The sequence below is a fragment of the Nicotiana attenuata genome, chromosome 5 (assembly GCF_001879085.1).
Source record: "Nicotiana attenuata strain UT chromosome 5, NIATTr2, whole genome shotgun sequence".
In the NCBI taxonomy this organism is placed as follows: Eukaryota; Viridiplantae; Streptophyta; class Magnoliopsida; order Solanales; family Solanaceae; genus Nicotiana; species Nicotiana attenuata.
The window spans coordinates 56,730,325-56,802,164 of NC_031993.1; the positions used below are offsets into that span (position 1 = coordinate 56,730,325).

At 35.7% G+C, this 71,840-nt stretch overlaps 1 protein-coding gene across 1 annotated transcript; it reads right to left on the bottom strand.

The window, feature by feature from the left end:
- LOC109225895 (probable trehalose-phosphate phosphatase J) lies at positions 46,237-48,996 on the bottom strand. The gene is made up of 10 exons (XM_019390707.1): positions 48,766-48,996; positions 48,375-48,652; positions 48,147-48,287; positions 47,988-48,059; positions 47,799-47,891; positions 47,541-47,699; positions 47,222-47,369; positions 47,042-47,112; positions 46,791-46,883; positions 46,237-46,571 (listed from the first exon to the last, which is right to left on the bottom strand). Exons 2-10 carry the CDS (start codon positions 48,642-48,644, stop codon positions 46,464-46,466), a joined length of 1,155 nt encoding a protein of 384 aa, XP_019246252.1. The 5' UTR covers positions 48,645-48,652; positions 48,766-48,996; the 3' UTR covers positions 46,237-46,463.

Genomic DNA, 71,840 nt, shown 5'->3' on the forward strand with positions numbered 1-71,840 from the left:
GGCGTAAAGCCCTAACATGATATCTAGCATGTTTTACAGCTCATTTACTTAATCACATGATAGAAACAGGAATATCAGCAAGAAAGAGTCACTAAACGGTGCCATGGAATGAACCAGGCCACAATTCTCACGGTGCACGCCCGTACGCCCGTCATTTGGCATGTGCGCCACCTCAATACTAATCACATAACACATAGTTCGGGGTTTCGAACCCTCAGAACCAAGTTTGGAAGCGTTACTTACCTCAAACCAAGCCAAAATCCTACTCTGCGATGCCCTTGCCTCTCGAATCAGCCTCCAAACGTCCCGAATCTAGCCAAAAGCAATACAATGCAATCAATAAAGGCCAAGGAACCAATTCCACACGAAAAATTTGCATAATTGAACACAAATCCCGAAATTCATCCAAACTCGGCCCCCGGGCCTATGCCTCGAAATTAACAAAAATTACAAACTAGAAAGCCCATTCACTCACGAGTCAATACATACAAAATTCATCAAAATCCGACTCCATTTGGTCGCTCAAATCGTCGAATCAAACTCTCCAAAATCACAAGCCCTAACCCCTCATTTTCACCCTTAATCTTCACTAATTACATGATTAAACAATGGAAAATCACCACATATATGAGTATTTTGGCTCAAGCAACTTACCTCACTGATAATCCCTTGAATCCCTCCTCAAAGTCGCTCCCAAAAGCTTCGAAACCGACTAAAAATGGTGAAGAATGAACCAAAATTCGCAAAGTCCACAATTTATACTTTCTGCCCAGAGATATCGCATCTGCGGTCCAAATGTCGCTTCTGCGACACCGCACCTGCGGAAAATCCATCGCAGGTGTGTTTCCCACTTATTCCTCAGAATCCGCTTCTGCGGTCATAATATTGCACCTGCGGTCTCGAAGGTGCGCTCCTAATCTCGCACATGCGCTTCCAGCCAACCTCAGCTTTGGCCGCATCTGCGGTCATAATATTGCACCTGCGGTCTCGCAGGTGCGCTCCTAATCTCGCACATGCGCTTCCAGCCAACCTCAGCTTTGGCCGCATCTGCGGCTCCTTGTCGGCTTCTACGGGCTCGCACCTGCGGTTCCCACTCCGCAGGTGCGGTTATGACAGGTGAGTTCAACTTCAGCATTCCTCAAATTCCAAACTTGTTCCGCCAATCACCCGAAATCAACCTGAGGCCCTCGGGATCTCTACCAAATATACCAACAAGTCATATATCAAAAACGAACTTAGTCGAACCTTCGGAACACTCAAAACAACATCAAAACACCAAATTACCCTCGGATTCAAGCCGAAGAACTTCTAAACTTCCAAATTCCGCAAACGACGCCGAAACCTATCAAATCACCTTCGAATGACCTGAAATTATGCACACACGTCAAAAATAACACCACGAACCTACTCCAACTTCCGAAATTCCATTCCGACCCCGATATCAAACTTTCCACTGCCGACCAAAATCGCCAAATTTCCAATTTTCTCCAATTTAAGCCTAATTCTACCGCGGACCTCCAAATCACATTTCGGACGCGCTCCTAAGTCCAAAATCATCAAACAGAGCTAACAGAACCATTAGAATTCACATCCGAGATCGTTTACACATAAGTCAACATCCTGTCAGCTTTCCAAACTTAAGCCTTCATAAAAGAGACTAAGTGTCTCAAATCCTCTCTGAATCCACTCCAGACTCGAACCAACTGATCCAACATATCATAGCTGAAGGACACAAAGCAGAAAAGGGAAAACGGGTCTATAACTCTCAAAACGACCGGCCGGGTCGTTACACTTATCCGACTCCACAATAACTCGTGCAGTTACTCTATCATATTGGAGTTCTGTTTTAATCCTAAACATTTATGTATTTCTAATGCCATAATTAAATCAGTGCAATATGAACTCGGGTAGTGACGAAAAAGGGTTTTTTTGAGTGAACAAGTATGATGAACAAACTATATAGGTAAAAGAAACAACAATCTTTAATGTCGACTTGCTTATCGTTGTGAAAAGAATAATTATACTCTGCAATATAGCAGCAAGTTGATCAACCCCTACTAGTTTTCTATCCGATTCACCTAGAGTAGCAGCAGGTTGATCAGCCCTAGATCTTCTCTCTTGCTCAACTGATACTAATTGCAAATTAGACTACCCCTGACCACAATTAATTTGCCAGAACTAGGTTGCATTCTTGGCAGTGGCTTCACGATTAACCATTACTTCACTGCCTAAAACAACACCTGAATCTGTCATATCTGGATTTTTTTGGGAAATTTTTTTTTTATTGTTCATGAATAGAGCCGTGTAAATTTCGAAAGATTCATTTTTATTGTAAAGCTTGTTTGTTTGTGATTATAAAATAATTTTTAGAGCCTATAAAGGAAGTTTTTGCGAATATGCTGCGGTGAATTTAGTTGTGGTTGTGGAAAAAAATCAGTTCAGTTTGTTTGAAACTTCATATTAAAATGGCTACGATCCTTGTCGCTGAAAAATCTATTGACATTCTTGGCTAAATTTTGAGGTCTATTAAACTTTTTTTTAATCTTACTTGACTTGTTGAAACTTATTTTAGTGATCGATCTATCTTGACTTGTAAGTAAACAGTCTGAATTTCAGAATCGTCAAAGTCCTAGAGAAACATCAGATGATGCATTTAGGGCTGTATTTGGAAAGGAGCAGCCTGGTTTGGTTAGATGCTACGGTAGATCGGTGACGACAAGATCTATGAAAAAAGATGAAGAAATTACCAAACTTAAACAACAACATGCCAACGAAATAACTTCTCTGAAGGAAGAAATGAAGGAAATGATGAGAGAAGAAATGCGATATTTTTTTAGTCAATTGGTGAAAAACAACCCTGGACTGGATTTCATGATATACAAGGGTGTGTTGGATCTAATATTCCTTCACCGGTTGATGCAAGTAGTGCACGAGCTATGAGAGGCCATAATCTACCACATTCTTCTGGCTCAACTCATTTTCCGAGTCTTGAAAAGGTATTTGTAGCTCACCAAATAGTATAATGGTTAGGGTAAATTTGATCGGATAGTATAACGAAGATAAATATGGAGAATATTTGAATTAGAGGAGTATATTTGGCCATTTTCCCTTGTTATTAAGTTGAGTGATTCTACATTAAAAAAGGAGCTTGTAGACAAGAACAAGCATCTCAAGCTTCTGATTGATCGGCTTCGAGATCTTCTTTCTGACCTATCAACATGGCAAAGTCCCCGTTCTACATGACTCCGATGCTATAACTTCAAGAAAATAGTTAAACAAGAGAGATGTTGAATGACAAAGGAACCACGTTCAACTCTAGAAAACTGCTTTTTATTGTACAGAGGTTACTACTTGATCCAAATACTTGGTTATTGCGAAACACCTGTAATTCTATGTAACTTAATGCTACTCGCAGTCTTACTTTTCTCTCTGTTTAGATTCTTGAGCTGAGATGTGTAAGCATACCTCAGGGAAGAGGGAAAGGAACTACGGGAAAAGGAGAATGCTTTTGATCTCACTTGTTATTTGCTGATTTATTTTCTTGTACACTATAAGTTTTCCTCAGGGCTTCCTTCACCTTCTTTAGCCGAGGGTCTATCGGAAACAGTCTCCTTGGCTGCGTACATCCTACCCTCCCCAGACCCGACTTGTGGGATTATACTGGGTGGTTGTTGTTGATTGTTGCGATTATAGAAGGAGATAGGTAAAATGTATGTTAATTCACATTTTGCTTCTCTTTCACTTGGATATCTTTTTTGTGTTTGACATTGTTATGCTATAGTAGTGAAATAAAATCTCATTAGTTCTTAGTAAGATATAACCAGTGCATACTATATATTTGTTTCTTTCTAATTTTTAATTTTATTTTGAATGTGTAGGAAAATACGGGTGATGCAATTGGAAATGGTGGCCACAAATCAATTTGATTCATTAAAGTGAATGGTGAAGACCTTTTGAACAATTGTGATGTTTATTTTTATTTTANTATATATATATATATATATATATATATATATATATATATATATATATATATATATATATATATATATATATACTGAAAATAAATGTGGACAGAATTTAATGTAAACAAATATAATTTAAATATTAAAAAAATTACTTCGTAGTGTAGACAAAATTGCCACGCTTAGAAAGTGTGGCCACGCTTCAAATGTGTAGCCTTATGTCATAAAAGCGTGGCTATATGACAAAATATAAGTGTGGCATTTGTACCGTATTGGCTACACTTTTAAAGCGTGGCTTCTAAGGCAACACCTACAAAGCGTGGCCAATAGTCAAAGGTTATTGTACTTTAGGCCACCCCCAAAAAGCGTTGCCTAAAGCCGTAAAGTGATTGCCTTTGACCAAATGCTACACTTCTTGACATCTTAGGCCACACTTCTCGGGGTGGTTGCAGGCCTAAAATATTGTACTATTACCAAATCAAGAGAACACAACAACCAATAACACTCAACCAGCAGTTGATATTTTATACTAACAATACTGCAGTCTCCGTATCACCTTATTCGAAAGGGTTGAGATAATTTGCAAAATAAAAGCCATTTGCCCTAACTAACCAATAACATATATTACCACGACCTTCGCACTTGCTTGACAAGCCATGATCAAATACGTCAAAGGTTATGGTCTTTGTATTCCAAAAAAATTCACATTGGACTTGGTTGTCTCCCACAAGTTTTCGTTAAAATGCCAATGAAAACCCTCTCCATGATTAAGGAAATGAGTTCCAAATTAATGTCTTTTTTTAAAAAAAAGTTAATGTCTTTAGACCAACAACGGATCGGAGGAACAAGCATTCGTACCATTAGGAAGGTCATCTGCGATCCACACTTGATAGCGTTGTAAGGCAGAGTTAGAACTTAGAACTAATAGCAAAAACGCCATTGAATAAGATGATAATTAAAGATGAAAAGATTAAAGCATTGACGTCAAAATTCATGTTGAGAATGAGAGAAAAAGAAGATTGACCTAAGTGAATATATACTTTTTTCTTCTCTTGTTGCTCTTATTAGTGTTCCTTTTTCACAAGAATGAAAAGGCTAATTATGAATTCTTGCCAAAAGCTCCCTTAAACATCAATTTAGTACATTCATGTATACCTATAATTAATTGCAGATAGTGGCAAGTTCTAATACTTAAAACTAGATTTGGCCAATTATTTTATAAGTGTATCAGACGGCTAGCTAATTATTCGTTGTTTTTATCTTCGTACTTCACTATTTGGTTTCTAATTTGCATGTTTCATGCTGAACCAAAAGCTAAATGTTCGGTAAGGAAAAAGAACCATACATAACATTACATGGACTTAATAATTCTTTACAATGACTTATTTACATAATAAATAAGGTGACATTTGAAAGAAAAGAAAGGGCTTCTGATCAAATTAAAGTAACCGGGGTTCTTAGCTATATTAGGACATCGATATTTAATATTGTAAGTAGCTAGAAGTACTGAAATAAAACCAACTAAATTACCCAATAATATCTGATGAAACAATTTTAATTTTCAGTCAGCCTTTCAATAGTACAAAAAGAATCAATCCAATTTCCTTCTGTACTTCACGCCAATCATCAGCTTATACTCTTTAAGTTATTTTTATCTTTATTGTGTGTGTCTGTTTAGTTTGATATACTACTAAAACAGTATTTTAGAAGTTCAAAAATGGAAAAAAGGAGAGAGAATTGTGGCCTAATGGGCTTATAGATTTATGAGATCAAACCATACGACTGAGAAATAATTAGTAGTAAAGGATATAACAAATTTGGACCAGATGTAGCCCATGAGTAGTAAGCAAGTACTCTATGTCTTATAGTCCATGATATATTCTGTTTTCAATGGGCCTGGTTTAGCTTTCCAAAGGATGCGCAATAACAGGAGAAATTCAAAAATAGTCAGATTTACAAGTGGTCATTCAAAAATAGCCACAGTTTTTAAAGAAATAGAAATTTAGCCACTTTTCATGTAAAGAGAAATTTGAACGAAAACACTGTTCAAAATCCGGAAAATACTCCAGCATAATATACTGGAGTTCCAGTATAATATATCGGTCCAGTATAATATGCTGGAAGTTCATACACAGATGCTTCAATCTCCAGTATATTATGCTGGAACTTTCCGCGTGTTGGAGTTCCAGCATAATATGCTGGAAGTTCATACACAGGTGCACCGATCTCCAATATATTATGCTGGACCGGTCCCTGTTGCAGCAAAATAGTAGTTATTTTTCATTGACTTTGCAAATACTGGCTATTTTTGAATGACCGGTACGAAAACTAGCTAGTCCGTGCTATTTTAACCGCAATAACAGGATGAAATAGCATGGCCTGACTAATTTCTAGATTAGTATTCCCATCATTTTCAGTCTACGGTGAAGGAGACAGGGGCGAGGCACCGAACATGTTCTAGCTTCAACCTCATTAACAATAGCCAGTGTTTGTAACATAATTAAAAATAATAATTACTATTTAATGGGGAGATAAAGTCTAGACAAAAATACCCTTAGCTGAAATACAAAAAAAAAAAATTTCAGCATAATATGCTAGATTATGGAACTCTTGCCTGTAAAAAATCGGCATAATATGCTGGATTCCACCCTATTATGAATTTCAGCACATTATGCTAGAATATCATATCTAAAAAATTCGAACTGTAGCATATTATGCTGGAATTTTTTGGATTTTAACTAAGGATATTTTTTTTCCAGATTTTATTTCTGCACGAAAAAGTATTTAAATTTAAATTAATTTTGAAATTATAACTAATTTTCAATTAGTAATTTTAAAATAAGCTAATACTAAATTTCTTCACGATAACACTACAAAATCGAATATCTCCGTACACGATGCCTTAGTATTTACAAGTGTTGGACCAAATATAGACCAACTGACGCCATTATAAATTAGAGGAATTTTCTGAAACCACTATTGTTTAGTGGCTATCTAACGACCCGACCAGTCATTTTGAACTTTTGCACTTTGCTCGTCAGTTCTCGGGCATAACTTGCCCCATATGATGTATTAAGACTTATGTAAATTGTTGATTTTGGTTTTCACGATGATCATAATGAATTTGGAAGAACAGTTCTCAGTTTGAAGCTTGAAATTTGAAAGGTTTGACCAAGATTTGACTTGTTAATATATGATATCGGATTGGAATTTTTATGATTTGGTTAGCTCCGTTAGGTGATTTGGGACTTAGGAGCGTGATCGGAATGTATTTTGGAGGTCCGGTGTAGAATTAGGCTTGAATATAGCAGCAAGTTGATCAACCCCTACTAGTTTTCTATCCGATTCACCTAGAGTAGCAGCAGGTTGATCAGCCCTAGATCTTCTCTCTTGCTCAACTGATACTAATTGCAAATTAGACTACCCCTGACCACAATTAATTTGCCAGAACTAGGTTGCATTCTTGGCAGTGGCTTCACGATTAACCATTACTTCACTGCCTAAAACAACACCTGAATCTGTCATATCTGGATTTTTTTGGGAAATTTTTTTTTTTATTGTTCATGAATAGAGCCGTGTAAATTTCGAAAGATTCATTTTTATTGTAAAGCTTGTTTGTTTGTGATTATAAAATAATTTTTAGAGCCTATAAAGGAAGTTTTTGCGAATATGCTGCGGTGAATTNGATTCCACCCTATTATGAATTTCAGCACATTATGCTAGAATATCATATCTAAAAAATTCGAACTGTAGCATATTATGCTGGAATTTTTTGGATTTTAACTAAGGATATTTTTTTTCCAGATTTTATTTCTGCACGAAAAAGTATTTAAATTTAAATTAATTTTGAAATTATAACTAATTTTCAATTAGTAATTTTAAAATAAGCTAATACTAAATTTCTTCACGATAACACTACAAAATCGAATATCTCCGTACACGATGCCTTAGTATTTACAAGTGTTGGACCAAATATAGACCAACTGACGCCATTATAAATTAGAGGAATTTTCTGAAACCACTATTGTTTAGTGGCTATCTAACGACCCGACCAGTCATTTTGAACTTTTGCACTTTGCTCGCCAGTTCTCGGGCATAACTTGCCCCATATGATGTATTAAGACTTATGTAAATTGTTGATTTTGGTTTTCACGATGATCATAATGAATTTGGAAGAACAGTTCTCAGTTTGAAGCTTGAAATTTGAAAGGTTTGACCAAGATTTGACTTGTTAATATATGATATCGGATTGGAATTTTTATGATTTGGTTAGCTCCGTTAGGTGATTTGGAACTTAGGAGCGTGATCGGAATGTATTTTGGAGGTCCGGTGTAGAATTAGGCTTGAATTGGCGAAAGTTAGTTTTTGGCGTTTTCTGGTTGATACGTGAGATTTTGATATAGGGGTCGGAATGGAATCCCGAAAGTTTCAGTAGCTTCGTGTCATTTGGGATATGTGTGCCAAATTTCAGGTCATTCGGACGTGGTTTGGTTGGGTTTTTGATCAAAAGCGGAATTTGGAAGATTTTAGAAACTTAAGCTTGAATCCGATGTGTTCTGGGTGATTTGATGTTGTTTGAAGTGTTTTGATGATTGGAACAAGTTTGAATAAGGTGTTAGGATATGTTCGTGCTTTTGGTTGAGGTCCCAGGAGCCTCGGGGTGATTTCGGGTGGTTAATGGAGAGGTTGAGGTGTTATTGCAGCTGCTGAGATTGTTGCTTCTGGTGTTTTCGCACCTGTGGTTTGGGGACCGCAGGTGTGGCGCCACACGTGCAAAAGAGGAGCTGCAGAAGCAGAATGTTGAGGATTTACCAGGAACCGCAGATGCGGTGTTGGATCGAACCTGCGGAGTCGCAGGTCCGGATGGCTTATCGCAGATGCGATTTTGGGATCTTAAGTGAATTGTGCAGAAGCGGAGGATTTAACCGCAAATGCGGTACCGCAGATGCGGTTGAAGTGCCGCAGATGCAGAAGTGCTGGGCAGAATGTATAAAAATGCCCCTTCGCGATTTTCAGTCTTTTGTTCATCATTTTTGTGCGATTTTGGAGCTCCAAGCTGTGATTTCAAGAGGGGATCAAGTGTATCCACAAAGGTAAGCTACTTGGGCTTTATATCTTGTGTTTATGGTGATTATATCATTGTTTAATCATGAAAATTTGTGGGAAATTAGAGGAAGAGTTGGGAATTTAGGGCTTGAAATTGGAGAGTGAATTTTTAGGATTTGAGTGACCATATGAGGTCGGATTTTGGTAAATTTGATATGTATGAACTCGGGAGAGGATGAGGATTCCATTGATATTAATTTTATCAGATTCTAAGGTGTGGGTCCCGGGGTCGGGTTTTGGTAATTTCGGAATTTGTGCTAATTGTTGATTATTTTCGCTTGGGCTTCGTTCGCTTAGCCTATTTTGACGTCCTCGTTCTGATTGTGGATAGATTCGACGCTAATGGAGGCCGATTTGAGGGGCAAAGGCGTCGCGAGCTAGAGATTTGACCGGTTCGAGGTGAGTAGTGATTGTCAATGATGTTCTGAGGGTTTGAAACCCCGGATTGCACATCGTAGTGCTATATTGAGGTGAGGCACATGCTTGATGATGAGCGTGGGGTCGTGCACTATTGGGAATTATGACTTGGTCTGTCCCGATTGATGATTCTTCCGCGTATTTGATTGAAATCTATTTGCTATCATCATTATTCGGGCTGAATGCCATATTTGGGCTTCGTGCCAATTATTTGAACCCTTCATGGATTTTTGTTGATATTTCCTCACTGTTTTGACTTTATACTTGAACTCAGTCATGTTAATTTCCACTGTTTTTCAAAACTCAGCCATGTCACTCGGTTTTAATACTCAAATAATATTTAAATGATGTTTTGGGCTGAGAAACACTATTTTACTGTTGCTCGAGAGGCATATGTGATTTTGACTGAGTAAGGCCGAGGGCCTGTGTTGTGTGGATATCTTTTGGGTCAGGCTGCATGCGCAGCGGTGATACACTAATTTTGATTATGAGGCCGAGGGCCTGAGATTGTACGCCACGAGGTGGCTTGATATTGATATGAGGCCGAGAGCCTATTTATGATGCCACGAGATGGCTTGATATTGTGCTTGGGCAGTAAGGGGCCCCTCCAGGAGTCTGCACACCCCTAGTGAGCGCGGGTACCCATTGTGATGTGAGATATAGCCCGAGGGGCTGGTATTGTTTTATGTGATTGCCCGAGGGGCTGGTATTGGTCTGAGATATTGTCTGAGGGGCGGAGTTGTTGAGTTATAGCCCGAGGGGCGAACCTTTATGTGTTTATCTGTTCATTTACCTGTCAATTACCTGTTTAGTTGTGTAACTGTGCCCGAGGGGCGGATTCTCTATGCTTGTCTGTTCAGATTGTTTTGCATTCAATTGCTTAACTGTTGAAAAGCCATTTTTGAAGAAGTTTTAAACTGAGCTAAGATGCTTTAAGAGATTTCACAGCTTCATTGCTTTCTTACTGGTTTTGTACTACTTCTATACAACATGTTGATGCACTTTTCGTGATTTCTTATCACTCAGTCTTTATTTATGATTATTATTCACTAAGTCGGAGTACTCACTTTACTCCCTGCACCTTGTATGCAGATTCAGGTATTTTCTGAACCCGGTAGCGGGTATTGGTTGATCGGAGGCAGGGTCATCGGAGTTTAGCAAGGTAGCTACCGGCGTTCGCAGCACTGCTTTTCTCCCTCATTATTCTATTAGTCTATACTTAGTACATTTCAGACTTTGTCAATGGTATTTAGACCTTAGTATATGCTCATGACTAGTGACACCCCGTTTTGGGCTGTGTTTGGGTTGTACTTCCGCATTGTTATGATATTATCTGCTACTTAGTATTATTAAATCATGTTTTAGCCTGTTTTATTGTTGTTTAGCTGTTTAACTTCGAATTGGAAATGTGTCGACTGGCCTTGTCTTCACGAGAGGCGCCATCACGACCTGGTCTGGGTTTAGGGTCGTGACAAGTTGGTATCAGAGCCTAGGTTACATAGGTCTCACGAGTCATGAGCAGGTTTAGTAGAGTCTCGCGGATCGGTACGGAGACATCTATATTTATCCTCGAGAGGCTGCAGAACCTTTAGGAAAACTCCATATTCTTGAAATTCTTATCGTGCGTCCTCGATTCAGCTTGAAATATAACTCTTTGAACTCCTTCCACGTATTAGTATGCGCGAACGAGCGCTCAGTATCAGATGTGCATCGATGGCTTGTGATTCCCTGATTGAGGGGCGAGATGTGATCTCTATGTGCTGATGTTGGGCCAGTCTGGAGGACTCGAGGCCGGATTTTTTTTGCCTATAGCTTGAGCACCGAGGTGCTGATTGTGTGAGCACGTGTTTCTGGATCTACATGTTCTGTTGTGTCCCTATTAAGGGGAGTAATGACTGGATAGTTACGTGATGAGGGTGATGTGACTACGAGATGTATTCGTACGATTTGGAAGCGATGAGAAGGGTCTGCTGGAGGATAGAAGAACTATTAGGTGCTTGATTTCCATCTTGATTTGAGGTATAGCCCCGAGTTACGGGTGTGTGATGAATCCTTTCATGTTTTCTAGTTGGGAGTGAAGTAAAATTCATGTTGCGGTATGAGTTCAGAACCAGGAAGATTAAGTGACTGCGCGATGAATATGACGGTGGAAGGTATATAGAAATGCCAGTTTGAGGCAAAGCAGGTGGGTTATCTCCTGCGGAATTTTCGGAGTTTGTGCGATCCTTATGTTATCTGTTAGAAGATCTCAATTTCAAGTAAAAGATATATATTTAATTTGAATCTGGGTCGCTTAAGGGAATGGGTTTAATTATTACGAGAGTAAATGTGAGAGTTGCAGAAGATATGAAGTACCAGATGGTCTGTGTTCCACGAGCTTATGAAGGATTGAGTTAATCTCACTATGGTATTATGGAAGCAATAAAGTATATGCGTTACGAGTTATGGTATGTGTTTTGATCTATGGCTTTGAGCCAAGTGGGGGAGTTTGCTATTGATTAGCTGATTGCACGGTTATGTGTTATGTTGGTTCCAGTTTGAGGCGTGCTGGTGAATCAGTTATGGTTTGCGGAGATTGAGCCCGAGGATGGCTCGAGTAAAGGAAAATTTTCGACTAAGGTAAGGTTATATCATGCTTCATAAGTGTTTGAGAATCACAAAATGTCTTGAGTTGTTATTGATAAAGAATGCTCGGTGCATAGGAAAGGAAAGTGGCTTGGTTGCATCGAGGTAAGGTTATATGCTGCAGTGTCAGAAGTGCTAATGAGGCGCAGGTTTTTCGGTTCTTTTGATCGGTCTAATTGCAGTTTGGGTAGAGTGGATGACTCTAGAGAATGTTTCTAATGCGTTCTAGGTTTTACATGTAATAATTGGAGATTTTCAGGTGTATAATTTGGCTAGAAACTGAGGTTTTGCATTTGGAGGGTGTCAAGACTTGTGTCACTTCTATATCGATTATGGGATTCTATACGTCATTATTAGGAAAGTAATGTCTACAGATTCGCAGTAAGTCTTTTCAGGGTAGGTATTTTGAACGTGGTGCTTTTGGGAACATCTAAAAGAGTATTCAGCGGGCTGTGAGCCTTAGACTATATGGTATCATGCTTGGGTCTCTTGTGGTGAGTCTAGGTTGAGGAATTGTGACACTATAGCAAGAAGCAGTATCAGGTTAAAGGTAAATCAGAAGGAAGCTCGGATAGATGGGATAGTTTGGTAGTATGTCGAACCAGTATGGCAAGGTTATGATTAGTTCTTTGGATGTTTGCGAGGTAATGAGCTTCTACAGGTGTTTCGCGGCAATGCTCTTAGGTTTTGGGTGGCCTGCGTAGCTTGGTTGAGTTAGAAGGATTCAGTCATGTCAGCTTTGGTTTTGTCAAAAAGGGAGACGGAGAGTTCTTGATGATTTCTACTGCGGTTAGAGATGCATATTTTCTGCGAGTGTAAGAAACAAGGAATGTGTAGTGATTTTCCTCTGAACAGGATCAATGAAACGTTCTTGGTTGGTTGAGTACATAGTTGCTTGTGGCTCGGAAGGGATATGAAATTCTCATGTTATTTTAGGATGGTTTGGTATATGCGGTATGTGTGGAGGATTGAGATCTGCGTGTGTAAGGTTACGGTTCAGTTCTGAACGGAAGGTCATAAAATTCTTAGGCAGCACGGGCAGTTCCAGATAATTAGAGAAAAGGGCTTTAGATGATTCGGGGAATGATCTTCAGATGATTAAGGAAATGGTATTGCTAATTGGGGTGATTTGACGAGGGTATATGTTTCAGAAAAAGGTAATGTGATTAAGTTGATGGTACTTCATTAGTATTGCGGCACTTTCTTGTTGGATTGACTGCTGATATTCGGATTTGCTTGGTGGCACAGAAGGATCATAAGAGTATCTCTCGTAGGTGTCAACGCCCCCTTTTTCTCGCGAAATCGGGTTTACGACTTTTGGGAAGACAACTCTATTCCCGTTTGGGAATTGGGTTTTTGGATTTGAAGAGTCGCCACCTAATGATTAAGTGCATTAGGACACCACGAGTTTTGAGTTGGAAAACCAGAGTTCGGGTAAGGGCTAGAAATTATCTCGAGGGGAAGGTGTTAGGCACCCCTCAAGATCTACTAGTGTGGTTCCATGCCATGCTATGTTGTGACTTTAAATACAAACGAGCATACAAATAATTCCACATAAAGATTGCAAGTAGGTATGTATAATGGTTGACAAGCATGTTTGACATTAAGATCTAGGTGGTCTCACAATTTGTTTAAAGGAATGTCCAAGTGCAGAAAATTAATCAAAGAAGTGAGTGAACATAAATTTTAAAAGAATAGTGCAGGAAGTTGAGAAAGAATTTGGTGACTGAAACGAAAGACAGAGTTTTATTGATAATAACAAAGTTATATAAAGGAAAGGGGTCCTAGGTTTGTAAAACACATGGATCATCCATACAACACCGGTAGCCAATCGTACGCATGGTGTTATCGCGTCATCATCATCTCCATGTCTTCCCTTCCCACCCCGTTAAGTTGTTAAGCGCGGAATGGTATCGTTACCTACTGCATGCTATTACGCGTCCCACCTATCAGTCCCGGAGGCATTTGGGACTACTAATCCTAAAGGGGAGGGAGCTTGACTTTTCAGAGTTTAAAAGGATAAAAATCTAGGGCGACAATCAAAACACATAATGCAATAAAAGGGGAACAAGTAGCAATTAAGAGCTCAAACAGGCCTCCTCATTTTAAGAAACAAATTGTTTAGCATGTCTTACACATACTTGATTTGGTCTGAATTAAATTAAAGTGTAGGATAGGTTGATTTACCACATATTTCCCAGATAGGGAGTCCGAATTAGTCCTGCTTAGATGTAGTTGTCGTAGACTGACATACTTGATTAATTACTTAACCTTTTGCCTATGTGTTAAACGGGACCTATGGGCATGATATCTATTAATTCAGGGACGGAGGAATAAACTGATTGCAAAAAGAGAATTGTTGGTTGTAAGCTCTGCGAGTGTTTAAACAAATTACCACTGATTTTAGACTCAGGAGCGAGTGGGCGATTCAGATTTAGTTGATAGCTCCTATAGGCATGCTTTCTAGGCGTTACTGATTTTATCGCTGTTATTGTCATGCAGAGATCCTATGGGCAGATCATCTATATGCAATTGGTTATTTTAAATCCTATAAGCAGATTTGCCTAGTGACAGATGCATATGCAAAATGCGGGAAGTCCTATAGGCATATTATCTATATGATATGCAGAGTTTCAGCAACGATTTATGGGCATGGTATTTATACGAAATGCAGAAAACCTATAGGCATGGTATCTATGTGAGATGCAGAGGTTTGAAAGTAGTAAGTTCTACAAACATACCATCTATATGAGATGCTGAATTTTGAAAGTAAATACCCTAAAACATGGTGTCTACATGAGATGCTGAATTTTGAAAGTAAATATCCCTAAAACATGGTATCTACATGAGATGCTGAATTTTTGAAAGTAAATATCCTAAAACATGGTATCTACCCCTTTGCATGCATTCAATCCCATCCCTTTCACTATACACCCCCAGTAGTTATTACAAAAATTATTACAGACCATATGGATCAGAGGAAAGAATAAAAATTACATCAGTGATTACATCTACATCTAATCAGCCTAATCCAGACTCAGAGTCTAATAATATGAGATTAACCAACTTCCAGGATCGGATTTTCCAAAGCCTTCTCTTATTTGGGATGTGTCAAAGTTCCAAGGAACTTCAAGAGTTTGAGGCAATGCTTACACGCCAAATATCATTGCAGAAATCAGATTATAGTGCAGTGTGGAAGGGTCAGCCCTCAAATGTCCAAGTTCAGAGGGAACTCAAGGTCCCAAGGCAAGGCTCATAGGAGGGAGGCAGAACTTAGAGACTAGGAGTACGTGTAAGTGCAATTGAAGGGAATTAGGGAAGGGGGCCATGGCAGGCTGGTGGTCATGCCCAGCAATTGGGATGCTGGCACACCCCTGACCAGCCTGTCAGCCTTAGAATTGGGGAGTTAAGACCTTATTGAAGGTCAGGTGCCCTGGACAGCAATTGGGATGCTGCCAAGCCATACCTTAACTCAGCACACATAGGGCAATGGGGTATGGGAGAAATTGTTCATACTAGCAGCAAGAAGCAAAGAAAGAGAAGGCAAAAGCATGTAGGTACTTCAAAATTAACTTTGCAGAGGATTGAAAGCAGGCATGGATACAGGGACTGTTAACAAACACATTAGAAAGATACTGAAATTAATTTTAGGACATACCAGTTCAAAGAAGCAAGTAAGGAGAAACAGTAGCCTTATGAAAGCCAAAGTGCAGTCAAGAAGCCAGAGTATAAGTTTAGAGGAGAGTTATGATTTTTGTGTGCTTAATCGTGTGCGGAGGATTATTCCCATCGTGTGTGCTTTGTGTTAAAGAGTCATGTATTTATAGTGCAAAAAAGAAGCAGAAATAGGTAAGAAAATAGTTTGAAAATCAGTCACACAAGGTTTCCCTTTAATTAAGGGATTCTGATTTCAAACGGGCAAAGTAAATAAGGATAGAGGTTAATTAAACACTTTTCAAAGTACTGCAAGAAAGGTAAATACATACTAGTTATTTAAGGAAAGGGTTTGACAGTACACGGTTGTGCAAATTAAGGAAAGGAAATCAATTGACAGCCAAGCGATCATGAGTCGAAAATTTTGCATGAATGAACAATTCAGAAAAAAGGTAAAGAGAGGCTCTTAATTAAAAAGAAGGAGTAACAATCAATTAACCCCAAAAGAAAAGGATTCTGTTCAATCACAAGTTGGAAAGCCTTTTGAGGAAAGGTTCATCACATATAAAAACATGCAGACACATTTAAACATTGAAAGAACTGTCATGCTATCCAGAAAAAGTCTAGTATAGAAGAGTCCAGAGTCATACACAAAAGGGTTCGAATTCAATACATGGATCCAAAGTGAGTTTGAGAGAGTCTAAGGCTCAAACAGAACCCTGGTCTAAACACACAAGACCAAACTCGCCAAAAACCCCAAAATCCTAGGGTTTTGACTTGAATCAGATGCAAAGAAGACAAAATGAGGGAACAAGCAAATACAGTAGAAAGTTCAAAGTAAACAGAGTAAGGAACTTAATTCGAAACATAATGAGAGCAAAAGAAACAGTAGAGGAAGACATGTTTAAGGAGGTATTCTAGAGGATACTTAAAAGGTAAAAAAATTAATAAGAACACTTAATGAACACGGTAGGAAAATACAGTAGGCGAGATCATAGTGGAAGGCAAATATCCGAACATAGTGGGAAAGCATGTGAAAACATTGCATAGAAACATGGTAGAAGGAAGAACAAAATATAGCAAACATAGTAGAAGAACATGTGTAAAAAAAAGAACATAAGAACATAGTAGAGACAAACATACACAAAGAAAGGGAAAAGAAAAGTCGGAAAAACACTTAAGCATTTTTCAGAAACCCTAAATCAGAAAGAAGTGACTTTGAAAGTAAAAAAAATTTTTAAAGAAAAGTTGGGGAAATCCTTCAACAACTCAAAATAGAGCACGAATACACACAAATCTGAGGAGAATCGGAGAAAAACCTCGAACAGCTAGGGTTTCAGGTGAACCCTAGAATGAGAAAGGCTTGGAAAAGGTCCGATCTAAGTCAGATAAGGCTGGACACAGGCTTAAGAGGCTAAGATATGCCGGAGCCAGGCCGAAGATGGCCGGAAATCTCAAAGTCGGCGGAGATCTGAGTGGAGACCTTTGAGGTCTAGCCTCAAACCTTCGAGTGCCAGGCATATAGGAGCAATAGGGGGTGAGTATGAGGTTTCCATGGCCTGAGAAGCCATGGATTCTGGCGAGAATCGAAGGGATTAGGGTTAGTTTGGGTGGCGACGACTAGGGTTTGCAGAGAGAATGGGAGAGGAAGGGGATTCAAGGGCGGCGGATAGAGGGAAATGAATTTAGGGTTGGGGTGTTGGTAGATTAAAAATGGAAAGGGTGCGTGTGAGCCGTTGATCTTTTAGATCAACGGCTGTGATTAAAATAGAATCCAGTCGGGTGCTTTAAACGGGTTAGGGGGTTGGGTTGGTCTGGTCCGGAATTGGGCCTGGAATTGGGTCAATTAAGGGGATTAATGTGGCTATAATTGAAATGCAGATGGGCTATATATTAAATAGCCAATTTTCCCTTTTTAATTTAATTAAAATGGTTAAAATGATTTTAAAAACAAATTGAAAGCACTGAACTAATTAATAATATATAAACATTAATCTAAAAAATACTGGCAGTAATTTTATAGTTGTAAAATGCTATTAATTGTAATATAGGCTATAATTGTAATTTTATGCCATTTAGCTTAAAAAATATCAAATAAATCTATAAAAAAATATGATAAAATCACCTTAATTATATTGTGGTGTAAATATGAGGATGGAAATAAATTATTCACCAAAATAATAGTTTTGGGAATAATTATTGGATTTTGTACTACTAAAACAAATAATAAAATGATTTTAAAAAGCTTTAAAATTAGAAGAAATGTCAAAATTCTCGGGCATACTTATATATGCATGTACATGCTATTTTGAGTATAAAAATAGATAGGGAAAAATTGGGTATCAACAGTGGGAATGATTGGATAGTAGAGGTGTGTTGTATACTCGGACGGTGGAATTGGAATCGGATATGGTGATTCGTGTGCTATATGCAGTTGGAGACTGGGAGTTCTCATATTCAGGCTATGTTGTGGATGTGGGTCGTGTGTATCAGCATTGTTTAGTGACTATCTGGGTTTGGAGACCCGAGGGGATCTTTTGCTGCTTGGTATGCTAGATTTTGGATGTGATATTGGGCATGGACTGGTGTCTCAGTGTTGTGTCATTCTGAGCTATTGTGCTAAAGCAGCAATGTTGGCGATGCAGGGAATGCCACGGATTGAGTGGCGAGGTTCGACGGATTATGTTCTTAGTAGGGTAGTTTTATATTTTGAAGACCCAACGGATAGCTGGGAAGGATTGTTTTTCTTATTTGGGCTTTCGTGATGGATGTCAGTGTAGAGACTCCTACCATTGATTTAGCTCGGTGGTGAAGAACTTTTCGGATGTGTTCTTGTGGCCGGGCATGTCACCAGGCAAGGCTGTTGATTTCGGTATTAATTTGATGTCGGGCACCGTATCATATGGCACCGGCAGAGTTAAAGGAGTTGAGGGAGCAGCTTCAGGGTTTCCTTGATGAGGGGTCCGTTGGCAGGCCAATGTGGATGTGTGTTCTACCTTGAGTCGACTGGGTTGGCTCCGAGTTGTATTGCTGAGGGATGTATGATTCGATTATTATTGAGCCTATTGTGTTCTGAGGAGATATATGAGTTACTTTTCCATGTTGCGGGGCATTTGGATTTGTTAGTTATAGGCACATGCAGTGCGGTGTTATTGAGGTCTCTCAGTGGAGCTCGAGCGGGAGGTATATTGGATATTGCTCGGCGGATGGCGTATCGCTCATATCCTTTTGGGTTGAGTAGTGTTATGTATTTGCTTCACTGTGGTTATGGTGATTTGCTTTGGTTCTAGACATCAATTGCGCGTGGTCGTCAATTTCGAGCAGAGTGACTTGAGGTGTTCCATGTGGACCAGTGTTTGGATAGGGTCGCGCATTGCAGCAAAGTTATGTGGAGGTATGACCTTGCGGTTCAGATTCGTGTGTTCTATTTCTATGATGTGAGATGGGTTCTCAGCCTTGTGTTGTGGTGGTGCGGGTGAGCTTGCGGTACATCTCTTTCGTTCGAGTCGTCTTCATGATTGGAGTACATTCAGATTGTTGTTTATTGGTGCACGGATTGCACGAGTTGTGGCTTTAGATAGTATTGATGTGTCATGTCACCAGAGTAGTGGTGTTGGACTAGATGAGATCGTCGGGATCTGAAATGAGTACAAACTGATTCGATTCAGCATGTTGGAAGGATAATATCAGGGTTTGGCTCAGAAGTTGCTATGGTCTTTACCAACGGAGAAGTGGCTTCATGAATGGTTGATCTGAGAAATGGTTATGGCTTATTGCGTGTTTCACGTATCATTGGCAGTATATGAAAGTGACGGAATGAGACTTTAGTTGATAAGAGATTTTCTATCGATATTTGGTTGTTGTGTGCAACTGCTGTGATTAGAAGTTATCGCTACCAGTGTTTGAGTTATGTGGTATATCATGTAATTTACACATGAGGTTACAGATATGGTTTGTTACAGCTTGTTCGGGCTTATTCACAAAATGAATGTGAGATTCTGTTCGTATTGAAGATTTCAGAAGTGGAAATGAGGTTCTATGGTTTATGGGCTAGATTGGATTGCGAAATTTCAGTTACAATGTGTTATCAGACCTATATGAGATAGGGTGACGTGGGATCACCCCTGGGTATGTGCATGGTAAGGTTATTCAGCGATTGGTTGGCTTTTGGAACAACTCTGGGCACGTTCGAGGACGAACGTATGTTTAAGTGGGGGAGGATGTAACGACCCGACCAGTCGTTTTGAGATTTTGCACTTTGCTCGCCAGTTCTCGGGCATGACTTGCCCCATATGATGTATTAAGACTTATGTAAATTGTTGGCTTTGGTTTCAGGATGATCAGAATGAATTTGGAAGAACAGTTCTCAATTTGAAGCTTGAAATTTGAAAGGTTTGACCAAGATTTGACTTATTAATATATGATCTTGGATTGGAATTTTTATGATTTGGTTAGCTCCGTTAGGTGATTTGGGACTTAGGAGCGTGATCGGAATGTGTTTTGGAGGTCCGGTGTAGAATTAGGCTTGAATTGGCGAAAGTTAGTTTTTGGCATTTTCCGGTTGATAGGTGAGATTTTGATATAGGGGTCAGAATGGAATCCCGGAAGATTCAGTAGCTTCGTTATGTCATTTGGGATATGTGTGCCAAATTTCAGGTCATTCGTACGTGGTTTGGTTGGGTTTTTGATCAAAAGCAGAATTTGGAAGATTTTAGAAACTTAAGCTTGAATCCGATGTGTTCTGGGTGATTTGATGTTGTTTGAAGTGTTTTGATGATTGGAACAAGTTTGAATAAGGTGTTAGGATATATTTGTGCTATTGGTTGAGGTCCCAGGGGCCTCGGGGTAATTTCGGGTGGTTAACGGAGAGGTTGAGGTGTTATTGCAGCTGCTGAGATTGCTGCTTCTGGTGTTTCCGCACCTGCGGTTTGGGGAGCAGGTGCGGTGCCGCACGTGCGGAAGAGGAGCCGCAGAAGCGGAATGTGAGGATTTACTAGGAACCGCAGATGCTGTGTTGGACCGCACCTGCGGAGTCGCAGGTGCGGATGGCTTATCGTAGATGCGATTTTTTGCTCTTAAGTGAATTCTGCAGAAGCGGAGGATTTAACCGCAAATGTGGTACCGCAGATGCAGAAGTGCTGGGCAGAATGTATAAAAATGCCACTTCACGATTTTCAGTCTTTTGTTCACCATTTTTGTGCGATTTTGGAGCTCCAAGCTGTGATTTCAAGAGGGGATCAAGTCTATCCATAGAGGTAAGCTACTTGGGCTTTATACCTTGTGTTTATGGTGATTATATCATTGTTTAATCATGAAAATTTGTGGGAAATTAGAGGAAGAGTTGGGAATTTAGTGCTTGAAATTGGAGAGTGAGTTTTTAGGATTTGAGTGACCATATGAGGTCGGATTTTGGTAAATTTGATATGTATGAACTCGTGAGAGGATGAGGATTCCATTGATGTTAATTTTATCGGATTCCGAGACGTGGGACGGGGGTCGAATTTTGGTAATTTCGGGATTTGTGCTAATTGTTAATTATTTTCGCTTGGGCTTCATTCCTTTAGCCTATTTTGATGTCCTCGTTCTGATTGTGGATAGATTCGACATGAGTGGAGGCCGATTCGAGGGGCAAAGGCATCGCGAGCTAGAGATTTGACCGGTTCGAGGTGAGTAATGATTGTAAATGATGTTCTGAGGGTTTGAAACCCCGGATTGCACATCGTAGTGCTATATTGAGGTGAGGCACACGCTTGATGATGAGCGTGGGGTCGTGCACTATTGGGGATTGTGACTTGGTCCGTCCCGATTGATTATTCTTCCGTGTATTTGACTGAAATCTATTTTCTATCATCATTATTTGGGCTGAATGCCATATTTGGGCTTCGTACCAATTATTTGAACCCTTCGGGGATTTTTGTTGATATTTCCTCACTGTTTTGACTTTATACTTGAACTCAGTCATGTTAATTTCCACTATTTTTCAAAACTCAGCCATGCCACTCGGTTTTAATACTCAAATGATATTTAAATGATGTTTTGGGCTGAGAAACACCGTTTTACTGTTGCCCGAGAGGCATATGTGATTTTGACTGAGTAAGGCCGAGGGCCTGTGTTGTGAGGATATCTTTTGGGTCGGGCTACACGCCGCAGTGGTGATACACTGATTTTGATTATGAGGCCGAGGGCCTGAGATTGTACGCCACGAGGTGGCTTGATATTGATATGAGGCCGAGAGCCTGTTTATGATGCCACGAGATGGCTTGATATTGCGCTTGGTCCATAAGGGGCCCCTCCAGGAGTCTGCACACCCCTAGTGAGCGCGGGTACCCATTGTGATGTGAGATATAGCCCGAGGGGCTGGTATTATTTTATGTGATTGCCCGAGGGGCTGGTATTGATTTGAGATATTGCCCGAGGGGCGGAGTTGTTGAGTTATAGCCCGAGAGGCGAACCTTTATGTGTTTATCTGTTCATTTACCTGTCAATTACCTGTTTAGTTATGTAATTGTGCCTGAGGGGCGGATTCTCTATGCTTGTCTGTTCTAGTTGTTTTGCATTCAATTGCTTAACTGTTGAAAAGCCATTTTTTAAGAAGTTTTAAACTGAGCTAAGATGCTTTAAGAGATTTCACAGCTTCATTGCTTTCTTACTGGTTTTGTACTACTTCTATACAACATGTTGATGCACTTTTCGTGATTTCTTATCACTCAGTCTTTATTTATAATTATTACTCATTGAGTCGGAGTACTCACTTTACTCCCTGCACCTTGTATGCAGATTCAGGTATTTTCTGAACCCGGTAGCGGGTATTGGTTAATCGGAGGCAGGGTCATCGGAGTTTAGCAAGGTAGCTGCCGGCGTTCGCAGCACTGCTTTTCTCCCTCTTTATTCTATTAGTCTGTACTTAGTACATTTCAGACTTTGTTAGTGGTATTTAGACCTTAGTAGATGCTCATGACTAGTGACACCCCGTTTTGGGCTGTGTTTGGGTTGTACTTCCGCATTGTTATGATATTATCTGGTACTTAGTATTATTAATTCATGTTTTAGCCTGTTTTATCTGAGTTTAGGGTCGTGACAGGCTATTAACTTCTTATCGCTACCATATACATAATTACTTCCAATAGCTACTATTCAGTTGTTATGATATTGTATTTGTTGTACTGGCGCTGCTGTATTATGAAAACAACAGCAAAAGGCGCCTAAAAATCAGGGCAGTCCAGCTGTACGCGCATGTATTCACATGTATTCACGCCATGTATTCATGAATACAGTAGCAAAAAGCGCCTAAAATCAGGGCAGTCCAGTTGTACGCGCATGTATTCACATGTATTCGCGCCATGTATTCATGAATGCAGCAGCAAAAAGCGCCTTAAATCAGGGCAGTCCAGCTGTACGCGCATGTATTCACATGTATTCGCGTTATTGTATTCATGAATACATCAGTAAAAAGCGCCTAAAATCATGGCAATCCAGCTGTATGCGCATATATTCACATGTATTCGCGCCATGTATTCATGAATACAACAGCAAAAAGCGCCTAAAATCATGGCAGTCCAGCTGTACGCGCATGTATTCATGAATACATTAACGGCAATCACCTTAAAAATAGGTATGTCCAGCTGTCTAAGAGAGAGGAAAAACATAAATAACGTATTTCATGCCTCAATGTTAGTATATACCATAAATACTTATTTTGCTATAAAATATAAAAGGTAGCTATAGAAAATAATATTTTAAAATAATTTTGATTTATAATAAATTGGGTGTATACCTTTGCTATATGACCTATAAATTAAGGAATTTTTACCTCTTATAGCAAAGGTTAACACCTTATTTATTTTAAATAAATACCATTTAAATAAATTATGTTCTATAGATACCTTTTATGGTTATAGCAAAATTTCTAATTTTGGTTATCTCCTACACTTAAGCCACTAAACACGTTATTTTTTATTTTTCTCTCTCCCTTTTCAGATTTTTCTCTCTCATAATTACCGTATATCATAAAAAATTCTCAGTACACGTTCTTTCTCTCTCTATTTTGATACACTCTATTCTCTTTCACATTCCCTGTAAACACGCTCAAAAGCAGAGAAACCTCTCACCCACACCGCTTCCTTCTTCCCCAATCTCGGTATAAACCCTAATTTCCTCTCTATTTTTGTCATTTGTTTCTATAATTAGTGTGGCAAGTATTTAAATTTTTTGATTTTCGCTATTTTTGTTTATTCTCAACATCTTCTACTCACCAAGTTTTCTCTAATCAACAGTATCCAAGCGTATTCTCACAATGTCTGATTCAACACCCCGCAAGTTGATTACCAGAGGTATACCCACTAAAATTCTCACTTTCGATGGGCCCTCTTTCTCCTTCCAAATCACTCAAGGGGAATTGGATGCAAGTTAAGCCAAAAATATGGCATTGGAGAAGAGAACAAAATCTCGCCATGACAATTTCAAAGAAACCCAAGTTGAGAAATCATTGAAAGAGACAAGACTTCCCATTGCAGAAAAGAGGAAAAAACATATTGCTGAAGCTTCATCTGTCAAGGGGAAGGAGGTTGAAGCAAGTAAAAGCTCGGATACACTAGAAGAAAAGGTAATTTCTGATGTATTCATCTGTATTGTTGATGTATTCATCTGTATTTATATGTATAAAATGTTGACTTCTCTGTTTTTTATGTATATAAATACATGTAGATGTATTTAGATTTATTCAAAAAGTATATTCAATGTATTTTTGTACTTACAGAAATCAATGATACAGATATGTATATGTATTCTGATGTATACAAATTGACTTTTATTGAATTGTATGTTGCATAATGCATTTAGATTTATTTAGATGTATTCAAATAGTTCTTTCACTGTTTTTTACCTTACTAGACTGACCTTGTCATATTGCATTTAGTTGTATTTATAAGGATTTTTAAAGTTCCCATCACTGTTTTATTCTAATTGCAATGTCTTTATTTGTTGTATGTGTATGTATTATATATGTACATATATTTCGATCACTGACTTCTTACTCCAGTTTATTTTTGCAGTTTGTATTTAGTTGTATTTATATGTATTATTATCAGTTGTACTATGAAATATGTGTTGTATTCAGTTGTATTTATATGTATTTATTCTTGTTAAATGCAGAAAATTATGCTGTTTGTGAAAAAACAGCCTATATTTGCACCCCATATCAGTGTATATACTAACACAGACATAGTCTCCGACCTCAAAGAAAATGTTACTCCAGAGCAGTACAAACAACTGGGTAATACTTGTTTTGGAAGTTTCCTTCAAATGAAGCGTTGTGAAGTCCAACATCAACTGTTCAGATGCTTCATGGTTCTGCAGTTAGAAGGAATTCCTGACGATGTATTTTCAATATACGTCAATGGTACTACATTATCTTTCTCAAAAAGGGAGTTTGCGCTTGTGACTGGCCTCAAATGTTGTTAACCCTGCTGATTTTTAGTTCAATGAAAAGGTTCCTAACCGGATTGTTGAAACATACTTTGGCGGTGCCAATCTTGTCAAAAAAAAAGATCTGTTGAAATGCTTTGCTGACAAGAATTGGGGTCATGACAACGATGGGGATGCCTTAAAGATAGCTGTGTTGTATTTAATACACACTTTCATATTTTCATCCGAGAAGAACAGCACAACCATCCCAAGGCTACATTTTGACTTGGTCGAGAGTGGGAGCAATTCTGATTATTCATGGGGTATAAAAGCATTTGAGAGCCTTATAAAATCTATTAGCAAGAAGATGGATGCTCAGAAGAAGTACTACAGGATAGCTGGGATGCCTCTAGCCGTGCAAGTTTGGTTTTATGAGTGTTGTTCAAATGTTGATCCCAAAATTGTACTGCGAGTTGATAACGTGGTACCTAAAATACTCAATTGGAGATCCACTGGAAATTAGCCAAACTTTGCTTATCTGATGAACGGCATGTTCAATGACAATGGAAACATGGTAATTTACTATTTGTTAGATGGCTAGTTTATAATTTACTAATCATTACTGTTGCATACAGTTGCATACAGCCTTTTTTTCATTACGTATACAGTTGCATAATGTAATGTTGTTAGGTGGCTAGTTTATAATTTACAGTTGCATACAGTTGCATTTATATACAGTTACAAATGGCTAGTTTATAATTTACAGTTGCATTTGTATACAGTTGCAAAAAAGGCTAGCTTATAATTTACAATTGCATTTGTAAAGTGATACATGGCTGCATACAGCCTTTTTTTCATTATGTAATGTTGTTAGGCGGCTAGTTTATAATTTACTAATCATTACAGTTGCATACAGTTGCATACAGCCTTCATTTAAATACAAATTATATTTTGATTTCAGATTTGCATACAGCCATGGTAGTAAGACTTTGATTGTATTTTGTTTTTTAGATTGTTTACAAGGACATCCAGCCAAGTGATATAGAGCTTGTCGTTATTCAGATTCCTCCAATAGGCGTTGCTGTTGAGAACAGTCCTACTCCTACTCATTCAGACAAGTCCACAGAGGATTCGGATGACTTTTCTCCTACACCTAATCTTCAGTCTAAGAAGAAACATGCTGCAAGTGTTGTTCCATCTTCATCACCGCCCCATAAAAAGCGCAAAGAACAGATTATTCATCCCTCAAATATAGAGACTCAATCCAAGATTCCTCCTGTTGGTGTATCTGAAATTGCACAAAATATTTTGCATCACAATCAGCCGGCAGATTCCAAAAATGATGAAGTATCTTCTTTGAGGAACGATCTAAATTCATTCAAAGAATACGTGAATTTTTTATGCACATATTAAACATTACAGATTAGTGCTTAACATTCGTATATTTTTGGCGCACTTTTCTAATTATTTCTGTCTTGCTAAGGTTGTGGGTGAGTTCAAGTCTCTGAGATCATTGATCACTGATAACTTTAAGATGCTTTCTGAGCATCTTCAAGACAATCAGCAAAAGGAAAGTGTACACCAGAGAAAGGAAACCACAGGGAGGCGTGATGATGGTATTGAAATGTCATATGATGCCAACTTTCAAGATAATCCAAAAGGTCACAGACAGACTGATACAGCTATCGGCGATAATGTTGAGGTTTAACATTTTTTAACCTCTTTAGTATATGTTTACATCTCGTGTTTGCTCTTATTCGGATTAATCATATATAAAATAATTTGTAACATTGTGAAATACAAGTATATACAGAATACTTCAGTATTTTTAATTATCTTAATCTTATATGCATTTGTATTTTTTTGACTTTATTTCTACATAATTATTGTGATCTTCGCATGTTGTATCTAGATGTATTCATATATATTAAAACATGATACTTGTATATATTTAATCTTCCTCTATATAGTAATGTTATTACACAGCAGTTAGATGCATTTAAATAGTGCCTCAAATATGTAATGTATTTATATGTATTTAGATGTATTCTTAACATATAGTCAACAAAATATAGATTCAAGATCAAATATGTATTGTATTTATATGTATTTCAATGTATTTATACAATCAGTTACTTTATGTATATAGGTCATTTATAATACACTAACATTGATGTATACATCTAACAGAATACAGTTGTTAATTCTCTTTGTGTGGAGTCAAGAGTGGAGGGGAATACTACATCGGAGGTGCCGTGCAACATACCACCTATAGGCCAAGAGGGTGTATCTATAGATTTCTATGTATCACAATTTGAGCTGGACGACAAGTTTCTTCCAAGTCAAATTCCAGAAACTAGAATTGTGATACATCATAGTGCAAAAATGTTGAATAAACCCCATTACCATCTCATAGGAATCGGCGACCAAGTAAATGGTATTCTTCGCCTTACGAGTCTAACTTCGACTCCGCAGGTTAATGTTTTATAAACTTTTGATCTATTTTCCCATGGTATCTATAATTAAAAGTCTTTATTCATGAATTCAATGAATAACAGGTACCTCAGTAAAGTTGACCCCCATATTTGAAAAAAGACACCCCTTTGAGGATGATTCATTAACGGGGCCACATCCTACATTAATCATTCAGGAATACGAGAAATGGGTTCGTGATGGTCTTCTTGCTAGACATGAACAGAAGTGAGTTTTTTCCCCGGTATGTCTATTATGTATTTATATTTTTTAAAATGGATATAATTTTTTTTATATCATCCTTGTAGAAGTAATTTGGAAGACCATTACAAGAAGAACAAGTCAACACTTCATATACCATTGGATTTTGGAGTTGATCAAGTCAATTCAAAAAATTGGTTTTACCTTCTATCGTTTGACGGTAAACTATGGGATGACAATGTAAGTTTTACCCCTTTCAAATCCACTGTAGTTCATTTTTTTAGGATTGATTTGTCTAATTGTATAATTCACAAATTGAGCTCTTACACAAATTTGCCTTACACGATTTTTATGTATTCAATTGTACTCAAATGTATCTTTTATATCTGATGTATTTAATGGACTCATTAGTTTTGAATAATAAATGTATTTAACTGTATTCAGATGTATTTTAACAGTACTCAGTAGTTTTAAATAACAGATGTATTTAACTGAATCTGTCAGAGTTTCAGAAACAGATTGAACTATTTGTATAGTATGCATTTTGTATTAGAATAGTTCAAATTAGTTTCTGATTTGTATTAAATATGAAAGTCTCTTGATTACTTTCTGAATATTTCAAGTATTTTATATATATTTAGTGAACAAAATGTATTGAACTGTATTATGCATCAAATACATATATGTATTAATCATTATGTATCTTAACAGGTGATGCCAAGTTGTATTCCATTATTTTTCAACCTTTAATGTATGGAATTATGTTAATTCCATTTGTTTTCAGCACGTGATAAGATAATATTCACTTATTATATTCAGTTTCTTTTCCTTAATTTCATTCAATGTACTATGTAATTAAATTTGTATATAGCATATTGACGTCATATTCTACTATCTGAGAAAGAAGGGAAAGTACAACCAAACAACCAACTTCAAGTATACAACTGTTGATTGTATATTCAAGACAAGAATCGCAGAAATCTTCGACAGGTATGCTGATATAGATAGTAATGCAAATGTAGCCAAAGAAGAGGATGTGGTATGTGAGTACATAAGGGGCTACAAATTGCTAGCTAATGTACCTTGGCATACTGTTGACAATGTCTTGATACCAGTCAACTTGAAGGACAAACTACACTGGATATTGGCTGTTGTCTCATTTAAGGAGAGATGTATCAAAGTGTATGACTCATACAGATCTGCAGGTCATGATGCCTATGTAGCTTCTGATATAGATAAGCTTGCTAAGCTTGTACCTCTGTATCTATCAATCACTGGCTTTTACAGAGATAATCAAGGCATAGATTGGTCTACTTACTCAGCATACACTGACAAGTCACATATTGATCCCTTTGAATTTATTTTCATATCAAATCTGCCTCAACAACAAGCTGGGAGCATGTATGTATTCAATCATCATGCTTGTATCATTTTAAAACTCTAATAGTATGAATTGTTTTTTATTGTTTCAATCAACATTTTTTCAGGGATTGTGGGGTGCATGTTGCGGCATACGCAGAGTTTCTGAGCGCTCTTGGTGAGGTTCCACAAACAACATTTGATTCCAATCTACTCCGTCAAAGATATGGTTCTCTCCTCTGGGACTATGCTATGCGGAAGATAGACGCTGATGCCATAAGCGAGAATGAAGCACCCTCAAAGATTACTAGGCAAATCACGGAGTCAGATTCAAAGTTGAAGATAGTGTTAGAGTAGCTTTAGGTGAATGTAGTTTTGGAAGGTTGTTTTATGTGAATACTGTTTTTTGAATAGTTTTTTGGTGAAGACGGTGTTCGGTTAGAAAAAACCATGTTTTAACCACTTTATTAACAGTGTTCATATATGACCATTGCAACTTTTCAATCTATGTTTCATTTTTTTGTTCATAAGTATTCACGCTTAATCTACAGTTTCTATTCATATCTATCTTACAGAATATATTCATATGTATTCAACAGGGCGTATAAGTATGTATTAAGATTCAGTTACTTGGCTTGTATATCAAAGTCAGGAACTGTATGTTACAGGTTTATACGTATGTACTCACCCTGATGTATTTATTTTACTTAAGCAGGTTATATTCATACTTATACAAATCTATAAGTAATTGTATTTATTTGGTTGGATTTGTATAGTCAAGGCAGACACAATGTATAAGACAATTTGTATTTTTGTATGTATTCAATATTGTATATTAGTATGTAATCAGCTCCAGTCGTGTGCATTGTATATCCAATTCAGAGACTGAATAATACACTGGCTATAATTATATATTCAGCAGATTGTATATGTATGTATTTAAATTGTTATATTATAGCTGAGTATATAACTGTATTCAGATGTATTGTGGTTGGTTATGTATATACAAGTCAGGCACTGTCTATAATATATTGTCTAGGTATGTGTTAAACAGGTTGTATTCGAATGTATTCAACACAATACACAACTAAATATATCCAGAATCTATTCACGAAAAGAGTCAAAATGTATTACTTCACAATGTCATCGGAATCTATGACAAATAGCTGGAGCACTAATACATGTCTGAGTGTTAACTAAATCCTACGTGGAGCATTTCTACACGTTCGCTTATTATGTCCCCCCTGCCCACATATGCTACATGAATGTTGATTTTTCGGCTGCAGCAATTCACTGAAAGGTTTATCGCGCTTCTTCTTTGGCCTTCTAGGAGGTCTTTTCCATTTTGGTGGCAATACAACTTCCTCTGCAACATGTGCTGGTATATTCCATTCATTTTTGTCCGGTAGCGGGTACACAGGCACATCGTATGTCATTACAACAGAATTTGATTTGTAATAGTTAGAGCAATAATCATCTGGCATTAGAAACTTGCTCTTCAATACAGCCCAAGCATGTGGGCATGGTAATTCATCAACTTGGAACCTCCCGCAAATGCATTTTCTCTCTAACAGGCAGACGGTGTAATTCCTTCCTTCATCAGTAACCGTATGTAAGTATTCAGTCGATGGTACCACTTACATTTAAGCATAGACCTATATGTTTTGAGCACATATACACAAAAAAACTCATTTTTATACCAAAGAATAGACGTATTAAATATACAACAGTATGAATTAAATCAAATATGTATTGAATACAAACATATTACTGAATAACTATTGCAAAATTTTTCAGTTACAACTGAAATATTTGAATACAGAAGAATACATCTTATATGTAGACCGGCAGAATATAAACTATAATTACATCTAAGCCTATGAATACACTTTTATACATCTAACATCTGCTTAACTTTAAGCATCTGAAAAGAAACAAACACATTATAAGGCTACTGCATGATAATACAACTGAATACAACTATCTAAACAAAGGTATAAATTATTTCAGAAAAAATAAAGCTATCCAAAAAAAATGCTAAATATATGATACAATGACATTAAAATAAAACTTACAATCATGCGTGTAGACACTGCCTCATTTAAAGTCAGCATCTCCTGGTATTTTTTTTTCCAAGCGTTGTGTATGTCTGTGTAGCTTCTTTGCGGTTACTGCAATTCCAACGTCCAAACATCTTCCTAACTTCTTCGAGGAAGTCGTATATTGGCAATTCCCTTGCAGACACTAGTGCGTCATTGATTTACTCAGCAATATTTGATGTCATGGTCCATCCCCTGTTAACAGATGCATACAACCTTGCCCACTTTTCGTATCCAGCTAATCCAATTATTCTTTCACCCTAATATCTACCTTCTCCACCTTTTCCATTAGACTGTCAAATTCAGCTTGTGTGTATGTTTTTGCCATCGAGAAGTATATCTCGCTCAACTTTGCATGGCTCTTTTTCAATTTCATATATACGTTGTTCCATAGATGCCATATACAGGCAAAATGTGGTACATTTGGATACACTCTCGATACAGATTTAATGATACTCTCATTTCTATCTGAAATGATGCACATGTTTTCCCTGTTACTGTATGCTATCTTGAATTGCTCAAAGAACAACGTCCAAGCAGCATCGTTCTCTGAATCAATAACATCATATGCTAGTGGCAATATATGACCTGTAAAGACAATTGCATACATATTTTTAAAATATGTATTTCAATCTTTACAATATTAACAAAATTTATTATAATTCACGTACTCACCTGCACCATCCAACGTGCTGGCCGAGACGAATGTCCCGGTGTAGTAAGATTTTAGGTGACTTCCATCCACAACCACAATGGGTCTACAATGACCAAACCCCTTTATAAAGGCATACAAAGATATATACACATACATAGATTCATTTTTGGGCGATTTTACCATTCTAATATGTGAACCTGGATATGTCATATCCATTGTATATAAGTATCCTGGTAAATTTTTGTATGAATCAGCCGGTTCACCTCTCAAAAAATTCATTGCCTTTTCTTTAGCCCGCCACGCCAATATGTAGCTAACATGTACACCTAAATTTGATTTCACATCATCAATAATATCCTTTGGGGTGTATTTCCTCTTATGATTAGTAAGCTTGGGCCTAATCATACCACATATAAGGCTGCTACTTGCCTGTCGCTGCTCATACACCTTGTCCTTCAACGGACATGTATGCTTATCAATGAACTCTCTCACTTTTAATAGTTTTGATTTGTTAATGCTCGAAGCATTAAACCTCCATTCACAATCTTCTGACATACATAATAATGCATAGCTGAAAAGAATATATGATTATACAAATGATTAGCATAAATGCTTACAAAAACTCACTCATATACACATGAATACAAATACGCCTATATGTATTTGTACAAATAATACAACTAAATACATCTATAGTTATATGCATAAATTTATATACAACTAGTAAACAAAAGAGGAAATGAATGAGAGCCACTGTAATAAGTTTATACAAGTAAAATACACAAGAATACATGTATTTGAAGACCATAAAAAAATAGTTAACCACATCAGTGAAGATCAAGTGAAAATTCACAAATACACATAAACACATCAACATATAACTTACAACTCCAACAATGAATATAATATACAACAAAAATATAAAATACACTCAAACCTGAAAGAATTAGACCTATCAACTCGGAATTGAAACCTTTGAGATATAGCATAATGCTCCATTACCTCTTTCAATGTAGCATTATCCTTATATACTTGTCCAGCCATAACCTCCCTTTGATTAGTTTTTGAAATTATCAAATTCTTCTCCAGTTCGAACACCCCAATTGCTTGTCCTGAATTTACAAAATCTAGAGCAAGTGTATCATCTGTATCGGAATCATACCTTTGAACTGCTTCGTCTATTTGCACAATGTCGCTTTGAAGTAAACTACCTCCGGATACAAGTTCTTTTTCAATCGTTGTTATGCACAAAGGATACATCCCGAATTCTCTGTTCTCTTTTTTCAACTTTACATACACCCTGTAACCCAAATCATTGTGTATTTCCATTGGCGTGCAATTTTCTTCTACTTTGTATTGAATTTTAATGGACTTTGAGCTCAAATCTATGCCCAGTTGATTAGATATTGACGCAACCAAATCATTATACGACGCATATTCCTTTATCAGTGTTTCCTCAATTGAATAATCGACGTAATTGCTCTCACTGTTCCACTTGCCAGAATGCTGCAACAACACTGTTAAACTTGCCATATGTATACAATTGTATCAATCGCAATTTTTCGTGGTTGAAAAGAGAACAAGTACGCACTGGAACTACAGAAAAAAGGGAGAACTTGAAATCCAGATGTTGCTCTGCTTTAGGTTAATTTTCCGATTGAAAAACTTTCGTGAAGGGAGGAATACAGATTTATGGGCAATAGTTTGTGTTAGTTGAGTTATATTAGGAGAATATCAGGTAAATTGATTTCCTTTCCGTTTTAAACCAGTTGAAAGGTCCATATTTTACGCAAAATACGTTACTGTATTTTGGAATACACCTCGTAAATACAGTTGAATACATCTGAAGATTAGCTGGACTTCCCTGATTTACGCTTATTTTTGCTACTGTATTCATGAATACATTACCTTAAATACATCAAATACATCTTATAACCACAGAAAAGGTATCTATAAATCGTAATATAGCAAATAATATCTATAGATGGCTAATTACTACTAAAAGATAGTGCTTTATGAAAATTTCTCATAAATTAAACGGTATAGCACTGGGCCTCCTTTTGATGGGCTCGAAATCAGTTTACTTTAGCACACAATGTATTGGGGGCTTTTAACTCTATTTTGTTTTGCATTTTTTAAGTGGAAAAGTTTTGCGTTATTTTACGAGAAGAAGAAGTAACTAATACACTTCTAACCAAGATTATAGTTGCTTTTGACTTATCTTAGTACACTGAAATTTAAGAAGACAAAAAGCTAGCAGCAACAAAAATATGTATTAATGCTAACATTTTAATTATCATTGTTGAAGTATGCGGATTGTAATATTTGTTACGCAACGGTTTGCCATTTGGAACCCAAATTTTTTCGTTAATAAGGAAAGATAATTAGGATGCTCTTACAATAAATAAATACATAAATAAACTGGTAGATCAAGCCCATCCTTTCATGTGACATCTCATGATTCTTTAGTTCCTAGAATTTTGCTGATTGAAATCGAAATGGTGTTTAACCTAAAAATTATTTTAAGGATAAATATGCCGACCGACTCAGTAAAAAAAAAAAAACCAAATGAGCATTGTAAAAATAAGTAATGAATTAACGATAAAATAAAGGAGAAATGATTCAAATTTGATGATCCTTGATTAAGTGGAGCTGTTGAATAGGAATGGTGAACAAAGCTGATGAATACGAAGGAAAAAATTGCTAATAATCTGTATCAGAATTGGAATCAAAATGCCTTCAAAATATAAATAAGTGCTAGTATATATTGACAGGGCGACGTGTTAGGACCGCTTTTTACCAATACAAATAATGTATTACTAGTAAGGAGTAAAATATAAACTTGTTCTAGGTTTAACCAAAACAAATTTAAAAAGACAACTGGTCAACATAAATATATAGTCAAAACATGACTATAAAGTCAAGTCTAGGTTAAATTGATCATACTTATGTTCTAAATACATATATTAATATTACAAAACAGATGGGAACCTTTTCTAAATTAAAATATTATTCAAGTTGCTTAGTGCGCTAACCGAAGGCTTTACATTAAAGAAAACTAGACTAATGAGTAAACAAGTTTGAGAATGATTACATTAGTTGAATAATCATTAATATAAAAGCTAGTTGGTTAAAGTGCAAAAAATAATCCTCACTCCTTGAACCGATCGAAGGTAAGTTAACGTTGTATCAAGCAAAAAATCAAATACTTTAAGCAAGCCTTAGTCTAGGGTCGAGTGGTGTAGTTTATAAGGAAGTTGGAAATATATACTATTGCACCAAGGAAGTTGGTTATAATGAAACACTAGTGGAAAAGGTGGGCTAAAAAATTGTCTTTAAGCACAATTGCACATGTTTAGTATTCCTAGATGCTTCTTTTAATGCAATTCTAATGGTAAGAAATATAAATAAAATTGTACTCATTTCGTTCACTTTTAATTGTTCACTTTTGACTTTGCACTCCTGTTAAGAAAAAATAAATGAGGTAATTTTACAGTTTTACTCATAATAATGATAGCATTTCCAAAAGTCTTGGGAAATGATTTAAGGAATGGGTAGTTAATGATAAGGGTAAAACAAGAAAAAAAAGATTGTCTCTTAATTTAGTATGGTAGAAAAGTGAAAATGTATTTTAGTATAGTGGACAGGTAAAAGTGAACGGAGGGAGTATGATCTTTTATCGTTTTCTTTCGGTGTTGGGTAAGGCTGTCCAACGGGACTGGCCGTCCTGCATCCCGTCCCGTCCCGTCCCACTTAATTCTAAACGGGATGGGCCTATTTTAAACGGGACAAGGGATGTGAGGGGATGGCCATTTCATCCCATTTATCCCGTCCCGTCCGGGTCCCGCCTATCCCGTCCCGTCCTGTCCTGCATCCTTTTTAATTTTTTTTTTTTAATTATAGTCGTTGGGCAACGACTTCAATTGAAAAAATAGTCGTTTTCAACGTCCAAAAACGGCCATATTTGGCCCCCACCCCCTAAAATAACCCTCCCTCCCCCCCCCCCCAAACTTTTAATATAACTCCTAAGTTTATTAAATTACACTATGGCCTTATTTTTAACTATAAATACCCCCATCCTTCTTCATTTTTTTCCACAAAAATCAATCATTCTCACTCAAATCTCTTACATTCTATCTGTATTATTCTCTCAATTTTCTCACAATCAAGTGATAAGTTTCAAGTATTTGGGCAAATTTTTGAAGCAACTTCCAAGCTTCAAATTAATTCGTCAAGTATTTGGATAAATATTTTGGGCAATTTCTTGTCACTGGGTTGTGATTATTTAACTATTACATGTCATTGGGTTGATCATCACTGGAACATGCAAAAACGTATTATTGGTTATAAATTTGTTGATTCAAAACACACTGGAGCATATATTGCAATTACTGTTCTACAAATACTTGATTTTTATGGACTCATTGACAAAGTTTTAACTATCACCTTAGATAATGCTTCTGCTAACACAACCGCAGCAACTAGCTTAAAAACTAGACTTTGTCCAATTAATCCAGAAACTCTCATGTTAGATGATGTGCATGCCATGTTTTTAATTTGGTTGTAAAAGATGGTATTATTTTATTTTTTGAGCTTGTAGTAAAATATAACATGCTTGCGGCTATATTTTTCGTGCTAATAAAGGGAGTAGACTTCGTGAATTTGCTCAACAATGTGCTAGTGCTAACCTTCCATATAGAAAAGATCCAAAAGATGTTTGTACTAGGTGGAATTCTACTTATGAAATGCTTAAAGTTGCTTATGAACAGGTGCCTACACAAAAGGTATTTAATATGCATAATAGTATCCCTGCTGATCAAATTGTTGATTTTGGTTGAGATGAGATCAAAGAACATACTAAATTTTTAGAAAACTTTTAATATGCTACAAAATAATTTTTTGGTATATATTATCCTACTGTTACACAAATATTATGGTATATTTGTGAAATTTTTGTTGTATTTAGTAAGTATAAAAGAAATCCAACTTATGCACCGGCCATTAATGAAATGATTTCAAAATTTAAAAAGTACTTTTTCCTTATTACCCAAGTTTATTTAATTTCTACTCTACTTAACCTATCTTTAAAATTTAGAGATGCAAAGGACTTGTTCATAAAATTTATAAGAATTTAGAAATTCAAGAAAATGAACAACCATCTCTCGAAGACTGCCAAGCTGGCATATATTCTTATACTAGATCAATGTTTGACAAATATAAATCTATGAAAACAACAGGTGGTGAAACTGCTTCTTCTACTTCTAAGTCTAGAGCAGAAGTTCTATGGGAAGATATAGATGATATAAGAGGTTTTGATTGCTCTATTGATGAAGAACTTGATTCTTATCTTAATTAAGGATCGGAAAGTATTAAAGACGAAGAGACGAACAACTTTTGGCATGGTAGAGGGAGTGTGGCAAGGCTTTTCCAATACTTCCAATAATGGCCTGAGATATCCTGGCTATTCACGTATCATCAGTAGCATCGGAGATTACTTTTAGTGCGGCAAGATTTCAAATCGGCGATCATAGACATTCATTAGCGGAGGACGGCCTAGAGATTTCCTTATTATTCAGAGATTTGATTAATTCAGAAAGAAGAAATCTTGGTTTTGAAAAATTAACCACTAGGGAAGAAAAAGAATACAATGAGATACTTAGCACTAGCGATGACGGCATGGAGCTCATGGAACATCAATCAACATTGCCAATTCCAGAACAATGTCCGAGAGAAATTATAGATATGTTACAAAGAAGCTATATAGGAGCTTACAAATATTAGTATGATAATTTATAATTGGCTAGTAAGAGGCCTAGTTCAAACAGAACCCTTCCTGAAAGGTGGCTGTGTAGATTAGATGCTCTTCGGAAGAATTATATTTGTATGTGAGATTTGAAAATTCTATTAATAAATAAAAGGCTCTAAGCGTTGATTTTTTTTTTTTATGAATTGTCTTACACTCTTACTTAGTTACTTAATAGCTTGAAATTATATTAAATAAATTATAACTCTATTATAATTACTAGAATATTTCATTACAAGTCTTTTGTTTTAATATTTTATAATTCTTTTCTTAGTTTCCTAATTTCCTTTTTAACATTTAAGTCTATTAAATAAGTCAAAAACTAGACGTTGCAAATTTTAAAAACTTAGTCATTGTCAAAAATCTAGCCGTTGCCAAACTTAATGCTTAAATAATTTTTTTTAAAACGGCCCACTTAAGGCCCGCCATCCCGTCCCGTCCCGTCCTGTTCCGTCCCGTCCCATCCCGTTTTTTAGCGGGATGGGACGGGCCTACCGTTTCGTCCTGTTTATCCCATTCCATTTCGTCCTGTCCCGCCACTATCCTGGCTAAGTGTCGTCCCATCACGTCCCGTTCCATTAATTTTGTCCCGTCCCGCCCCATTCTGTTGGACAGCCATAGTGTTGGGGATGGGATTGGGAAGGCACAGGATGTTGTTCGAGTAAATTAAAATCCATAAAAACTAATGGGCACTCAATATACTAATTTATCATGATTAAGTCATAAGGCAAGAATGTGCATTAATTAATAGTGATACCAATGTATTTAAAAACATATATCGATCGTATAATTGGGTTGACGTATGTACTGAATGGGAATAAATTTTTACCATTAAAGGTGGAGTGTAGCTTTAGCATGAGGAGAAGACAATATATAGTATTTTAACAAATTTTACGTGAAAATATCAAGGTAAGATTTTAGAGGAAAAATAAGAAATTCCTTCAAACTATTAGATAATGAGAAAAGCTCTAAACTTCTTATAGACTTCGGGAATGGCAAATAGGCTCCTCATTGATCAAATTTTCTAGGGGAACCACATGCGGCTTTTTTTAGAAAGGATGTAGGTAATCAAGACAACAATAATCTTTTTTTCTTTTTTTTGTGTGTGGCAATTTTGATATTCTGAAAATAATACTAATAAAAAGGAATATGTTGACTGCACGCCTTGTACTTGTGATTTGTTTACTAAAGCTGAAACGAAGTGTCCATTGGCTATAAAATCCCAATAATGGGTTGTTAGGACATAAATTAGTGCTAATTGCAAAACACCTCGTGCATATTTCCTGCTCTGCTACCTATGAGATACGGTGGAGTGTTGAGGGTTATCAATAAACATCCTCATTCCACATTGTAAATGGAGTGGTTCAAAATAGTAGTACTTATCTCTTTACACTCCTGTTGTAATAAGAAGAAAAAATTAAAAATTAAATGGAAATATTCTGAATAAACCTACATTATTGTTACTACATCATCAGAGACGATAGAATTGCTATCGGAGAATATACTAATGAGAATATGAGATGATTGTGTTACATGTTAAACTAAAGAAAATGAAAAATGCTCTGGTAAGACTACAATATATAATTTGTTCTGAAGTTATAAGATGATTAATAGAAATAAGAACTGAAATCCATTTAGCTTTTTGTTCAATAACAATTTCTTTAGTTATAGTAGTTCATTTCTCCAACTTCCAAGTGCGCTTTGGTGAAGAGTCAAAGAGTTAAGAAATATCGGGAGGGAGATTCAATCCCACCTACCCATTGTTTTTTTTTGTTTGAAAAATTCAGAGGAAAAATCGTAGCCGCTTGTCTACTTTTGGGTGCGTATTGGATAACCTGCTAAATGTGCAATAACTTGCAAACCACACAGGAATATATACGCACTAGACAAGTTAAGTGTGACGAACTCTGACTGAAAAAACTACTGGCGAGGGCAACCGATTGATCCAAAATCTCCCATATGAGAAACTACTGATCCAACCAACTCGCACGTGATCAACCTACCCATTGTACAGGAACGAAATGAAACAAAAAGGGTGTGTGTGGGGGGAACTTGCCAAATAGATCCATAACATGCATCAGAAACTCTTTTGCAACAATATTATTCTCTCTTTCTTTATTTGTTTCATTGATCTCCCCAATATCTCTGAAGAAAACATGTCAGATAGATCGGACCAATGAACCATTTCCACTTTACTCATATTCATTTGCTCCCCAGAAGTATGGCATCTGGGTCACATGCTCTCTTTACATCTCAAAACCCCACTACTACTAACAGTGGGTGTATGTACCTAGTAATATTTAACGGCATAATGTCCTACAAATGAGCAGACCAGAGGCAATTGGTATCCATCAAAATTGTTGGCATATTGAGATCGGACAAAACAAAACCCCTTATTACTTGGGGCTCGACCCTAAAGGCGGGGACCGATTCCCAAGGAAGAGATACATGTTTTTATTCTCTTGCATGTATTTGCATACTTTAGACACGTATGCTTTTAGGACCATTCTCCTATTATACCCCAACTCCATGACATTTCTGACATTTACCCATGGACAAGGAGGTATTGATCTCCCAATACCTCATCTTTACATCTTATCCTCACCCCTACCCCCAACAAACCTAATCCCTCAAAAGACCAAAACCTTATGAATCTAATTATCTCAATTTAAGTGGCGGGGTTTAACCGAGAACATAATTTTACAAAGAAAGAAAGAAAGAAAAATTTAATGTTAAAAGTTTTATGTGGCTATAAATCATCCAATTAAAGGTAAAATAAAAATTTTAAAGATAAATTGTCTTTTGATATAGAAATATATAGAATAAAAAGAAAAGAACGTAACATAATATAAATTGGGAAAGAGGAAATTAACATCTTTGCCTCCACAAAATTTGCATGTAGGGATTATGTAGTGGTTGGAAGAAGATAGGAATCCAGCAAAGCAACCAAAGATGGTATGCAAAGGGTACACATTGTCTGATCCTAATGTAAAGGATTAACTGTTAATGACTAGAATTTGGGATCTAAAGTAGGATATTCTCAAAGGAGTTTGCAGTACGTAGTAGACTGGCAGCTAGTATCGGTTAAAATGAAGAATGGAGAAGTAGCTAGCAGCTTGGAGACACTGCCACCTTCACCCCAATTTCACCAATAATTGAACCTTAGGAATATGTCAATACTAGTGATTGGGTGGAGAGTAAAGTTTGAAGGAGGGGGCGGTGGTGCCAGAATTTTAAGTTTATGAATTCTGAATTAAGAAAAGACAGCTTAACGGATTCTAGATTGGGAATAAATAATGTATCAAGTGGAATCCATCTTTCCACGTCCGAAAGAACCAAGGTTGTCAAAAACTTTGGAGGCATGTTAGTGTTCCCATGTCCACAATTCCATGTGTTTCCCTCACATCAAAAACAGTAAAACCCCAAAAAGATTACTCCCTTTTAAGTGGATTCCAACTCCCCATTCAACCATTTTTAGATTCCCTACAACCCCTTGTATGGTGGGTTTCCCTTTCACTAACCTAACCAAGCAAAAAAGAAGGAAATCCTCATGACTTGTTATTCTTTCCCAAAGAAATAAAACATAGAAACTACCTTATGATTTCAACTTGGCTATTAATATCTTTATATCTTGATATCCAATGTGTAACATTTCTTCTTGTGTCTGCATGCAATGGCTATGCTTCCATATTTATAGTCTAGTACCAATATTCTTTCGTTTTTGGATTTGGCTCTTGTTTTCTTTGGAGTACTTTCCAAGAATTATCCACTTGAATTAACCTCCAATGGCATGCTAGACTAGTTAGAACATGTTTCTTGTTTCAAGAACATGGTTACAGTTCTTTTGGGTTTGTAAAATATCTTTCTAATATGCCACATGGCTACACATAATTTCCCACACTAGGATGATTTATTTATTGATAAAATATGTGTCATGTTGTGCGAGCTAGCTAGCTAGTGTCGGGTCAATCCGTGTTTGCTTTGCTTTTAGCTTTTACCTGTAGAAAAGAAAGGGCCTCAGTTCAGTGCTACATTACAACTCTCTTTTCAAATTGTTGTCTTTGGAAAAGGGGTTTTGTAGATCTACGGTATGCAACAAAGGAGGCAGCTAGAATTATGATTTTGCTAACAAGTAGACAAATTGAAATTACACTATTTATGAACTCACATCGTGGAAGGGAGCCTTGGCGTAACTGGTAAATTTATCGTTATATAACCAGGAGGTCACGGGTTTGAGCTGTAAAAATAGCGCCTTGCAAAAATGTAGGGTGATGTTGCATACAATAGACCCTTATGGTCCGGCCCTTCCTAAAACCTCGTGCATAGCAAAAGCTTAATGCACCGGGCTGCCTTTATGAACTCTTATTGTGTTATGCATTTGCTACTAATCTCAAGGTTCCTATTCCCCCATTTGGTCAGTAGAGGAACTAAAACAGGGAGATTTTTCAAACCTTGATGGCCAATGGTTAAGCTAGATGTTCTACTAAATTCATTATATTGTTGCGATTAATAAACTTCTTGGTGGATATTGTTAGTCTAAAAGAAGTAATTTTTGTAGTTATCTAATCTTAACGCCTTCAATCACTTATTTTTCGGTTCAGCTAAATAAATGTATTTATCGAATCTTTGACTGATCTATTCACCTGTTACCTTCTTTAGCTCAGACGATGAGTACTACTTTATGTCTTTATACTTATTTGATCTCGGTATTTATATTAAATCAAACAGTATTACGTTAGTTATTAAATTTTATGAGAGCATATCACTTAATCATGATTAAGTTCAGAGGTGGAGTCAAGATTTGAACCTTATGCGTTCGGGATTGTAATTCTTTTAAGTTATCGGGTTCTAAATTAATAAGTTATACATATTCAATGGAATTTTTTAAACAAATACTACATGGTTTGAACAAAAGCTACTAGGTTTGACGGAACCTGCATCCCGCACTCTACCTCCACCCTTGATTAAGTTATAGTACGTACACGGAAAAAACACTTGTCTCGTATTTATTAGTTTGGTGTAAACAATGGACAGGTAAGTTCCCAGTAAATGATTTATGCATTATATAGAAGTTTTTGCATATAATTGTTCAATTAAGACACTACCAATAAAAACTTTTTAACTGCCTATTTCATCATAAATATTAATCAACTGTACCATTGTGACTAAATATTAATACTTAATTTCAATTAGCAAAAACGAGAAATTTTTCGTCGACAATTGCCATGTAGTTGTGTGCTCTAAGCTCTAGTCAAGGGATACGTTTCTAAGAAAGTTTTCCCTTGAAAAAAGATAATAACAAAGTGATTCATCCCTAGTTTCTCTAGAGTATCTTGAATTTGGATTTTTAGAAGTCTAACTTCAATCACAGATCTAATAGAGCTGGAAAGGTTGATAACTTGATATGATATCCATTTTAATCAATGATAATAAAAGGATGTAACTAAGAAACAAAAGAACCTTTAATTGAAGGACCCATCATTTCAAAAATTGAATATCTATGTTCACTGCCTATCCTTTTGACTCAGCATGGGACACAGTTATATAAGAAAGAATAAAGATGGACAGGTACATGAGGATAAATCAATTTTTCCTAAGTGTTTATGTATGGGTCCATCCATTCACCTGAGTCTCTTTATATGACCAATCATATGTTATGGCTACGATATTTTGTCCAACATCCATAACTTGTAACTTGAACATCTGTATTAAAATGTCAATTTTATTGCTTTCCAATTGTACTAGAATTAGCTAGGACCATCCATCAGGATACTATTTTCTCTTCCCTATATTTGGACTTTCGATTCGTTGGAATTGTTACGTGAAAAATGTAAAGTATGTAACTTGAAAGAGGAAATTCATAACATTGATATCTATACTTGCATGCTTTGCTCGTGCAGGGAAAAGAAATAGTCTATGTGTTGAAGGAGAGGCGAATTCAGAATTTTTTTCAGTGGGTTCAACCTTACCTAATATTCTTCATGATCCACCTTTGTATTGAAATCAACCAAGTAAGTCCCCCTTAGTACTAGAATGAGGACCATATACATTATACAAGACTACTATTACCACTCCCTAATTTAGAATGCTAATTATTTTCATTTCCCTAATTTAGAATGCTAATTAAGTCGGTCAAATGGAAGTGAATAGATAACTAACAAAGTCAAAAAGGAAGTTAGCATTAATGAAAGACATATTTAACGTGCTTGACCCGCCAAAAAGAAAAAGAAAAAAAAATAAAGTACCCCTTTGGCAAGCCTAATTGTAGGGAAAAAGCTTGAATGGTCGGTTTATGTGAAGCTAATGTGTGATAAGTGTTGCAAGTCAATTAATACATTGAAGAAGACTATGCTTAATTTGCAGCTGGTAAAGGCATTGATAATGATATGTCTTTAATGTTGTGAATTAATTGAAGCTATGGCTCTCAATAAATGATACTAGTAACACTCTTACTGTATTGGTCTTGAGGGATAATTAGGTGGAAAAGACGAATGATAGACTGATGCACATGAGGAATTGCCTTAGTTAAACAGAACATAAAATTGCATAATTTTAAACACAAAGTCTCTTCAATGTGTAAAATATAAATTATTAAGATAGGTCTTCGTTAAGTGAGTGATTACAAACCTTAGCTCCTCCAGGACCACAGTCCACAGCAGCGGAGAAAGTTTACTATTTGTTTAAGTTAAATACGATGTGACCAGCCTCTCTACAACAATATCCTTATATAATAGTCATTTATTATAAAAGTCAAGTTTTTTTAAGAACTGATTTTTTTATGTTATGTTATAATATATGTTCTCTATAATAGCACTTTATTATAGCATCTAAAAAAATTAAAATGAACCAGATTTTTATAGAGAAATTTAACTGTATAAATTTGCTTAATACTTCTTCCTTTTGATTCTGTTTGGCTTGCTAAATTTGCTATGAATTATTTTCCTAAAGAAAAGAGGCCGAAGTTACCAAAAAATAATTAAAGGGGTCGGTTTTTCACGTTTTATTCTTTTTATGTGGAGATATAAAAAGACATGACTAGAACTACTTTGTCCATATCTGACTCATTTATTCCACCCCTTCCTTCATATTGGTTATTTTGGATGGTAAAAGAAGATAAATTCTAGTGTGGTGCTTAGCAACAGTTGGTTAAGTGATTGCATTTTTATAAATTCTTTAACTTAATGATAGAGTTCGGCTATCAGTCAGTAAAACAAACAGGGAAAGATATATACAACTTCTCTACAATCTCTACTCAACGATGCTGACAACTTTTGAAGTAAATTCCATCCTTAAAAGAGGCATGTAAGGGTGTGCATTCGAATCGATTTATCGATAAATCGAATCGATTATTTGTTATCGAAATCGAAATCGAAAAAATCGAAACCTTATTGAAACGATAACGATAAGCATATGTACAAATCGATAATCGATAAGTATTTATCGATAAGGGTCAAAATCGAATCGATAAATCGAATGCACACCCCTAGACTGTAGACACTTGTTAAATCAGTAATTACCTATTTGTGTAGATTAATATAACATATAGAATGTATATATATTCCGCTACTATTTTAAAAGCGGCTATACAATATTATTTTCCCTAATCTATACCCTTTCCTTTACCCTAAGTCCCTTACCCTATTATTTCCTCTACCACATTTAAGTAATGATCATATTTAAAGATCAAGGGAATGAAGTTCAAATTAATGGAAAACAGAATTAGCCGTAGTGATGTGTTTTGTTTTGTTTTGTTTTTTTTATACCGTTGGAGTGTTGGTGGCATACATTTGATCCCTTACTTTAGTTTTGTTGCATGTGCTTGTTGACACAATTTTTATATTATAAATGGTGTTCGTATTATTTTAGCTTCATTATTAGTTAGGCGCGTTTATAGCGATATACTTTCCGTGGAATCCCGCAAATTTTCTTATTGGTGTAATCGATAACCGAATCGATAAGCCCCCAAAATCGATAAATCAAAATCGAAACCTTATTGAAACGATAACGATAAGCATATGTACAAATCGACAATCGATAAGTAATTATCGATAAGGGTCAAACTCGAATCGATAAATCGAATGCACACCCCTAGAGGCATATGAAGTCGCTTGTTTTACGCCATAACATTAATATCATAAAAACAAACCATGTTAATATATATATATATATATATATATATATATATATATATATATATATATATATATATATATACCCACTTTCAATTTGGATAACACAATTTGCTTATCGAGAGTCAAATATATGAGTTTTGACCAACATTTAAAAATATATTATTTTACTCATATTAACATAAGAAAAATTACACTTATAATTTTTGAATATCTAAATTTTATTTTTAAATAATGAGTTAAAATAATTCAATTCAGCTTAAAATTTTAGCTAAATTGACTATCGATAAGCGAAATGTGTCATCTAAATTGAAATATAAGAAGTATATATGTATTTAGAGGAGAGATGGAGAGAGAGAACTTCCAATATATGCATTAGCTAAGACTGGAAAATTACAATTATACCCTTGTACAGAGCTAGTTACAAAGACGTACAAGGCCTTAAAGCCAAATAGAAAAGGATCAAAAAGCCTATCTTTTCTACCTTTTCTTTTACAACTTCTTTTGTTATATTTATAAAAGGAAAATACATTATATGCATCATTAAGTCCATTAATTTTGGACAATAATTCTTCATTAGTTCCGTAGAGATGCTTTTATCTCTTCAATTTGTCTTCGAATTCTAAACTGTCTTCTTAACGACAACTTTTTCCACTCTACCAAGCGTCGTAGAAACACCATAACCTGTGCAAATCAAATTTTAAGTATAAGTAAGAAATAAAGGTCAATAATATTTTAGATTTTGATTTTAAAAAAGATTTGACCATCAACTGAAACTTATAATTGCTTCTCTTATTTAAAATAGAGAGACCACTATTTGATTTTCTTTTTTAAATTCAACTAATTCGCATCACCTAAACCATAGTTCAAGAAAAACCTTAATAGGGTTATAGTAATTCTCACCTCAGATGGTTCTTGTAAAGAATAAGATGCATGTGTGTCTTTTGGAATTTTGGAGACAAGAATGCCAAAACCCTGTCCTCTTTCTCTTAGAACCTAGACCACATTTAATGTAGGATTAGTAGCCAAAGAAAACTCAATTAAAAAAAAAGTTAAAGACCAAAGAAGATCTGGTAAGCTCAAAAGCCAACAAAAAAGAAACACAAAACAAATACTAAATAAAACTTAACATTAAATATAGGAACATAGGATACCTTAAAAGCATCTTCATCGGTTCGATCATCACCAATATATACAGGAAATACATCAGTACAGTTAGCGTATCCTGTTGAAGAGAGGTTTCATTATCAAAGTTAGCATCAAAACAATTGTTTATTTTTTTATATTTCAATAATTTATTTGCTAATAAATATAGAGACACAGACAGTTCTTACCAAGGGATTCAAGCAAGAATTCAAGAGCTTTGCCTTTGTCCCATTTAATAGTAGGACGGATCTCAAATACTTTTCTTCCTTGTGTTAATCTCAGCTTTGGATATTCTTTAAGCACTGACCTTACGACTTGTGCTAGTTCACCCCATTTCTGTTACATCAACAACAACCCCAAATCACATCTTTTCTTCTACTTTTTTAAACAACAGTTAAATAATTCATTATATTAAGCTTTTAACCCATGCTTTGTTTGATGGGCCATATATTGTTATTATTATGGATGATAATAATAACAGAATATTTGGACAGGTTGGGTTTATACCTTTTCATCAACACAGCGGAAATGTACAGAGGCACAAAACTTGTTATTCTCCACTATAACTCCTTCTGTAGACTTTGTTGCATCAATGAGTGCTTTGTAAACCTCATCAATCATTGGTAGAAATTCACTTGCTGGTTGGCAAAGAACAGCTTCTGCTCCCTGGAAATATAATATATGAAATTCTGTAAATATTAAGGGAGAGCAAGAAAGACAAAGTCATAGTAAGAACTGAAGATGCTCACAATAAGTTAAACTCACTTTCTTGTATTTGGAACCTTTTGATGGTCCTTTTATATCCATTCCATGGCTTCCAGCATAGTACAACTCTGCCAATCGTACAAAGTTGTATACCTATATATAATTATACAATCACCAAAAAAGTACATAAAAACCAATTCATAAAATGAAAAATAAAAACATAGAGAGAAGTAAGAAGAATCCGGGTACCTTGTCTCTGCACCTTCCACTCACTATTGCAGTAGGGAAATATCTAGCAAGTTTTCTCACTGTTGCTCTCATCTGATATATATATACATAGAAAGAAGTGAGTGGAATAATCTTAGTAAATTATTGTAATTACTTAATAATATAGATAAAAAGACTTACAGCATCAGACATGAAAGCTTGATCAGGATCCTCAACAATGGGGGAAAGGGTGCCGTCATAGTCTAAAAACATTACTATTTGCTTTCCCTTTGAAGCACTTATTATCTGCTCAAACATATCCAGTGCTGATGGATGTTGCACCTGTTTCATTCTTCAATTATCAGCTAGAACATAAAGCAAATATGTGGTAGGCATTATTGTATAAACTGCATGAAAGTTTGAGCTTACCATCCAAGAATTGATGTCATCAGAAAGAGGAGGAGTGGACTTGTGATGAGTAGGAGAGGAAGCTCTCATTGAGTCAACCCAAGAATTGATTCTTGGACCACTTTTTATTTCAACAAGTGTCTTTCGTGAAATGGTGATGCAACTCCCAGGCGCCGGTGGTGGCTTCTGTGCCGCCGTCGTGAACAGAGCGGGGGAGTTTGATACCTTCACCGGTATTGTCAAATTAATACCGGATTTAGGATCGGACACTACCACATTCTGCTGAGTCATTGTCACTCCTACAAAAACAAACACACAATATAAGTGAAGCAAACAAAACCTTTTTCTTTACAAAGTCGAAAATATACGCAAAACCATTTGAGAAAACTGGCACAAAGATTCAATATATTACCTAAATTATGTTCAACTAATCAGTTAATACTATATTGAAATACAATCTTGAAGAACAGAGAATAGTGTACTCTGCTTTCACTCTGTTTTGTAGCAAAAGAAAAATGGGGAATGGGAATGAGAGTTAAGAGGAAGCCCAATAAGAGTTTCTTTACTTGCAATGCTAGAAAAAAAGTAGGAAAGACAAATTGGGATTGGAATAGGAGTTATTAAGAGATGAAGAGTGGGTATCTGTGTGAAGAGATTTGGGACGGTTTGGTTTATTTTATAGTTGCAACCAGACACTAACGGACAAGGTAATGTAAAGACCCACAGCCCCCTCCCCCAGTTGTGGGTCCCATATAGAAAAAGACTACATAATGTAATTTAATTTTGAGCGTTACTAATAAGATTAAGAATGCATTCTTATGCCCACTAATACTTTCATTAGGATAGTATGTGTGATCTATAAGTAACGCGTTTGAACCGTAGAAGCAACTATTAATGTTTGTATTAGGGTAGGCTGTCTACATCACACCCTTTAGGGATGCCTTGTGCACCAGACTGCTCTTTTTATATTTATCAGCCATGCTTAATTTATAAAAGATTAGATAAAAAAAAACATACAACATACTACTCATCTGCTCTAATTGATAATATTTGATTCGACACATAGCATAAAAATATTCAGATTTATGATTTTAAATTTATTATTTTTTGTGACGATAAAATTATGTTAAGGTAAAATTGAAAGTTGAATTACTTTCAAATATGAAATGTGACATCCATTTTTTTTATGGAATATCAAAAATAGTTTTGCATAAAACAGAAAAGAAGAAGTATTTGATTCAATGTAAACACAAATAATACTATACTCACAAATAGTAAATACTACTCCCTCCGTTTTATATTAAATGGTGTACTTTCCTTTTTAGTCTATTCCAAAATAAATGATACATTTCTAAATTTGGAAATAATTCAACTTTAAACTCTCCATTTTACCTTTTTGCCCCTAATGAGAAGTTTTTATAGACACACAAATGGCATGGCCCCACAAACCTTTTACCCCTTAAGCTTTTAAAACCACAACTTTCAAAAATCTTCTTCTTTTTTCTTAAATTCCATACCGAGTCAAATTACCTCAAATAATATGAAACGGAGGGAGTACTACTTTATTTTGATTAATGTTGTGGGTTGGAATCTTTGGAGGCAAGTTGGGATGTGGAGAGAGAGAACCCCACAGGTTCAATATCTTGGAGAGGGTTTCAGTTCTTCTCTTGCCACGTGGTCCCACCGAAACCTTATTGGGACATCCTCTTTCCCTTCTCCCGCCGTCTTAGCCGTCACCTTAACAGCCCCCTTGCCAGCTAGGATCATGCCACGTCCTCAACAATTGTTGAATATCTGTCTGATGTGGCACACGTCACATGGAACACATAGTCTTCCCATCTCCTAAATGCAGATCTGCCCTTTGGAAGCATATTTTAAATTTAAGTATCTCTAATATGATAACTTAAGTTTCTTTGCTAATATTTAAGACTTTAAAATTACTAAAATCTTACTTATTAAATTATTAATATATATATATAAGAAATCCTAATTTGTAGGACTTTAAAATTAAATAAAAGCTTACCTTATCTAAACATTTTTCTTAAATTCCAGTTCAAAATTTTATTTCTAGGACGTCCAGAGAATTGCAACTATGACTAATACCTAAATAATAACTTAATTGTCAAGCTTTATTGGTTCCTGTATGTCTAACCATGACGAATCATATTATACGTGGTGATTAAAATAAAAATAATATCCATAAAATATTCTAATTACAAATTACTCATAATAAAATTGTATACCATTGACTTTAATTTGTAATGAGATAAATATTATTAGATAAGATCATAAATAAGTGAATATAACTGATCAATATTTATCATTTTCGCGAACTTAAATTTATATTTAATATTTATTTTGTAACTCAAATACATATTTGAATGTTTATTTTCAAAAAAAAAATCTCATCAATATGATGGTAGGCTAGGAACTCACGTTTTTAACTATATTTCGCACTTTAATTATCACACTTTGATTGTATTTGAGCCTAATTGTTAGTACTTTGTACTTATTACGTGTGTTATGTTGTGTAGGATGTGATTTCGAGTGAAGAAACAAATTTAGAGCTGAAATTGATGAATTGGAGCTTTGAAGTCTAAGTAGAAGCCCAAAGAATTAAGCCAGGATCGTGTTCGGGGTTCGAAGACCAAGTTTGGATGTTAAAATTGAGAAAAAATAATTACTCTGGAAAAAATAGACTACCGCGCCGCGGGGCGTTAGTGCAAAATTTCTGCAGAGTCGAAAAAATAGGCCTATGAACTTTCCCACTAATGCGGCGGATGGCACGCCGCCCGGTGCACCGCGATAGTATGTTTTCTCGCTCAACTTTTCCCACTTCGGCTCAGAGAGGGTACTTTTGTCCGGCCCGTTCCTACATGGTATAAATACACTGAAAATATATTTTTGTATCAACTTTTGACCTTGGAAGCTTTTGGAGAGCATTGGAGGCTTCATGACACAAGTTTTCATCTTCCTTCTACCAATTCAATACGCGAGTTTAGATTGTAACGTTGGATTAATATTTTCTTATTCTTTAGCTTTATTTGTGATGACTTTTTCCACATCTATGGAGTTGTTTACCTTAGGATTTGACATGATTTGGTGACTTGATTGTTATTTATAAATTTAACTATTGTTTAATTGCTTGAATTTATTGGAGGAGCTTTAATATTAGTTGTGATTTTATTCTTTATAGTGTTTAATCGAAAGAAGAACATCTTATTGAATATTATTGCAGCGTATGCGTTATTGTTAGTTTATTTTGGCAATTCTTTGAAGTAATCGAGAGAGCTTTTTTAAGGTACTGTTTAAATTAAGATTGAGATATATTTCCGATAAGTTTCTCTTAGATCATTCCTACGAATAGATTCTTGCAAGTTTTACCGCACTTCACATTAGTTTATTTGAAAGATTTAGATTTAATCAAGAAAGAAATCTGAATCAGAAGTATAAGCTAATCACTTATTGAATTCGTAAGAATCGATAGAACTTTAAGAGTGAAATATAACAGTATCAAATTTAGTATAGCAGCCTTGCACCTATCATGTCAAAGCCTTTATTTTTCGTATTGATAACAACTCATTGCTTTACTCTCTAGTTCTCTGTGATTAATTTTTACTTGCCTTAATTTTAGTTTGTTAGTTGGAGTATTAATCATCCTAGATAGAAGTGTTAAATATCCTGAATAGCATTTAACCCAAAAATCACTCGAACATTATTTATATTCAATCCCGGTAGAGATAATATTATACTATACTATCTTTGGCTAGTGAGTATCAATTTCATGTTGTGTTTTGCGCTCGTCAAATTTTGACGTCGTTGCTGGGGTGGGGGGGGGGGTTAGCGATCAATAGTATTCAAAATAATTTTTGGTGCTAATTTGGAATTATTTTTTTTTAGTTAACTTGTCTTCAAGATTTCTTTTGTAGTACCTAACAAGTTGTAGGAAGACAATTTGAAGAAAATATTCTTAATATTAAACTCTAAATGTTGTGAAGATGGAGCATAACCAGCCTAAGAAAAAAGTTGCATAGTTAGCAGCAAGTTTGCTATTTATTTTAAATGTGATGAAAATAATCTATGGGTTGACCGTCAAGCAGATAAGTATTCCTCATATGGTTCATCTTTTGAAAAGTCTCGGTCTATTTCTAGTCCGTACAGGTATGACGTTTGTCGCACCACGTTTTCTCGCAAAAGCGGGTTTTGACATGTGACAACTCTTTTAAAGGAGGTACTAAAAGAGAAGAGTCGTCACCTAATGATTTTGAGGTGCGTTAGGACACCTATTTGTAAATAACTCTATTTTAACTAGTCCGTATTATCAAACAACGGGCAAGGGCTAAAATTACCTCGAAGAGAAGGTGTTAGGCACTCTCCGAGGTCCATAATTGTGCGTCCCGACCGAAATTAACTCTACGTGGGATTATTAGATTATGATTGTCCTATGTGATCATGTAGCAAGTCAAGTAGAGTCTTGCGGATTGGTACGGAGACGTCTGTACTTATCTTCGAGAGGCTACAAGGCTGTTAGGAGCATCTCCCTTCTTGATTTCTCATCGTGCGATTTGGTTTCTTTGAGGCTCATGCCTTTATTTCCTTCCTACTCCATCTTATGCAACGTGGAGCGCTTGTTATCATTTGGGCATCAAGGAGTTGTAGTGGTACTGCTGACGTGGTGCAAGATGTTTTCCCTGCGTATTCGGATAGGTTATTATCGTCGCCTTGCGAAAGGATGTTCTGTCGTTTCAGCTCAATATCTATATTTTCGATGGTTTGAGGTTATGCACAGATTGATATGATGTTCATGCGTTGTTATCGTACGGTGTTGGTGTAATAGTAGGGTGCCTGTTTATGTGCTAAGGCAGTAAAGAACCTGAAAGGAGGATTTCTCAGTGCATAATTTAGACACCCTACTATTACACCAAATGGAGGTATGGTTGGGTGTTTTATTGGAACTATAGGAAAAGAAAAAAGGTGCACTGTTTGAAAAGTTGTGAGAGCCACTTGTAAGAAAGGGAAAAAAAATCGAAGTTGCTTGAAAAAAAATCAGAACTTTAAAAGAGAAAAAAAGAGAGTTTCTACATGTATTAGAAAGAGAAAAAAAATTGATTTCGTGCTAGTGGTAGCTCTTATCTTGTTTGTACTTAAAGAAACTAGGAGTGTGATGTTATTATGAAGGTTGTGGTTTGGTTCAACATACGTGAGGGGTTGAATTGTTAATGTATATGCATTAAAGTGCTTAGAAAATAGTATCCACTATATCCAAATGTATCATACTCGTCTCACAGCCTACATTACAACCAGTTAAAGTCCTACTTGATCATTGATTGAGTGAGCTCAAATTAGTAATATACTACACTACGGCAACCCTATGGTACGTCTTCTGTGGCACATGAATCTTATTTCTGAGAGTGAATGACTTCTATGTTGAGTTTCTATTTGTTCTTGAATTTTATTGTGTGTGAAACTACTCTCTATTATTTCTGTGAGGTCACATGTCTTGCGAAGAAAATGTAATGTCTTTGGCCTCCGTATTAGAGTAAGTGAGTAGGTTTCTGAAAAATACGTGGTGCTTTTGCGTTAAGTCTTGAGTCTAGGATGTTACGGTATGGTGCTTTGTCAGTTTTAAATATTCTTGGCATGATGAGTTAGGGAGAGTTGCTTGAAAAGGTCGTCTCTAATTAAAGTATAATTTAATTGCTCGAGGACGAGCAATGATTAGAGTGTGGGGGTGTTGATGGTAGGCTGGGAACTCATGTTTAAACAATATTTCACACTCTAATTACTAGACTTCGATTGTATTTGAGCGTAATTGTTAGTACTTTGTACTTATTACGTGTGTTATATTGTATAGGATGTGATTTCGAGTGAAGAAGCAAGTTTAGAGCTAAAATGTATGAATTGGAGATTTGAAGTCTGAGTAGAAACCAAAGAATTAAGTAGGGATCGTGTTCGGGGTTCGAGGACCGAGTCTGAATGTTAAAAATTGAGAAAAAATAATTACTCTGGAGAACATACACTCATGCACCGCGGGGCACACCGCAGGGTGCTAGTGCAAAATTCATGCAGAAAAAAAAAATAGGCATATGAACTTTCCCACTAATGCGGCGCATGGAACGCCGCCCGGTGCACCGCGATAGTATGTTTTCTCGCTCAACTTCTCCCACTTTGGCTCAGAAAGGGTAGTTTTGTCCGGCCCATTCCTACATGGTATAAATACACTAAAAACATATTTTCGAAGCAACTTTTGACCTAGGGAGTTTTTGGAGAGCATTGGATGCTTCAAGACACAAGTTTTCATCTTCCTTCTACCAATTCAATACGCGAGTTTGGATTGTAATGTTGGATTAATATACTCTTATTCTTTAACTCTATTTGTGATGACTTTCTCCATATTTATGGAGTAGTTTACCTTAGGATTTGACATGATTTGGTGACTTGGTTGTATTTATGAATTTAATTACTGTTTAATAGCTTGAATTTATTGGAGGAGCTTTAATATTAGTTGTGATTTTATTCTTTTATAGTGATTAATTGAAAGAGGAACATCTTATTGAATATTATAGCAGCGTATGCCTTAGTTTATTTTGGTGATTCTTTGAAGTAATCAAGAGAGCTTATTGAGTTACCGTTTAAATTAAGATTGAGAAATATTCTCGAGAAGTTTCTCTTAGATCATTCCTACCAATAGATTCTTGCAAGTTTCACCGTACTTCACATTAGTTTATTTGAAAGATTTAGATTCAATTGAGAGATGAATCTAAATCAAAAGTATAAGCTAATCACTTATTGAATTCGTCCGAATCAATAGAACTTTAAGAGTGAAATATAACAGTGTCAAATTCAGGATAGCAGCCTTGCACCTATCATGTCAAAGCCCTTATTCTTCGTATTGATAAAAACTCATTGCTCTACTCTCTAGTTCTCTATGATTAATTTTTGCTTGCTTTAATTTTAGTTTGTTAGTTGTAGTGTTAATCATCCTAAATAGCATTTATCTCATAAATCACTTGAATATTATTCAAATCCAATCCCTGTGAATATAATATTTTACTATACTATTTTTGACTAGCGAACATCAATTACATGTTGCGTTTTGCGCTATCACAATATAGGCTACACTTGCGATACGCGTTTTCTGAGACTACTTATGTTTGATAGAGGTTCTTCGAACTGGCTTACAATTGCTTAGTAGTAATACCAACCCCTAATGTAATTGAAAAGTGTTATGAAATATTATTTTGTAGTGGATGTCTATAACTCCTAAATAAGTTACTCCCACTACTCTTCTCCATTATGTAGATAACTCCCACTACTTCTCACTATTATAATTGTAACTCTCACACCTCCATAACCTCCCCATGATCTTTACCCATGATCTCAATAGTTAATACCATATTTATGATATCCCTTTGTATACCTCAATGTCATCCTATAAATAAAGGTTTGGACATCACATTGTACACACTTGAATACATTGGAGAAATAAGAATCTCTCCTCTCTTTCTCTCTACATTCTTGTCTATTTGCTTGTTTCATATTATTACTTTGAGCTAAGTTTTATAACACGTTATCAACACGAAGCTTTAATCAACCTAGAAGATATGAATGGTTGACAACCTTGAACCAATTTGGTTGAACCAATGGAAATATGGGCATTATTACGTATGCCATATTAATGTTTAGTTTGCCTCTATTGTCCAGGGAGTATTATTTTTCAAATTATACCATAAATTATGTATTTAGCTTATGTTAAAATTTAAGATTTGTAGTTGCTTTGTTTAGAAAAAACTAAGCTTTGATTTTAAGTTTTCATGCTCGTATGGCTGTATATGTCCACTACCTTTGTTCCTAGTTCTAAAATTGATCTTATACAATTATAACATCATGCTATCATTGATTTTCTATGATATTAAAAGATCTTTATGAAACATTAAAAAGCATTTTGGTCATGTTATGTATTAACGAGGACTTTTAAGATCGATGGCCTAATCTAATTAGATGCAACATTTTTATGTTGATAATTGACAAAGTGATATCATTATGTTTTACTAGCCTATTTTGACATCATCTGTATTAAAACAGAATATGCTAGCAATAGTTATTACTTAAGATTATTTGTTTTTCTAAGTTAAGTATATTTAGTTACGTGTTTCAATTCTTGTGTGTATTTTATTTAATCATCATGCATTAGTTTACAGTAATACATCACTTAGTAATAACGCTACATGGTGACTCTCTTATTGACATGTTTATATATAGGATACTAGTACACGAGTTTGTACTCTATTATATTTTTATTGATAATAGTTCTTATCATTTCTATTTTGCTTATTTTTATGATAGATTTTACTATGTGGCTAGATAAAATTATATTTCATTCCTGATGTGAATCGGACCATTTGTGATAAACATTATATAGGGATAAGACGATGTGTTCAAGTCCCAACGCACCATGAGGGTAAGACATCGGATTTTGAGTCCTAATGATCCATGATTGTAAAAGTTGGGTTCGAGTCCCAACTCATTATGGCCTAACATGTTTTTATATGGGTCAGGCATTGGGTTTGAGCTCCAATGCACCATATGGATGACATAGTGATGACTAAAGAAAAATAATATATTTTTCATGGAAAAGCATGAATCTTGTCCCACTTGATTTGCACCATTCTTGAAGTGAATGTGGTAGCAATGCATAATAAGTAAATGAAGACAAGTGGTTGACCAATGAACATGGGCGTGCCATTTATCAAATAATAATAGTCATCATTATGGTAATTGTAAAAAATGAGAACAATAAGGGTTCTCGAAGTAATCCTTCAATAGGTGAAGGAAATATTTACCATCAAATTTGTATGAAAAATTTATAAAGCACGCCGTGATAATTATACTCTATTATTTGAAGAGAATGTGACTTGTGCATTGAGAATGCGGATTCATTCCTGAAGGTAAATGTAACAATATGTGATTACATGAATATGTCATTGGTCGCGTACATGTGGTACGCCAAAAATAATTTGACATGCCTTACAAAAAGTTATTAAAGGCAAAAGTAAAGCAAGAAATGATTTTGCTTATGATAATTTTGACCATGACAATTATTATGATATGATTTTCTCCGTGAAGGAGACATTCACCATATGGATGGTGTGACAAAAGATCTTATAGTACAAAATTAATTACGAGCTCCGGAAGAGCTAATTTGTTACTACCCGGATGAATAAAATTGTTCATGACATTGATATTGTAGTAAGTCTCAAAAGAAACTTTTTGAGTTTCAAATGTATTAGCCAAAGTGGTTGGCATATTGAGACTATAAATGAAAGGAAGATTGATTATCTTCGTATTACTATAACATACCGGGTAAATATGAAAGGTTGCCCGACTTTTCTTCTATTTGTACTACAGATGTATAAGCATGATGATGGAATCACATGGCATAGTAAATTAAATGTTTACTAAAATAAATATTAGTTGGCATGACCGGTTGGCCATCTCGGTTCAATTATGATGCAAAAATAATTAAGAATTCACATAGGCATATATTGAAGAAATAGAAGATTCTTCAAGAATTCTCTTGTGTTGCTCATCTCATGATCTACCAGTTACGGTTGGGATTGAATCCCTAGATTTCTGGAACGAATAGGAGGTGATATATATATGGGCCCAGTCACCTACCATGTGGACCGTTTACTATTATATGATTTTAATAGATGCATCTATTGTATGGTCACATGTGCGTTTGTTATCAACTTGCACTTTGGTTTTTGCAAGGTTGTTTACTCAAATTATTAGAGCACAGTTCCAGAATATATATTAAGATAATTTATCTTGATAATGTTGGTTTAAATCCAAGTTGGTTTAGCAGAAATTGTATGCCTCCAATTATAGCTAAACCATTGGTTATGAGAACAAAATTCGCAAATAGAAATTTGGTATGAGGTATATTATTTAATATACAATAGCACTTGTATGCATCTAGCCAACAAGTTATGATAAATTCTCCCCATCACAATTGGTTCGCGGTCAGGAACCAAATAATTTCCATCTTAAAATATGGATGTGCTATATGATTTAATTATGACACCACAATGCACAAAGATGGGTTCCCAAATAAGGTTGAGAAATGTGTTGGTGATCCTAACATGAGGGGGAGAAAATGGGCAGCTGAAATAGTGATACGTGGATTGAATTATTATGAATACATCTAGATCCTCGTACAAGAAAATGTGAACTTACGTGAACTTGAAGTTCAAGTGATAATTCATTTTCAAAATATTGCCAGGAGCATTTGCTGACCCAAAGCTAAATGTCATATTTCAGCTGTTAATGCACAAAAATAGAATAAAGTCCATGATGGACAGAGTTTATGACACGCATGAAGCGTAATAGACTAATCGGTTCCAAAAATAAAACTCCTTGAAGAAGGAGGGAGCAAATATTCAAGATGGTCATAATAAGGAGGCAAGTGCTTTATAAGAGCACCATGACATAACATTTTATAAGACCTCATGGGAGAGGCTCAGGTACCTGAAAATAATGAGATCTCGATAAGTTATGTCTTTATTGTGCGATGATGGAACCGATGTAAAATGATCATTGACGATATTGTTTATATAATGTAGCGCCCAATATTATTAATATTGACGAGGATGTTTAGCTCAAATCTGTCATGGAATTTGGACAGATAAATGATTGGCCAAATGAAAAATATGCAATGAAAATTGACTTCATCTGAAAAATATGAAGTTGGACGAATAGTCCCAACAACTGAAAGTATAAAGGCTATATGGAGATATTGAAATATGATTAATATTATATTGCAAAAGGAATCCTTGATATAGATTTGTTCATTCTAACAAATATTGTCAAGGTTTTGTTGGTTATACAAATGCAGGGCATAGTTCGTTGTTCAAACAATCTATTTCCATGTGAGGACGTGTGACTTTTCTTTGAACAGACGATTCCAATAATATTGAAGACGATGATGCTTGCATAACTCAATTAAAAGAACGATATATTGAAGAAGACAAAATAAGGCACATTTAGCCAAAGTTTCTTTGCAGAGACGATCTTCAATAGAATGATGAAACAGATGTTCAAGAAATTCCTTCAAGTGATAATTTGGCGGGATAATTCACGAAGGCATTGCCGATCTCAATATTAGAGAAATTGTTATACAAGCTTGGAATTCGGCGTCTCCGAGAAATAAAGTGATATTTTCATCAGGGGGAGGCAAATACGTGCTGTACTCTTTTTCCCTTAGCTAAGATTTTATCCCACTGGGTTTTTCTGGCAAGGTTTTTAATGAGGCAGCAAATAATGCGTATAACAAGATATGTGTACTCTTTTTCCTTCACTAAGATTTTTTCCCACAGGGTTTTTTCTTAGTAAGGTTTTAACGAGGCACATAATCTATAGACATCCAAGGGGGAGTGTTATGAAATATTATTTTGTAGTGGATGTCTATAACTCCTAAATAAGTTACTCCCACTACTCTTCTCCATTATGTAGATAACTCCCACTACTTCTCACCATATAATTGTAACTCTCCCACCTCCATAACCTCCCCATGATCTTTCCCCATGATCTCAATAGTTAATACCATATTTATGATATCCCTTTGTATACCTCAATGTCATCCTATAAATAAAGGGTTTGGACATCACATTGTACACACTTGAATACATTGGAGAAATAAGAATCTCTCATTTCTTCCTCTCTACATTCTTGTCTATTTGCTTGTTTCATATTATTACTTTGAGCTAAGTTTTATAACAAAAAGACCATTACTATCAATTTTTCCATTACTATCAATTTTTATCTTTTTTTTTTATTTTTCAAGGGTAATTGAAAGTGCTCAAAAAAGAACAAATAGGAAGATTATGGAAATCTAAATGAGCTACTACTTTAGTTGCGAAATTAGATTCTTTGATTGCATAAATTACTTCTTTATGTAAGTACTTAGATCAATAAGAGCACTTTTACGATTGAAAAGATTTGGAGATCTTATAAGAGAGGAACATTGTCAATCTTATTCATCAGAATAAACGGTAGGGCCTTTTAAATTTTTTCCATAAAAACCTAAGTTTAGACCCATGGATTTTGGAGGATGTTTGTTTTCCATAAAAACCATATCGCCTTGAGAGAACTCACAAATTGAGAGGGCATCTAAAGCCATTTATAGCAAGTATACCTTTCCTTAAATAGTAAATGGTCCCTAACTTTGTAATGTTTTCTTAACAGCCCCTTGTAATTGGCCAAGTAAAACTAACGGCACCAAAATCTGTCTTCTAGGGCGAAACCAGCTGCTTAATTGTTTACTTATGATTCTTTTATTTTTAGTAAATTGTTTGAAAAAGAATGACTTTGGGAATGGGCAGCTCTATACATTCTCCACGATTCTTTTTAATCCCATTATTATGTGAAATTTCTTAGTGATATCACATGAAAAGAGTATGTTACTTGATAGCAGTTATGATTCCTTGCTTAAATAACCAAACTTAGGGAAAGGTTTTAATTTGATTCATTTACAATGATACAATGTTTGTGATTTGAATTAGTTAGTTTAACAAAATTATATAGTGCAACTAGAACAAGAATAAAGAACCTTACATACACCATTAACCATTAGTCTACACTCTACAATGGTTTCTAAATTTCCATCAAATAAAGATACATATATTAAGTAAAATTTTCCTACGAAGCGGTGTGGCGTGATACCGCTTCGATAAGCGTGCATCCGCCCCTGCTATTGGATGGACTTTAAAGCATTTTTAGTCACAACATATTTTGCAAGAAAAATAAATTTTTGGAGTCGTTTGATTGGATTTAACTTGTAATAGAGATTGACCACTTGTGATAGTAGTTGGGTATTTTGCAATGGGGTCATCAGTGACAATCGTAAGAAACTACTTTTGGGCGTTGATAACATCAAATTATACTTTGTTGTAACAAGAATCGAAATTGCTATGCACTAAATTAAAACAGTAGTTATCTTTCTTAATACAATCCTTAATTATTTCAAAATACGCATGTATTATTATAATTATAATCTCAACAACAAAATATAAATACTTAAGTATAGGACAGCATTATTAAATTGTTCTAGTCGTTTATGATGCGCTAGCGTATAATTCTTAAATCAGCACTAGAAATAAACTCGTACTCCACTGTATGTTATTAGTGTAAATAAATAACATATATTCACTGCAAATATACTCCCTCCACTATTTGTAAAGTATTTAGATCATAGCTTCACTCTCTTTGATTTATTTTAAGGCAAAGTACAACTTGATTCATTGCATTAAATTTACTTAATGTTCTTTTACGAAGACACATGCAAGATCCCAAACCATTAAACAGGTGTCACTACGTCCATGAAATCATCACCGGCCTAAAGATGACTGTATTGAAGAGCAGCCACCTGGCCTATAACTTCGTAGGGTACAGTCTCTATATTATAAATACTCCTACTAAGATAAGAAAATGATTTAACTTATTATTCTAACGGTGTATACAATTTTATTCTTGCGGAATAATTTAACTTTTTATACATTAAGTATCATTTTTATACGATTGGCAATAAGTGTTTACCATAAAAAAATGTACTTATAATTATTTTATAAAGAACCTGATTGCGTGCATTAAATATGAGATCAGAAAATACGTTAGGGAAAGAAAAACAGAGAAGAAAAAAAGAGAGTAAATCCAAGAACCATAACTAGGGCAATGTTAGTCAAGAAAAAACAAGGCAGAAAGTGAGAGTCAGAGGATTCGTCTTTATGTTTATGGTTCTCTTCTCTGCATTTGGCCCTTACACATGCAGTTGTGAATTGTGACTAGACTTACCAGACCATGGACTCAAAATTCAACTGGTCCCTATTGTCTTTCTCCTTTTTTATTTTGTCTCCTTCGCCCATATGTTGCCTATATATGGCCTATTTACTAATAACAATTATTCTATATGTCATATTTATGTACATTCATGATTATTACATGCATGTATGTAAATATATCGTTGACTGAATAACATTCTAACATGCATTATTGTTGCCTAATTCACTAACTCCATCCTGCCTGTGGCATGCAGAATGGTTCATGTTTTTGGCGAAGGATTTCGCGAATTTCCCTGATTAAGTGACAAATTGAGATAATAATATATATGAATTAATCATGATTAAGTGATAAATTTTATTTAGAAGACAAATATATTTATTTTGAAGAATATTGCAATAGGGATTTCTTTCTAGGACTTATCAATACATAGGTCAAATTTCATTACATTGCCCTAACATGACATTTAAGCCATATTAACTTTTCTCCTCTCCGGTAAAATTTTAAGTATATAAACTAGATTCCAGCTTCTTTTACGCCGAATGAGAATCTTGAGTATGTTGTCATTGGCAAAAGGTTGTATCCAAAAAGTAAAAATTATAAAGAAGACATATGAAGTCATATGGAGCTACGTACATTGGATATAAACACATAAAATAAATAGAGTTGAAAAAGAATCCACAAAGTTTATATAGTAAACTATGGACTAAGTATGGTGTGAAACGAAAGATTCTTGAAGCTCCAAGAGAGAGAAAAAGAATATTTTTGACTTAGAATACTCAAATGAGAACCTTTGAAAGGAGAGTTGAATCCCCTAAACTATTCTTTACCATAATTTGCTTAACACACCAAAAAGTATGAGATTCTTTGACTCATCATGTCTGGAATTTTTCACATGCTATTCGTTATTTACATAACTAAGGGTTTAAGTTTGTAACTTTCTTCCTATTTTAATTTTAGCGCTTTATGAACTCCCTCTTTAAGATCTTCTACTTCTAACATTATATTTAATTTTCAAAACTAGAGGCAATGCTCATGCTCATGCCAAACAACTATTCTTTTTTGGTTTATTGGAGACAGAAAGGTGTAAAAAGAAATTTTAAACAAAGTCGGAGTATAAGGAAACAATATAATGATCGTTTAGCAAAAAGAAAGAAATCCGCTTCTTTCGCCTAAATCATCGCTTTCACACTTAAAATATTTGATTATTGTAACTAAGGTACTTTTAATCTGCTTTATTTAATTATCCCTCCATTATGTGCTTTCTTATTGTTAAATAAATTTCTTATTCTGTTGCGCTGATCTCGTGGCTGATTCTTTTGGTGCAATTCATTTCATTGTTGAAATTTATCAACTTGTGTGAAAAAGGGAAAGAATATATCGGAAAATATTATACTAATTTGGATGGAGAAAGACGAAAGAAAATAGAAGCTTATGTATGCAAGCATAAAATCTCAAATCGATAATAGGCAAGTGTCTGGTAGTCAACACTCTCCAAAAAAAGTAAAGGAATTTACAAGGGAATCAATGATGAATGCCTCATGCATTACTCGTGGTTGAAAAAATGTGTTTTTAATGAAATTTTATGAAGGAAAAAAGTAGGGGTTTGCGGTAAGAAAAATTGGAAGAAAAAAAAAATCTACATGCTGAAGTAATTGATTTTTCGTAATGCTACTATATATTGTATTTCTATTTTAAAAATTTTAAGTGTTTTTCTCATTATTAACGACAACGTAGCTAAAATTCTCCCTTCAAATTCATGCTTATTGGTTTTACTACACAATGATGTAACTATAGTTTTTTTCGTTATATTCATATATTGAAGTACGTGTCAAATGAAAAGAATTTATGTTATTCATCGAACACATAATGTATTATTAACATTTCCTTGTGAAATGTTTATCAAACCATAATTCATGTTAGTGAACAAAAAAAAGAAGGTATTTAAGTCCTCCATGTTATCTACACGGTAGCTCGATTCACAATTAGATTCAGTACTAGCACCTTATATTATTAGTAATAGTAAAACAAAGTGCAATAACCTGGACTTCTTCGATTACTTTATTCTAATGTTGGAGTTTAACCCAACCAAAAATACCAAGAAACTCAGGTATCTTGTTAAATAAATAAAGAAATACAAGAAAATAGTTAGACCCTATGAAGATTGTAACACAAAGTTGAGGACAATAGCCCACAAAGATCGTAGGGTTTGGTGCCCCGACACCACACGTGTGTTCTTTGGTATTCTTCTTTTCTTAAAAACTCTTAGGTTTGACTCGTGTCATGTCTTTGATTGATTTGAAAACCAAAAATGTGAAAGGGGCCATGTAGCAAAGCCAACTTGCACATAAATTTTCACTTTTTGGTCGGTTGATTGGATTCTTTAAATTGTTAGTTCTGTCATTCAAATTTTAAAAAATACACAATGTCCTTCTTCCCTTGTGACAAATTTCCAAATTTTCTTTTCCGACTTATTGTTGGCAAAACCTATATTATTTGACCAACGAAATTATTGGGAAGAGAGAATCTTAGACAATAAATGGTTTTTCATTGAAGTATTTTTGTTTTTTACCATGAAGTGAAGGACCAATCAATATAAGCTCACATGCATGTTAGTTTTGCAGGTGAATTAATAAATTTGACGACACAAAGCCACCACGTAGAACATAATATATATGTTGTTAAGGAATGTATTGATACAGGGCAAACACTTGGGGTTAGTTAGTTAGCTGTTAATTGTTACTCTCTTCGTTCCAGTTTATGTGAACCTATTTCCTTTTTGGAAAGAATGAACCCTTTTTAAATTTGGAAACAATTTAGCTTAAACTTACAATTCTACCCTTACTGAGAAGTTTTTATAACCACACAAATACTCTGGGCCCCTTTTTCACTTGTTTAGGACCACAAATTCCAAAAGTCTTCATTTTTTCTTAACCTCCGTGCCCAGTCAAACAGGATCACATAAATTGGAACGGAGGGAGTATTTATGAACCATAGTTAGCTAACTATAGTAGAGTTAGAGAGTAGTTAGTATAAATAATGTTAGTTAGGCGGTTGTACAGTAACCTTTCTTAATGGAACAGTGACATTTCCATTTCGCAACTCTTCTTCTTCACTTGATTTCATCTCTTGTTCTTAGATCTGAATTAGGAATTAATTGAATTCATCAATTTTACATGGTATCAGAGCGGATAATCGATCAAATCTAGGGTTCTTCACTGTGAATTTGCTGAAGAACGAGAGAAAATCGATTTTGTTTGTCCTCTATTTTTTTTTGGTTCAGAAACCCTAATTTTCTCCAATGGCGGTTGATGAAGTTGCCGGTCAAAGCCCGATTGTGATTGATCACAATCATCCTTTGTATTTGCATCCTTCCGACACACCTGGAGCGTTGTCACTAGGTTTCTAGTTGATCGGAATGGAGAATTACACTATGTGAAGCCAAGCTATGGAGGTCTCACTGTTGACTCGCAACAAGCTGGGTTTTATTGACGGAACCATTACTCGTGACACTTATGGAGATAAGTATGCTAATCTCTGGGATCGATGTAATGCTATAGTGAAATCATGGATTATGCATAATGTTAGTCGTGATTTGTTGAGTGGTGTTCTGTTTCGCTCAAATGCTTGTGCAATTTGGGCCGATCTGCGTGAACGTTTTGATAAAGTAAATGCTTCACGTATGTATTATCTTCACAGAGAAATCTTCACCTTGACTCAAGGAGCGACTAGTGTTTCTGTGTATTACTCCAAACTGAAGGATCTCTGGGATGAATATGACTCAATAATGCCACCTCCTACTTGTTGTGATAAGTCTAAAAGTTTGTAGATCACCAACAGTATCAGCGACTATGGCAATTTCTGATGGGACTTAATGATAGTTACAGTCAAGCCTGTAGTCAAATCCTTATGAAGTCTAAAATCCCCAGTGTCAATCAAGCATATGCAATGATCTTACAAGATGAAAGTCAAAAAATGGTTGCTGGAAATAGTTCATATGTTCCTGATTCATCAGATCCCACAGCCTTGTATTCATCAAAATTAGGGCAAAAGATGAAGAAAAACTACAATTTGCAGTGTGACTATTGTAATATGAAAGGACATACAAGAGATAACTGCTACAAGTTATTGAGATGTGAATACTGCAACATCAAAGGGCATTCGAAGACAAATTGCTACAAGTTGAATGGATACCCTGCGGATTTTAAGCCAAAGAGGAAGGCAAATATGACTAGTTGTGTTCCAAGTCACCCTTCTTACTTTCTTTATTATATCGGGGAATTTTTTCTCTTGGTCCGCTAACTCATTCCATCAGATGGAATGTTATCTAAATCACAGAGTTATGGTCAACAAGGACTTGGACAAGGACAACAGATAGGGCACCAGCAGTATGCACCAGCACCAGCATTTACACCTGAGCAATATCAACAGATTCTTACTATGCTGAATAAAACACATGTCTCAGACACTCATGCTTCTGCACATATGGCAGGTAATGTTTCTTATGTTCAGCAGTCAGATGAAAAATGGATTGTGGATACTGGAGCTACTAATCATATGGTTGGTAACCAAGACACTTTGCATGACAAAGTGATAACAGGAAATGCAGGTAGTGTCCAGCTTCCTACAGGTGATTCAGCCAAGGTGTCTCGTATTGGAAGTTGCCAACTGAATGGAGGAGAAACTATTACAGGTGTCTTATGTGTGCCAGCATTCAAGTTTAACCTATTTTCTGTGTCTCAATTGACAAAGGCCCTTAAGTGTTGTGCTGCTTTCTATCCTGATTTCTGTATTTTACAGGATCTCTTCACTTGGAAGGTGAAGGAGATTGGTAAGAAGGAAGGGGATCTCTATGTGCTTCATACACAAAGAAGGTTACAGAATTCAGCCAAGTCATTTGCAGTAGTAAGAGCTGACAATGAACTGTGGCATAAGAGGCTGGGACATGTTCCTTTTTCAGTCATTAAGAAGTTACCTAATTTCAATGGTAGTGATAGTACTAGAATAAGTCATTGTGACATTTGCCCATTGGCGAGACAAGCTAGGATTCCATTTCAAATAAGTACTGCTAGAGCAGTAGATTGTTTTGATTTGCTGCATATGGATGTATGGGGGCCTTACAAAGCCTTAACTCATAATGGAAAAAGGTTTTTTCTCACAATTGTAGATGATTGTTCAAGATGGACCTGGATATTTTTATTGCACCTTAAATTTGATGTGGTTGCAGTACTCAAACAATTTATCATTATGGTCAGGACACAGTTTGGGAAGATGATAAAATGTTTCAGATATGATAATGGGACAGAGTTTTTCTAATCAGAGTTGCAATGAGTTATTCTCAGTGCATGGCATTGTGCATCAAAGTTCTTGTCCATACACTCCACAACAAAATGGAGTGGTGGAAAGAAGACATAGACATATATTGGAGACAGCAAGGGCTATAAGATTTCAAGTCCATTTGCCTATCAGGTTCTGGGGGGAATGTGTGGAGGCAGCAGTATATATCATCAATAGGATACCATCCACTGTTTTGCACAACAGATCACCATTTGAAGTGATGTTTGGCAGACAGGCTTCTGTATCTCACATGAGGGTTCTAGGATGTCTATGCTTTGCTACTAATCTAGTGAAAGGAGATAAGTTTGGTCCTCGCGCAATAAGGTCTGTATTTCTAGGGTATGCTCCTACACAGAAGGGCTACAAGTTATACAACATTGAGCAGGGGTCTATATTTGTGAGCATGGATGTAGTCTTCCATGAAGATGTGTACCCTTTCCAATATAATGCTGAAGATTTCAGAGTGTATTCTCAATCAACTTCCACAGTCAACAATGACTGTCTACTGTCACCCATTGATAGCAGGGGTGTTGAGGAACTTGGGAACATTCACACTGACACAACATCTGATGTTCATGCATATGAAATGCATGGGACTCCATCCTCTATTCCCAGCAATGCAGAAGAAAGTGCCAATGCAGAAGAAGGTGCAACTGTCATTCCAGAGATACAAGCACCATCTGTTGGAAATGAGGTTTCTGTGCCATCTGATACACCAGTTGTTTGTGATCAAAGAAGGTCTGGCAGGACCACTAGACCCCCTATTTGGCTCAAAGACTACATTAGACCCCAAGGAAGGACAAGTTCTGCAAGCCATTGTCTATATCCAATTAGTGATGTTATACACTATGATGGCCTATCAGCCAAATACCAAGCCTATATTGCTAAGGTTTCTTCAGAAACTGAACCTACATCCATTCATGAAGCAGCCAAGGATATGAGGTGGATTGAAGCTATGAAAACAGAGATTCAAGCTCTAGAAGATAATCACACATGGGAGGTAGTAACACTACCTCATGGCAAGAAGGCAATTAGTTGTAAATGGGTCTATAAGATCAAATACACAGTTTCTGGAGATATAGAAAGGTTCAAAGCTCGCTTGGTGACAAAAGGGTACAGTCAGAAGGAAGGTTTGGATTATCAAGAGACATCTTCACCTGTAGTGAAAATGGTCACAGTTAGGTCTGTGATTGCAATTGCAGCTGCAAAAGGTTGGGTCTTGCACCAAATGGATGTATACAATGCTTTCCTACAAGGAGACTTGGAAGAGGAAGTCTATATGGAACTACCTCAGGGTTTCTCACATTCAGCAGGAAAGACACAAGTTTGTCGATTACACAAGTCTCTTTATGGGCTTAAGCAAGCCTCTCGTCAATGGAATATTAAGCTAACTACTGCACTTCTTCAGTCAGGTTTCAAACAAAGCCATCTTGACTATTCTTTGTTCACTAAACACATCAATGGGAAGATAGTCATCATCCTAGTGTATGTGGATGACTTTCTCATCACTGGAGATGATGATGTTCTTATATCAGACACCAAAGCTGCACTTCATCAGAACTTTAAAATCAAAGACTTGGGAGAGCTCAAGTACTTTTTGGGCGTTGAGTTTACAAGAAGTAAGGATGGGATTCTGTTACATTAGAGGAAGTATTCTCTCGAACTTATCTCTGATGCTGGCTTGGCAGGGGAAAAACCTGTGGGGGCACCTGTTGAGGTGAATCAGAAGCTAACTACAGCTGAGTTTGATCATCAATTTGGACTTACAAATTATGCTTTACTTGCTGATCCTGGATCCTATCAGAGGTTGATTGGTAGGTTACTCTATCTAACTATTACTAGGCCGGATATTTCATTTGCTGTCCAATGTTGAGCCAATTAATGCATGCTCCCAAGACATCACACCTTGAGGCTGCCTTAAGAACAATCAGATACTTGAAGATGAATCCTGGTCTGGGGATCCTTATGTCATCTACTAGTTCTACCAAGCTGCAAGCTTATTGTGATGTTGATTGGGCTATGTGCCCAAACACGAGGAAGTCAGTGACTGGCTATATGGTCACACTTGGTGATTCTCTCATATCTTGGAAATCCAAGAAGCAAAATACTATCTCTCGTAGTTCAGCAGAAGCAGAGTATAGGAGTCTGGCATCGACTGTGGCAGAAATAGTGTGGTTGGTTGGTCTGTTCAATGAATTGGGAATCTCTCTCACTTTGCCTATTCCACTATATTGTGACAGCAAATCTGCAATGCAAATTGCTGCGAACCCAGTCTTCCACGAACGCACCAAGCACATTGACATTGATTGCCATTTCATTTGTGAGAAGGTACAACAGGGATTGGTTAAAACTGTGTATCTGCCTTCTGTTGAGCAACCAGCTGATCTACTGACGAAGGGGTTGAGTTGTATTCAGCATGCCCACCTGTTATCCGGCCTAAAGAACATTTTCCTTAGACCTAGCTTGAGGGGGGGGGGGGGGGTGTTAAGGAATGTATTGATACAGGGCAAACACTTGGGGTTAGTTAGTTAGCTGTTAGTTGTTATTTATGAACCATAGTTAGCTAACTATAGTAGCGTTGGAGAGTAGTTGTATAAATAATGTTAGTTAGGCGGTTGTACAGTAACCTTTCTTAATGGAACAGTGACATTTCCATTTCGCAGCTCTTCTTCTTCACTTGCCTTCATCTCTTGTTCTTAGATCTGAATTAGGAATTAATTGAATTCATCAATTCTACATATGTGCGAGGAGATTCAATATATAGCTTATTATGCACTAAAGGTTTTTCATTTTTTAGTTTAACAATACTCAATAAACGTCATCTGTAACTTTATTGACTTCCACACTCTCTTTAGTCGAACGATAAGTTTATGTTTCTATTTTGTCCAACAATGTTTTCCTAATTAATTCCCTGCAATATTTATGTCTTTACATAAAGATAGAGAGTTCAATCTTAAAATTATTGGCCCCTTTAATCTATAAGTTAGTCAAGAAACTACCACTGAATCCAAAAGTAACTGACCTTTAATATGGAGTAAGTCTTTGTTCATTGATAGGATAAATGATGCATGCAGTACCTTTTGATCACATGGTGTGTTAATTAAAGAACAGAGAGAAGAATCGAAGTACTACAATTATCAAGTGAAATCTAGAATCAAATAGACACGTACCCAACACATTAAAGTGATTAAAGAAGGTTCATGTATCATTGATCATTAAAAGAAAAATATGTATCATTGATCAAGAACTGTGATAATGGACAAAGTCGTCTTCAACCATTGTGTAATTCAAATGCCAGAAAATATTCCATATATATTCCAATATACTTATGACTTTCTTTTATTTTCATTTACATTTTGAAAATAAGGAAAAGGGGGTGGGGGGTGGGGGGTGGGGGGGCATATGTATAGACAAGCTTCACATGGGACATTTATTCGACATTATGGAAGACTATGATCCGAGAAAGTCTCCTCACATTGGAACATGAAGACTCTATTATTAATCTAACCAAAAGTACCTAAAAGTATGTGCCTATGTATGACTTATAGTATAATTTAATAGTGGAGTACTACTTAAAAGGAAAAAAAAAATGGTGAATAAGAGAGTACTGTCCATATTTCACGAGGAGACTATATTCTATATCTTGGCCGCCAAGAAAAAGGCTTTTATTTTTTCAAGTCAAGACTTGTGGAAGAAGACCAGCAAACTATTGTCTTAACTCTAAAATTATACTCTCTCCGGTTCAAAATAAGTGATTTTTTGGTTGTTTTCATACATATTAAGAAATTCACCTTTTAACATTAATTAGCAATGAAATTGACCATATTAACCTTTACTATCTCTTCATATAAACACTCCTAACACATACTCCAACATTATTTACTCCAAGGAAAATATAGGAAAAAAATAATTAATTCATTCTTGAAATCTGAAAAAATCACTTATTTTGGACCAGAAAAAATAGACCAAAAAATCACTTATTTTGAACCGGAGAGAGTAGTGCTAAAAGATACTTTACACATGATTCTAGTTACATTCACCCACTAACAGATTCACAATAAAATATTCAGAGCAAGAAAATCATAGATTATATATAAACAACACTCAAATAACAATAATTCTTCGATTAAAAAAAAGCTTTAAATCTCTTTAGCCTTGTTAGTATAGTTGGATTCCGTGATAGGCCCCTACCACCAACCTGTTTAAATAAGGGCAAACTTTGTTCACTTCAGGATTAGTACATAAAGGTTTATTAAAATCTCTATCGCCGAAAAATCATAATGTATAACAAAGTCAATATATATATATATATAT

What these genes read in the sequence shown, in the direction of transcription:
- LOC109225895 (XM_019390707.1), bottom strand. Translation starts at nt 48,644, where the DNA reads ATGACTCAGCAGAATGTGGTAGTGTCCGATCCTAAATCCGGTATTAAT. An exon ending in ATTCTTGCTTGAATCCCTTG is followed by an intron (nt 47,113 to 47,221) that starts GTAAGAACTGTC and finishes TCTCTTCAACAG; the next exon opens with GATACGCTAACTGTACTGAT. An exon ending in CCGATGAAGATGCTTTTAAG is followed by an intron (nt 46,884 to 47,041) that starts GTATCCTATGTT and finishes AATGTGGTCTAG; the next exon opens with GTTCTAAGAGAAAGAGGACA.